Source organism: Lepisma saccharinum, chromosome 2, assembly GCF_977018435.1.
Source record: "Lepisma saccharinum chromosome 2, izLepSacc3.1, whole genome shotgun sequence".
NCBI lineage: Eukaryota > Metazoa > Arthropoda > Insecta > Zygentoma > Lepismatidae > Lepisma > Lepisma saccharinum.
In genome coordinates, this window is record NC_139230.1 from 196,605,277 (window position 1) to 196,677,061 (window position 71,785).

General features: G+C 39.0%; 1 protein-coding gene across 1 annotated transcript; it reads left to right on the forward strand.

The window, feature by feature from the left end:
* Window positions 1-19,560: 19,560 nt before the first annotated feature.
* On the forward strand, window positions 19,561-60,734 carry LOC145980953 (uncharacterized). The gene is made up of 6 exons (XM_083114041.1): window positions 19,561-19,697; window positions 31,326-31,467; window positions 33,684-33,858; window positions 38,269-38,554; window positions 53,840-54,332; window positions 60,386-60,734. Exons 5-6 carry the CDS (start codon window positions 53,917-53,919, stop codon window positions 60,393-60,395), a joined length of 426 nt encoding a protein of 141 aa, XP_082970167.1. The 5' UTR covers window positions 19,561-19,697; window positions 31,326-31,467; window positions 33,684-33,858; window positions 38,269-38,554; window positions 53,840-53,916; the 3' UTR covers window positions 60,396-60,734.
* The last annotated feature ends 11,051 nt before the right edge of the window (window positions 60,735-71,785 follow it).

Below are 71,785 nucleotides of genomic sequence, written 5' to 3' on the forward strand. Positions count from 1 at the left end.
TCAATCAATCAATCAGAACATGTACCGAAAATAAAGTGGTCAACATTGAACATTTCAGATATGGTTTTCCGCAAAGAACCTCCCTGTACCGAACCCTGCGTATGAACATGCTGAAACATAATTTCAGAGATTGCCGCATTCAGATCCTGTCAAGAAGCTCTCAAGGGGGATATAACGTTCGCATGTTCCACGGCGTTATGTCATTAGCAATTTGCTACGTTGGTGCGTGCATGTGTATTCCCATTCGACAGCTTTGCTCGTTACTATGTTTCAGTGAAACTCGCATATTAAATTTTGGTAAGCCTTTGGGTATGCTTTATTTGTTTGTACCAAATCCATAACTCTAGTAACTTTTACTTTAATTCAGTTTCTTTATTATTTAGCGTCGCCTTTCTACCACTTTTGGCTAGTCGCGACGACATGGTTGGATGAAATTGATGAAAGGACCCTCACAAAGACTGATTGATTTGACTTATTTTACTTCGCTTTTCTGCAACTTTCTGCTAAGATAAGGATGAGTGACGATAATAATAATAATAATAATAATAATAATAATAATATGTGATGAAATTGATGAAGGGACAGTAACAGAGAATACCCATAGATTAGATCCCGGGATATTTGGATTCGTAGCGCGCTGCCAGGGGGGCCCGCGAACCCTCACAAAGAATATCCATGCCAAGGTCAGGATTTGAAACCAAGATCTTCGGTGGTGAGATCGAAAGTCGACCACTTAACGCGCTCGGCATCATAATTCTTACTCTTGAAAGCTTGTAGCAATGCATTGTCGTGATCTGTAAGAGAGGTTTTCACAGAAATGAACAAACCTGAAAAATTTTGGCACGAAATTAAAAATTTTCCTATTTCTAATTGGAATAAATTGTGTGAACTGCGCCGAAGATATGAAAAGCAAAGTAACAATAGGGATATGGAGGGGAACAAAGTATACGAATAAAGAGAATGCTGTGACAATGTTTGGTATTTTAATTTAGAATCCCCTTTTTACGGGCAAATCAACACATTTGATAGTTAGATGCAGAGGCGTCGCCGTCGGATGGACTCAAGTTCACCGTGAAATAGTCCTAACCCATCCTCCTGCCACCCAAATAACTATGTGAGAAAATTTTGGAATCATCTGTAGTAAAGTATATACATATGGAAGGATACGGAGACAAAAAATGATATAGAGCCAGAAATTGGTAGAAAGAAAGAAAAAATGGAAAGGAAGAAATAGAGATGGTAGAATAGCAAAAACGAGAGAGAGACAGGAGAATGAAGAAAAAGAAATTTAGGAAGAACTAAAGGGAGAAATAGGAAGATTAAGAAAAAGAAAAGAAGGAATATAGATAGAGAAACAGAGAAAAAGAGAGAAAGAAAGGTATAGAAATATTAGAGGAAAGAAAGAGAGAAAGGAAGGAAGAAAGAATGGTATAGAAACAAAGGAAATAGGAAAGAAATACAAAGGTAGAGAACAGTAGAAGGAAAAAAGAAACTGTTTCATCAGTTTCTTACTGATGAAATATATAGGATAGGGAGATGATTCTCCACACATTATCAATGACAGCCATAGTGCAGGTGGTGTGATCAGCACCACGAATTAACCCTAATTTACCCCCTTCCGCCAGCGTCCAGTTGATGAGAGGCTTAATAAGCTCAACAGCCACTAATGATGGAATATGGACGGACAAATTCCACCTGAGTTCACTCTCCTCCAGAATCAAACCCGGATCTCCTGCATGACGATCAGATGACGTAAAAATTCAAATAAAATCAGCGTTACATATTAAGTTTACATCAATACTGATTCATGTGTTTTTTTCAGCTATTGATGAAACCAGCACAAATTTCAATGGGTTTTGGATAATTAATACCAGTAACATAATCTCAAAAGGAATGCTGAAGTCTAAAAAATCTGGTCAAGTAAGTTTGAAAACATTATTTATTGCTCAAAATTAATTAACCTGCGAGCGTTGCGTTCACTTTCAATTTCAATTAAGTACCATTTTAACAGTAGTTATCTAAAAAATTGGCTTGTGGTACTCTCTAGCTGACTTTTAGACATTCTCGAGCGACCTGATCACATTGTTATGAAGTGACTCAATCAGCCTTATAGGAGAGACCATTGTTGTTAGAGTGAGCGCAGGGCTCACCCGCGACGGATCGCGTTACACTTTCCCCCCTGGATTTGTGCATTATTTACTCAATTCATTTACATTGTTTTGAGTCAGTTTTCGCACCTATATGTTTTTGTCGTGTTAGTGGAGAATATGAAAAGTTTCTAAGTGATTTTATAATTTATCAGCTTGTGAAATCTGAAAAATGTCGAATATAGACTCAAGAATCAGGGAGTGGCTAGAAGTCAAGTACGACGCAGTTGATTTACAGTAACCTTCTGTGTTTGAAGACTATCGTGACAGATGCCGGCAAAGTTAAAAAAGTGATCAGTGATGAATCAGTTGATGAGGAGGAGAATGAGAGTTTAGTAGGTCGGTAGGTACAGTATCTAGTAAAAGACAAATCTACGTTGTGGAACTCTTGTTCCCCATCACAGCATCTACGGGGGGAAAGGCGGAATATTCATCCGCCAGGAGGCCGAAGTGTTGCAAAAATGTAATAACTAAGAATAGAAATAATACACAGATCACTAGGCCCGACCCTGTGGCCGAGTGGTTAGCATATCGCGCTGCGACGCCAAGGCTCCCGGGTTCGAATCCTGGTCGGGCTTGGTTGTTTGTGAATGTCCATTCATCAATTTCATCATTTCATCACTCATCCCCATCTTCGCAAATTAGCCAAGAGGCACAAAACGCGAAGTAAAATAAACTAAATCAATCAATCAATCAATACACAGATCACTAGAAAAAATGTGGTGAAATATGCCTGGAAAGCAAGAGAGACCCATCCCGGGTTAAATATATTTACAATTATAATTCTTACATTTAAAACTATTTCTAAATGACAGTTAATTGATGAGCCCAAGCCTGAAGCCTGAGGCTAGAAGTTTGAACTAAAAGTGAACTAAAAGTTTGCAAACCGCCGGCTGACTGAAGCTAGTGGGGCGTGCTTGTTTCATCAAGTAGCTTCAGGAATCAGCCTCTGGGAAAGTGCCTATGACCTGAAAATATACATTTTTTATTAATTGTTGTTATGTTGTTAACTCATAACATGCCATGAACATATTCACAATAAGTTTCTTCCTATACTTTAAAATGCTACTTCCTAGAATCTCTATTATAAATACTATACTATACAGAATAGTATAGTATTGTGTATATATTGAATTGAATTGAAATGTTTTTATTAAAGTGTTGTGAACAGATGTACACCTTTATACAACACAGTGTATTTAACATACATGCATAAAACTATTTCACAGAGTAAGGTTAGCTACATAAAATAGGTTTATAATAATAAACATTCAATACATAAGTCAGAATTTTTTAAAAGAAGATAAATACAAGTTAAAAGACAATTGTTCTTAAATTATTTATCATTATTTATATAAATTAAATTATATACACATATATATAAGTTCATATGTATGTAGTATGTATGGTGGTGTAGCATTCTATGCTAACCACCCTATCACAGAAGGTTTGTTTCTATGGTTTGTTCCAACACACGTCTTGTGTGTGCTGTCCTTGTGTTTACGATTGTTCTTTCATCCATTTAATCTTGTCACTGTCAGTTTTATATTTCTCGATTACCCAAAGTGTGAGAAAACCGAAGTAAAATAAATCAGTTCACTTAATAAATCAACACACTATTACTAGTGATGGTAAAAGTACATATAAGTCTCCATGTAATCAAGAAACATCTTTGAGCCGAATTGTATGTTATTCGTGAAGGTTTTGGTCTGAAATATCCTCCTCTTTTTTTTAAGGAACACGTTCTTTAGGGAGTTACCTCGTTGAGCAACCACGTTGGATGATCGACTGATTAACAATATAGCAAACGGGTTTCTTCGTGAGTATTATTTCATCAATTTCATCTAATTATAATTACAAAAGCTTTATTTTCATGCTTAGATAGCCTAATCGGGGCTGATCCTACAGTTTAAAGTAGAATCATAAACACTCAGACATGTACTTCCATCGGAGATCGAATTCGGGACCTCTCGATTACAAGTGTTACCACTACACCATCAGGTTATTATAATTCATCTCGTCGTTGCTGTTGGCCCAAGGAGGCAGAAAAGCGACGTAAAATAAGAAAAGCAAAATGCAAAATACTTATGTAGGGCATCCATGGCAAATCCACAAAGGATCTTCTGAAGGAAAATGGCGTGTCTATAAGATCCCCCTCCTCCCTTTTCCCTTCTATCCAGTCCATGTCTGTCTCTCTCTCTCTCTCTCTCTCTCTCTCTCTCTCTCTCTGTTTGAAATACAACTAGTGGTGGTTACGAAAATACGCAGAATTTCGACGAAGAAATTTGCTCTGAGCTCTGCGGGAACGTTATTCATTAGTCAGTCTTCTCAGCGACAAATTGAACCAATTAGATGTGCTCTCCTGATGTCTTGCCCACTTCATTACACCAGCTGAGGCCAGGGAAGAAGGATTGATGGGTAAGGACCAATAACGTCAAAGCTTGTGTTACCTTAAGGCAATTTCATGCTCGATCCTCAAATCTTCCTCTGTGAAAACTTACCTTCTTACCACAACTTATTTTCTGGACAATATGGTCACTACTAGTGGATGTACAGAAACATTAAGAATGTGCATCTAACACTGCTCTTCCAGAAACCGATGTTGGAGTGAATTAAATGATGACCTAGGAGGTCAAGTGTTCAAGCACAGGATCATCCAGTTATTGGACACCTTCATTAAAAATCAAGGGTGAATGCTTTCTACCAGGGCAAGGATTGTGATTATGCAACATATTCTCTGAAAGCATAGGTTGATGTCACCTTCGTTAAAAAAGAGGAATTCTTTATTATTTCGATGCTACATTCTAACACTGCTATGATAAAGTAACTTTGAGTAGCACAGTCACGGACACTGCCTGCTTGTAATGCATACATTGACTTTCAATGGAATCGTTACAAGCCGGTAGTGTCCGTGACTGTACATGTATAGCAGAAAGCGTGGATAGATAGTAACGACAGTAATAATATACATTGTGAACGTAAATATGAATCAACCCGAGTACATAATATGCCTAATAACATTTTACACAGAGGTTTGATATTTTTACCCTGAATGAACCCCTTTCGTTGAAAATCTGAAAAATGTAAATCCTTATAACACAGTGAATCGTAACTGATAAAATCATATTTTACCTGGGAAAAGCACATAAAACCAAACTTCCTCAAAAATTGTTTTTAAAATAACCACAGAATTTGCATATTTTAAAATGAAATATCATACTAAAGCGTGTACAATGACGTCCTATTAGTATCTGCTCATGTTTCTGGACAGTTTGTTGAATTTTGAATCCTAGACTGAGATGTTTGATCAGTGGCTTAACTTGGTCTTCTGTGGAATAATGGTTAAATGGCTATTTAGCCCCTTCCCCGCCAAAACAGGAAGCAAAAAAATCTTATCCCAAATATACTCCGCCTGTCTCCCATGGTCATTCGCAGAAAGTTTTGCAAGGAATGGGGGAGTGGGTCTACATCGGAAAGTTTTATTGTATATAGTGTGGCTCAGTCGGTAACGCGTCTGACTACCATGCTCAAGGTCCCGGGTTCGATCCCCGGCCGGTTCAAATCCGGGAACTTTTCTAACGGTGAAAGCGGCCCCGGCGCCCACCCAGCGTCGAATAACATGGGTACCTGGGGGAAACTCTGGGGGGTATAGGCGGTTAGGGGCGTGATGCTGATCACATCACCTCCACTCACGACCGGATCAAGAAAGTGTGGGGCGTTACCCCCACACCCCCTATATGCCATCATGGCGTGGTGCTATGCACAGGGGAACACTTTACCTTTTTAACATTTAAGTATCATCAGACGAAAGAAATGTTTTAAGAAAGGGAAGAGAGAACATATGAAGAAAGCTATGAATGAGAGAAACGGGGGGAAATAATTGTGCGTGAAGAAAAAGGAAAGAGAAGAGATTGAAAGACGAAGAAACAGTAAGAAACGAATTGGTAACAGAGAGAGAGAAAGAGAGAAGGGAATGAAGTAAAGATTACAAACGGAGAAAGAGAAAGAGAGTGCAAGAAAGAAAGAAAGAAAGAGACTATAGAAGGGACACTGTGAGAGACAGAGAAAGAAAGAGAGAGAGAATGAAGAAGGAAATTAGGCAGAAAAGGGAGAGAGAGAGAGAATGAAGAAGGAAATTAGGCAGAAAAGGGAGTGAAAAACAGTATATGTAAAGAAATGATCAAGTAGAAAGGTAGCATGCACGAACAGAAGGATAAGACTGAAGAAAGGAGAGATGAACAATTTGCCTACCATTATCTTTCCCGTTGGATGTACGATAGAAAGCTCAAATATGTATAATAACTCTTGAAATATTCAACCTACTTGCCAACTTCTTAGCTGACTGTCCCGTCAAAGACCAGAATTAGAAAATCTGATAAAACAGTATTTGTATCTAAATTGTGATTGATTGATTGAGTTGTCTCTTTTACCTCACTTTTTTGCCACTTTGGCGAATTGCGAAAATGAGAATGAGTAATGATACAATAAAATTGATGAAGGAAAACTTACAGACGCCCAGGCCTACATTCGAACCCGCGACCCCTGGTGTCGTAGGTATCCAAATGTGGAAAGCCAACTTTAATATCCCGTTAGCAGAGAAAAAGCCTCTGGTGAAAGATTTAGGTTCTCTCCTACTTTATAAACCTAGAATGTACAAGGAAAATGTAAATCAGGAGAATAATGACACATAGAGACTAGCGTGTTCATCCAGACAAGATATGCTGGTGTCGTTACAGTGAGAACGATGCACATGAATGATCTTTGCTGGTCTCGAGACAGCTCTTGAACTTCTAAGAACTTAGCCGTTTTGCACAGTTGTGAATATTAATGGATAAGCCTGTTCGTTTCCAGACTTCCTTCGCCATTTTAGATTAAATTGTTACACTCGGTACTTTGTAGCTGCAAATCTTATTCTAATGATTATATTGTTTGAGATTATTTTGTGTCGCTTTTCTGCTAGTATTTTACGCTAATCGCGATGGGGATGAATGTTGATACATATAATAATTCATTTATTACCTTATTGCATTACATTACATATTGAATTGCATTATCATATAATTATAGACAATTTTCAACCATAAGCAACCAATATACACGTATTACAGCTATTCAATACATGTAATAAGGGGGGACCCCCCGAAGTAAGCCCGGCTCCTCCCGCCTACATTCGAGGGTATGGTCTTATTGTCCTGGTTCCTAAAAATATACCAGGACGTCAGTTGCTCCGAATTTGACGGTTTCCCCGAAAATAGGTATAATAATAAATTATAATGCTATACAAAGGAATATATACATGACATAATTGATGTATACAATACTTTATGTGATATTATTTCTGTTCTGGGATCCAGAACAGAGGATATGAACCTCGTGAGTGACATTACATTACATGTACACATTTTTTATAAAACCAATTGTGAATAGTGTGAATATAACATTTTCCATTATTGTACTGTTTCTGATTTCGACTCTTATGTTTACATGGTAGGACAGTACTAACAATATTAATAATAATATTTTTAACAACATTATAAAGACCATCTTCAATAACATTCTCAACAACGTTTCCGGGGCAGTGAGACAGGCATGCATAATCTCGGAGTCGCAGTGGATTCCGTTCCGGCATTCCAGAGCGGTTTGATATACAAGATTATATCTTCATCAAACTCACAGAACCCAACTCAAAAGTCCCGAACCCCAGTCTCTCATACCAGAGCAGGGAGCCCAAAAGAAGGCCGCATCCTTCGCCCACACTAATTGCTAATCATTCAGTAAGGAAGAAGAGATAAATGTTCATATGATGAGATGAATGAAGGGACAATCACAAACATATAGGGACGACAAGAGCCGCACAGAGGATTATCCTGGCTGCAGGTTCAAGCGCCAGAGCCTCGTTAGTCTGCAAAGTGCAGTCCAGGGTGTACTAAGTGGAAGAGAGGTTGACATTTGGATGTCTCTAGAAAGGGTCACCGCTAACACCCCGATAATGCTCAGACACCTCTTGAAAGTTCACATCCAGCAAGCAGCAGGCCTCCGTGGTCGAGTGGTTATCACGTTCCGCAACGACGCCAGGGGTCCCGGGTTCGAATTCGGTCTGGGCATGGGTGTCCCTTGTGTGAGTCCATTCATCAATTTCATCATGTCATCATTCATTCTCATCTTTGCGATTAGCCAAAGGTGGAAGAAAAGCAAAGCAAAATAAACCAAATCAATTAAACAAATAATTAACATCCAGGCAGCTGATGGATTAAGGGATTCCACATCCAGAAGTTCTTTTATTGTCTAAAAAACGCTAGTGCACCCGTAAAGTCGCAGAAAGACATGTGCTGAGCTTCAGACAAGAGAGAAGATCACTTTCAAAAGCACCGTCCTGATCTTCCGATAACGTGTGGATAGGACTGTATACATATTATTAACATGACTGGTGCAGTGAATGACTAGTAAGAGAGTTCATTTTCCAGGAAATCAAAATGGGTGATCAGGGAGGTAGGAGGTCTTCTCTCTTTTTTGACTGCGAGAAAAGACGCCGGGAGCGAACCTTGTTGAACGAAGGTGTACACTGTGCAATAGAAGGAAATGATCTGGTCAGTGGAGTATCTTTCGGTTTTTTTTTTTTTTTACTGTCGGTAAACCAACTTCTTTCATACTTTTATTCACTTAGGTTTAATATATTGGTCATTGCTCATTATATATTATGAAAACGATCATAACAAACTTGTAAACCAGAACTTAAGTAAATTATTTAAAGAGCTTGAAGACTAGTTTATGTACGCCACTGATCGTTCTTAATCGCACACTTCTGATGACTGGGTTTCCTCTCCGATTTACGCGGGGAATGCCAGAGAGCCGAAGCAAGGGACTATTTTTAAAACACGCGTAATCATTTCCACCGCTGCAAACAGCCTTGGCTTGTTTCTTCTTGCCTTCTGTGCCGCGCTTGGCAGAGGCAGTGTTGTTCAATGAAGGAATATTTCCCTTGGTGAAGGATCTAATTTAAGGGAAAATGAAAATATAGAAATTGCCGTAAAATTTAAAGTTGTCAGACCCCTGATTTTGTTTTAAGGAATAAGAATTTTTGTAGTAAACCAGGTCAAATTTTCTGAATACGCCACTGGATCTTGTCGTCCTTCCCGTCTCTCTCTCTCTCTCTCTCTCTCTCTCTCTCTCTCTCTCTCTCTCTCTCTCTTTCTCTCTCTCTATGTACAGCGTGTACGGGCACGCAGCTTCAAGAAAACCCACATTATGTGTCCACATTAGAAGAAGGCGGGGTGAAGAGTCGAAGTTAGTTTTGCTCTAGAATATACTATATGTTACATTCACTGGCACGTTTCATTCCAAGAGTAGATTAATAATAAAAGTTTACATTTGTAAAACACCTGGCATCCAGAAAATGGCCAAGATACGTATATGTTATACCAGGCAATGTTTTATCCCAAGCTCACACGTGTAATAATCTTGAAAAGGCGCTTGAGATAGTTTCAAAGGGAAGCGAAGCCGTTCGTGGCTTCTATCCCTTAACAAACTGGTTAACGAAACACGTGCGTATTGAAGCTCTGGGATGCGAATCAAATCTCTAGTGAATAGTGCGATGGAGATTTTCTCGGTCTCAGAAAATTCAAGAGCCTACAATCTACTTAGGAGACAATGCCCTCAGCGTTCCAGGACTTACAAAATGCGATTACTGTAAATTTTCTGGCATGACTTTATGCTTCTCGAGGAGAAAACAGAGGCAATACTGTCTGCAACAAAAGACCTTGAAGATCATCATTTCTCATTAATACTCTAGAAATTTTGCCTTAATTAGGCAATCAAGAACATATCACAATTAAAATTTTACTTCTGATATTGTTGACGTTCCAAATTCAAATACTTAGGAGTAATATTAACAAATGAAAATTATATTAAAGAGGAAATAAAAAGTAGGCTTAATTCAGAAAATGCATGTTACTTCTCTCTTCATAAAATTTTGTCTTCTCGTTTAATATCTAAGAAACTAAAAGTTAAAATATACAAAACAGTAATTTTACCTGTAGTATTATATGGATGTGAATCTTGGTCCCTTACATTGAAAGAGGAACATAAATTGAGAGTATTTGAAAATAAGATCCTTAGGAAAATATTTGGACCTAAAAAAGATGAGGAGACAGGTGAGTGGAGAAGGTTACATAATTTAGAACTACATAATTTGTATTCATGTCCAGATATTATTAGAATCATGAAATGAAGAAGACTTAGGTGGGCAGGCCATGTGGCACGAATGGGAGAGGAAAGAGGAGTTTACAGGATTGTTGTTGGGAAACCTGATGGTAAGAGACCTGTAGGAAGGCCAAGACGAAGATGGAGGGACAACGTTGAGATGGACCTAAGGGAAATCGGTAGGGATGGAAAAGCGTATATAGATCTTGCTCAAGATAGGGAAAGATGGAAGGCCTGTGTTGCTGCAGCCATGAACCTTCGGGTTTAAGAAGGCTAGAGAGTTAGTTAGTTAGTTAGTTAGTTAGATATTGTTGACGCCTTTCTATACATCAATCAAAGAACATTCACTGTTGATTATTATTTTACCAACTCAATGGGTTATTTGTTACGTAAGTTATCAATTCCGAAATACACTAGAAAATTGCGTAGTCCTATCAATGGGGGTTATTCCTGAGTAAACAAAAAATAATCGATCACACAATTCGATTATCGATGGCGGAGAAAGAACTTCCGGTTTGGCCAATTTTCCAATGTAAACAAGTGGAATACAGATCGACACCGAGCTTATTTTGTTACAAAAAATCGAATACAAACTGGATCCCTTGAAATTTTTAAGTAATATGGAGAAACAAAGGTACCTCGAAGAAATTGGCAAGTTCCAGGAGCTTTTGGATGAAGATTTATGGAAAAATATTAATGTTTTCCGAGACAATATGTTGATCTTCTACCAGCGGTTTCGTCAAGAACTTTACTTTTCGTCAACTGGATCTAAAATTCTTCTTTTGTTATACAATAAATATTCAATTCTTAATTTTGGCGATCTACACTACATGTTTTGTAAGCTATATTGAATATGTGCAGTTATACCGTGCGTCCATTTCGATCTTCAGCCGAGAGATCGGGAGAAGCGTGACGGGCGGCGCTGACGGAGATGCTGACATTTGCGGCCTGTAATGTCCGCTTATTTTTATGGACATATGCAGACATTTATATAAATATTGCAAAACGAGCACTAACCTGTGTTATAAGATTACGGTTTTAATTTTAGTAGCTTAGTGGCTGTATGTGCCGATGATTTTGACACGCCCACCTCTTGTAAAACACGGCGTAGAGGTTTGTTTGGAGAACGTTCTAACGCTGCACCAATATCATCGAGTTTTGCTTCGGTTAGAATCCGTCGTTTTTGCTTAGGTGTTTTAAAATTTAACGATCCAGTTTCTCGTAATTTAATGACAAGATGTCTAACCGTATCTCTATGTGGAGTTGAAACGCCTGGGAATTTCTGTACAAATTGCCTACACACGTCTCGACACGAGTCTGTTTTCATGTAAGTGTCATACATAAGAATTCTTTGTTCTAACGTGAACCTTGCGGCTGGCATTCCAATCGTCTCACTGACACAACACACATACACACTGCAATAACACAAACAAGTAACTGCAAGTAACCAAGAATAACACTCTTGCGCACAGTACGAAATTAACACGCTCTTGGTTTACATTGCTCGCCACTATATTCACAGCTCTGTCTTCATCTAGTCGCGAAGGAACAAAAAAAACTCGAGCTCGGAGATTTCGGATTGCAAGGAAGCTCACGAAAACCATTCACTTTCAACGGTTTCCTGTGCAGCGTAATCTTGATACAGTGTTGCACATTCGAAACCTCCAAACGATTCCCATCGCCACAAAACTCTTTCAAGGATATAAACTTAAGCAGGACGTTACTGGTCAAAATTATGATTAAAATGTTCTATTATCTGTGGCTCTTAACATCGTTTCTAAAGCGTACTTTTTTGTGTATAAGTACAAGGGCAGAACTTGGATGAATTACAGATGATAAATTATAACACAGGTTAGTGCCCGTTTTGCAATATTTATATAAATGTCTGCATATGTCCATAAAAATAAGCGGGTATTACAGGCCGCAAATGTCGGCATCTCCGTCAGCGCCGCCCGTCACGCTTCTCCCGATCTCTCGGCTGAAGATCGAAATGGACGCACTGTATATCTATTCTTATACCGACTTTTTACCTATTAACGTAAATATTTTTTTTATAAATAAAACGTATAATAATGTAATCAAAAATAAAAATTATTATTATCAGACACTTGGTTCGGACCCCCCGAAATATATTTCTAGATACGTGCCATGTTCATATATCTATGTCGTATGTATGCACAGATGTATGTATGTGTGTATATATAAGGCCTCCCCGATGGCGCAGTGGTAGCGTCGTCGCCTTGTAATCAAGGAGTCCCGGGTTCGATTCCCGGCAGATTCATCCTAAAATAATCCTTATTTGTAATCTGTGGAGGCCGGGTAACTAACAGCCATGGGCGGATATTCCGAGGAATGAAGGGAATGAGTCATTCCTTTATAAAGTAGAACACATGCTAATTTATTAAATGTGTTTTTGTTGTCAATTTACTTTTACAGTTTCATTCAAACCATTCTATCACATATCTTCTAAGGGTTGTAAAAATCACGAGAGGTTTCTTCTCGTCCGTACGAGGTTGCTCGCCCTCGGCATATTTCGAGACACTTCGGGGGAAAAGGAGCATTCGGCCATATGCTCCGTGCCTCGGAATTCTTTGTAGATCTTCGGCATAGGAAACGCATGACCGTGACTCATTCCAGCCTAACAGTTTCTTGCGAGTTAAATGTGCCTAAAAAATATTTATATTGTAATATTTTCTCTTCAGTTACAACGAATTTTGTGCTGTGTGTTGTCCCAGTGAATTTCATGTGCGCTATTCCTAGAATCTGTATCAAAAACATATGTTTAAAAATCACACTTAACAGTTGGCCAAATAACTGCGCTTAAATGGACTCGAAGGGAATGAATCCGCAGAACTCATTCCTCGTCTTGCGGCAGCCAGCTGATGGTGCTCGAAAAAGCGTAGGTGAGTGCTGGAAACACTCTTCGTCCAGGACCTGACATCGAGAAGTTTTCAAATCCTGATTTAATTGATTGATTGATTTGTTTTTATTTTACTTCGTGTTTTGTGCCTCTTGGCTAATTTGGGAAGATGAGGATGAGGGATGAAATTGATGAATGGACATTTACAAACAACCATGCCCGAGCGGGTTTCGAACCAGGGACCCCTAGCGTCGCAGCGCGATGTGCTAACCACTCGGCCACGGGGTCCGGCCAAAGCCTGATTTAAACTCTACCGAGTTTAATAAAGGAAACAACGTGTTCATTTTAATCCAGACCAATGTATAATAATAGTTTGGTTGCAGAAGAGCATTAAAACTACTGTAGGCTTTGCGTCCTATTTTCAAATGATTTTTTCTTTGAAGTCCACTATAGCTACGCTAATCGGAAATGGACCTACAGTTGAAAGTGGGAACTGAATCACTATGTGTCTCCACCGGGTATCGAACTCCAGACCCCTTCATTACAAGGCCATCCAGAGGGCCTATCTTCAAATGAAGAGGGTGAATAGACTTGCAACAAGGTCAACAGCGGAAACTGGAGACCAGAACTAGTTGATATGAAGAACAAGAGAAACGATTTTCTGAAGACATTTTTTGTCCATTGAAATTAAGTTAATGGTCAACATTTTGTCTTCGCTCGTCTCAGAAGAGCAATAAGCGTCGCTACTTCCTCTGATATCTGGAAGGAAGTACAAAAACCTTTGTTTTATTTTAAGAAACCCGCTTCGTCATCTGTTTTCTTTCAAGTTACATGTGTTAATTGTTTTCAACAATTCCGGTGTCTATTGCTAGTGTCATTTTCAGCACTTCGCCGAATTCACAGTTACCTCAGAAATGCCCAAGGGCAGCAATTGAGAAGAAGCTGAAAACTGAAATTAAAGTGAAAATGGATTCTACAAACTAGTGATAGAAGAATTCATAAAGGACAGTTAATAATCATAATAATAATAATCTATCTTCTATTATACCGCGTGAGGCACCTAAAAGTACCACCTGAAATAGCGAAGAAACCAGAAACAGTAGCGATGTGAGGTTTGCGGGAAACAATAATATCAAATGGGGCTCGTAAATCGGAGGTATGAGGTGGGTCGAAAAATATCGACAAATGGGGCATCTGGAGCAAAGTCATATATTTTTTTAAATGGAACGATATACAATAACATGCATAATATAAAAGAGCACACGCAGAGAAACACAACGGCGTTGGTCTCATGCATCTACTGCACATAGGAACGAAGATATGGCCATGTGAAAATATGTAAACAAACTAACAAGTGGCCCACTTGACCGTCAGTACCACGGCATGTAAGACTTCTCAGGTGCCTGACAGAACTGCCTTTACGCAGAGCAAGTTTTGATAGCAGGTCCACGAGATCGTGTTAGTTCATAGCAAGCAGTCATAGTGGTAAGAGCGAAGATTATGGTGTTCACAAACATAGAAAAAGCGGACATGATCCTGATTTATGGGGAATGCCGAAAGAATGCCTCAGAAGCCTACCGTGTGTACGCAGAGAGATATCCGGACAGACGACAGCCATCTCGACTTGATTTTGATTTGATTTGATTTAGTTTATTTTACTTCGCGTTTTGTGCCTCTTGGCTAATTTGCGAAGATGGGGATGAGTGATGAAATGATGAAATTGATGAATGGACATTCACAAACAACCAAGCCCGACCAGGATTCGAACCCGGGACCCTTAGCGTCGCAGCGCGATGTGCTAACCACTCTGCCACAGGGTCGGGCAACAGCCATCTCGACGTCTGTTTGGTAAGTTATTTATTAAATTAAGAGACACCGGAAGTGTAACACCACGAGCACGTGTGCGGAACAAGCCAACTACAGGTGAGGCAGGTGCAACAAATGTTCTCGCCGCTGTTGCTGTGAATCCGCACGTTAGCTCCCGTGAAATTGCCAGGGATGCTGGGATGAGTCAGCGAAGTGTATTGCGCATTCTGCACACACACAAGTTTCACCCATATCATATCTCCCTCCATCAGGAACTTCACGGGAATGATTTTGTGGACCGTGTTCGGTTTTGCACATGGATGTTACGACACGACACACCCGATTTGTCACGTATTCTCTTCACTGACGAGGCAACTTTTACCAATCATGGAAATGTCAACCTAAGGAACATGCACTATTGGTCGGTGACAAATCCACATTGGCTTCGCCAAGTGGAACGCCAGCGCCCATGGAGTGTGAACGTGTGGTGTGGTATAGTGGGTGAACATCTCATTGGCCCTTTTTTTATACAAGGGACACTGAATGCTGACCGATACATACAGTTTTTACAACATGAACTGCCTGTACTATTGGAGGACATACCACTTCAGACAAGGAGGGACATGTGGTACCAACATGACGGGTGCCCAGCTCACAGTGCAAGACGCGCTACAGCATGTGTGGAAAATACATTTCCAAATCGTTGGATTCGACGTGGAGGGCCTGTCAAATGGCCGGCTCGTTCCCCAGATTTCCAACCGTTAGACTTTTTCCTGTGGGGAAAGCTGAAGGACATTGTCTACCGGGATGTGCCAACAACTCCAGAGGATATGCAACACCGCATTGCTGCGGCCTGTAGGGACATTCCCTACGAGATGCTACATTCTGTGCAACGATCTTTGCGTGGGAGCCTCGTTGCCTGTATCGCAGCTGACGGCCACCACTTTGAACACACACTTTGACAGGTTTTCGCTTCTTACGCAGTGGTTCTTCGACATACTGTCATGGTCATTTTCATTATGCTGTAACACTGTCAAATACATGGTGCTGACGATGTCTACTGTATTTTTTCTTCCTTTAACACGTTCTGTCTTCATCTTGTCCAATGGCTTCCGACATCTCATACTTGTACAAGCCGTGGTACTGACGGTCAAGTGGGCCACTTGTTAGTTTGTTTACATATTTTCACATGGCCATATCTTCGTTCCTATGTGCAGTAGATGCATGAGACCAACGCCGTTGTGTTTCTCTGCGTGTGCTCTTTTATATTATGCATGTTATTGTATATCGTTCCATTTAAAAAAATATATGACTTTGCTCCAGATGCCCCATTTGTCGATATTTTTCGACCCACCCCATACCTCCGATTTACGAGCCCCATTTGATATTATTGTTTCCCGCAAACCTCACATCGCTACTGTTTCTGGTTTCTTCGCTATTTCAGGTGGTACTTTCAGGTGCCTCACGCGGTATATATATAAAAATGGATATATGTGTGTGTTTGTTCCGGCATAACTCTCGAACGCCTGGAGCGATTTCAACCAAACTTGGTACACGTATCACTTGCAATCTCGAAAGAAACACGACACCCCTGGCACCCTTAGGGGTTGGAGTGGGAAGGGGTGACATGTAAATATAATCGAAAAAGACAGATATTAGTGTGGAATCCATAGTTTTCGGGGTCGTAAAGACGAATAGTGACACTCCCAATGCCATTCATCTCCAAGTTCATCACCTATCGGGATGGAGGGTGAGAGGGGGTGAAAAATAAAATGTTAAAAATGACCTAGATTAGTATCGAATCCATAGTTTTCGGAGTCTCTAAGCTAATTGGTGACATTCACGATGACCAAATTTGGTACACATATGACTTACAATCTGGAAAGAAATACTGTGGGGGTAAGACACCCCTGGCACCCCTATGGGTGGGGGTGGGAAGGGGCTGACATGTAAAAATAATCGAAAAAGACCGATATTAGTGTGGAATCCATAGTTGTCTGGGTTGCTAAGATGAATAGTGACACTCCCGATGCCGTTCAACTCCAAGACAACCCTGGCACCCCTAGGGTTGGGGCTGGGAAGGGGTGACATGTAAAATGACCGATATTAGTGTGGAATCCATACTTTTCGGGGCCGCTGAGATGAATAGTGACACTCCCAATGCCGTTCAACTCCAAGTTCATCTTACACTATAGTTAGAATTCATTACATTCCTGTCTAATAGAAGATTGGGATAAATAAATACCCGAGCAATCAGCTAGTAATAATAAAAATAATGCTTGTTTCAATTTCTTACTGCATATGCTCCTCTTGCTGTAAAATTCACGGACCGCCCCTGCTAACAGCATTGTGAGGCTCAATTCAAATGTATTTCTCCTATTTTTAATGTAACCCTTTGCCTAGAAATGTTCTCCAGGTAAGTGGCTCGTTTGCAGATTAAGGCCCGAGGCCCGCAACTCCCCGAACACCAAAAATGCAGACCTGATAATAGCCCAGCCTCCAACATACCTAAATTGCTACATAAGAAATTTGCAAGATCTTTTATAGACATAAATCACACAGGATAAACTAGAAAGAAAGAATGAGCAGAAAGAATAACAGATGGGGATAGAGAGACAGAGGAAGAAAGAAGAGAAATAGAGGACGAAGGAAAATAGAGAGATAGAGAAACAGGAGAAGAAAGATAGGTAGATAGAACGGATGCAAAAGAACGGTAGAAGGAGAGAAAGAAAGAGACGAAGACAGGAAGAGAGAGAGAAAGAGATAGAGCGGGGGAATATCCACCAAGTCAGGTCCCACCTGTAACATTTACACACATGTGCGCACGGGGGGAAAGCGGTAGCGGATCTCCCTAATATGTTCACCTATAATTTTTTTTCAAGGGATCTTATCGCTGTTAATCAACAATATTATGCTCCTGGAAAATATTAAGAATTTTCAAGCCGATGAAAGTTCTAAAGAAAAAAGGGGGATTATTTATTATGTAGGGGAAGGTGGGGTAAGATCGGGTAGTGGGGTGAAACCGGGTACCTTAGTTCTGGCGTCATTAGTTCTCCTCTCTAGCCTACAAATTGTGAACTACACTCCACTAGTCAAGAAGAAGAAGCGGCCATATTAGCGTGTTGTTGCTGTTGAATTCACGGCGTCTGTGTAGGTGAGTTTGTTTTACAATGTCATCTCTCTAATGTTCTTTTGTTTTTAAACGATCCTTATTTAATAGTCATTACAGTTATAAAACGCTCTTTAGTCCAGCTTATTATATGTTTACTAAGGATTTATACCCTAACAAAAAATAAGGATTTAGTCCAATAGTAGCGTGGTTCTGTTTCGTTTTTATAACGTCTGTACTCGGGGCGAGACCGGGCACTACCCATCATTGCCCCATCATTTGAGAGTAAATTATATTTTTGCAATGATGTATTTTCTAACTCAGAACAAGGAGAAGGTTGGATCCAATGCGGAAAGTGTCTTGGCTGGGCCCACGAAAGCTACAGTGGAGCGGATGAAGAAGACAACTACTTTACTAGTGATTTCTGTAACTAATATTCTTGAATTGTTCAGCTAAGACATGAGCCAACTTGTCATAGGTATAAAATAGAAATTTCTGCTACTTATCCAATGAAAATCTCGTTTCTCTATTTTCCCATAAAGTTAACATAATCATTGATGAAAAAGTAGTGCAATTATAACTTTTCAGGAATGATATATACTGTACTCAGTTAAACAATGCATATTTTACTTAAATCTGACAATACCCGGTCTTACCCCCACTTTCCCCTAATTGGAGTTGTTTTAAACTGAACGAAGACTACCACTGTAGGAGAGGATATTTTCGTAAGATTGTAGAACTTCATTCTAATGTTCGACCAACAGTGTTCCAAATAAATAAAAATTTCAAATATGCTATTCAATTTTGTTTAGATTCGTCTTTCCGCAGGATCCGAAGCATGGCATGGGCATAATTACGCAGGGGCTTGAGCACCCTGATTCCCACCTTGGATACGAGCTGTTACCAATAACAGGGTTATAGAATATTCTTCGTCTTGCCTCGATAATTATTTATCTCCTTAATATAACGTCGCATTATTTTATTTAACACCACAAGAAACAAAAAATCTCATTTTATCTAGTGTAAACCGAAAACTTTCGGCGAGCCCCCTTAGCCCTCCCCCCCACTTGGATACGTGCTTGCGTGCAGTTCTATTTGGAGGATTTTACGTGAAGATTTAGTGACTTTGGCGTTACAAATATTGGCAAATGACAACATTGAATGTTAGAATGTCAGCCATCAGTATCTCTCGTATCGCACAAAACTAGGACAACTTTGTGTTCTGACGTCACCGGTTAAACTTTAATTGTTAGGTTAGGTGCCTAAGTTGCTAGGTTAGGCTGGTTAGGTTTAGTTATGTTAGTGTATATAATACATTTTCAGTTCTTTTATGCTAATAGAACCAAGCTTAATAGATCTAACCTAACAACGTAGGCATTCTTCATCTGACGTCAGAACACAAGGTTGTCCTAGCGTTGTGCGATAAGGAAGACCTTCAGAATCAAAGGCTCGAAATCACAAATCTCTAAAGGGAATTTTATCGCACAACTTTCATTTTAGAATTTCTTCAGAAAAATGCTTGCAATGTTTAAAGCGTTCAGAGCATTGCTGTTAGCCACGACAGACTGGACCTTTGGTAAGAAGTGTGAAGACATGAACATTTTATATATTAATTGTATTTATTGCGATAGTTATTGTCAATGAAGTAAAAGAGGCCCCGGTGACTGACTGTACTCCCTCAAAAATTAATTCTCAAGTTTCTTTAATCGATAGGTTAGGTTTTACATTGTGTAAAATTTGTTACAAGACTACGGAAACCACAACAACGTATTTCTTCAATTTTACAGGAGAAAGTACGGTAACTGTTCAGATTGTTTTATGATTTCTCGTAGAACAAATACTAATAATCGTAGAATTTTGAAATCATTGTTACACGAAATTTGAATCTTCCTTAAAGTAATGAGGGTAACAGTAGTATAAGCCGGAGACGGATTTCTTAAAATTTACAGGAGAAAAGACGAGAAAGTACTTACGGAATTGCGTTCTTGAGGACTTTCTGAAGCCGGGGAAATTGTTTTTTAGAATAATGCAACGTATTTTGCCTGTAAATAAGGTATTTTTCGTCAATCATGCATCTCCGTTGTACGATAGTTCGTGTCGCCATTACCGTCGACTACGTGATTCAAATGTTCCGTGCGTTCGGTTATGTAACCCCCTCACAGTGTAGCAACCACGCGGAAGTTTGACAAGATGACGTGTGAGCAGGTTTTTTTTTTCCAATGTAAGGTAAGACTCTAGTTTACGTCCTTTTCGTAAGGAATACGTGTCATATATCGTTGGAAAGGTTATTTTATAAGGAATTCAACAACGTAAATCTCAAAGCGAGCAAAAATTTCCTGAAGGAGTAAATCGAGAAAAACCGATGTTGTCCGGATATGCGCAATTGAACGCACTGAGGAATTTTTTAGATGATGAAGCACATATTTAGGGGTGAAATGAGTGCTAATGGAACCTAACCTAACAGGCCTAACCTAAACTCGTAGGCATACCTCGACCCCGTGAATGGATAGTGGGGCTATCGTGAACAGAAAGTGTTAAAAGAAAAAGGTACTTACCCGAAGAGATGCCGGGTGCCACACCACGATCGCGCACCGCGAACGCAAAGAAGCAATCACCATGCAGATAAGGACGTAAAGTAGAGTCTAGCCTCAATTTTCGCTTAAAAACCTTTTGTGAATAGTTTGTGCGGCATTTATCGGTTCATAAGTTTTGAAACACTGCACATCAGCTGACGATACTGCATATCAGCTGACGATAGACAACGTGAGTCAAAATTTGCCTGCCGAATTAGCAACGACCAATAAATGATTATAATGTTAAAAATAACGCTTTTTTCATGGAAAAAAAGGTGATTTCCAGCTTGAAAAATCTTCCGCTATGCATATGAGGTAAGTAGCAATGATTTTTATTTGAAAACAAACTAGTTTAATGTGTCTCCGGCTTATACTACTGTTACCGTAATGAGCACCGTTTTGACTCGAAAGAAGTTATTTATGTTGAAAAAAAACCCACTTCTCATGGACAAGATACTCTCCGTCGATAAGCGACAGTAAATATCGTAGAAGCGTGGGAATGAATGTAGAAGTAAATCAGAACCTTAGTATAATGGATTTAGGGACTTTACATTAATGCTAAGGGAACCAAACCTAACCTGCCTAACATAACCACGAAAGAATATATTAAACAAAACCTTAAGTAATTGCTAAAACTCCGCAGTATGTGTTAACAGACATACATCAAAATTGACCCATGTAAAAATTGCATTCGTGGCATGATGAAATCGCAATACATCGAAATTGACCCATGTAAAGATTGTATTCATGGCATGATGAAATTGCAATAAAACAAAAGGAACTTGAGCCAAAAGTACTTACCGAAATGAGTTTCTTTATACTTGATGAAGGTTTTGGAAGTGTTTTTTCCCCTCACTTAAATTTCATTAATTTCACTCCCCTGCACGAAAGCTGTTCCCTTGATGTCCGTCTACTATGTGAACCAAATTTTTGCATGCGTTTCATGACGTAATAACCGGTTAGTGTTTCCAACCATGCAATTTTGTAACTGTGTAACTGTTGTAAAACGTAAATAAACGTGCGTTACTGTGCATCATTTCTGATTATGAACTTGCGACAAGATGACGTGCACAGGATCCATCGTGAAATTGCACGGTGTTGAAGATCCAGTAGAATTTGCAATTCAGCATGGAATTGCATGGTTCGTGGGGTTTTCGAGCCCGGAAGAAAATAAAAATCTAATTTTAAGTAACAATTTTAACTATGTTTGCCTTACCTAACCTAACCTAACCTTGCCATGCATGGTTCGTGGGGCTATTTATGAATGGTTCGTGGGGTTTTCGAACCTGAAAAAAAAAATATTTTTTTTAATTTTAAAAAACAATTTCAACTATGTTTGCCTTACCTAACCTAACCTAACCTTGCCATGTATGGTTCGTGGGGTTTTCGAACCTGGAAAGAAATAGAAAATGAGTAACACAAACGTAGGTTTTTTCTATGAAGAAGGTTGCATCACTGCATAACCACTGATCATGGACAACGCTAGTCAAGATTTCTCCGCATGTAACGCAAGCGAAAGCTTAGAAACAAAAATTACTCGATATGTCCAAAATTGAGATTATTTGCTTGGAAAAAACGAAATGGCACCTTCAACAATTCTTAGGAATGCAAAATACGTAAGTTCAAATGTGAAAATAAGAAAATAATGGAATTTGAGACATTTGGCGGTTACTGAAATTTTACCTGTTTGGGTACCAGTTTCATAGATCGGAGACATTAAAATCGGATATTTTGTGTTTCGCATGGTTCGTACTTACCAATTGTGTATTGGGGAACATAGTTCAAGGTGCCATTATGCTTTTTACACGAAAAAACGCACAATTTTTCACATAGAGAGTAATTTCTTTGACTCCTTTTTTCGCTTCCATAACCCAGAATATGGCGGGGAAATCTTGACTACCGTAGTAGGCATGCAGTGTTTCCAACATCCTTCACTCAAAAATACCTACTATCGTGTTCGTCACTTGTACAAATTGTACGTTATGCACAAGTAGCTGTCTGATAGCCCCACAAACCATACATGGATAGCCCCACAAACCATTCACGGATAACCCCACAAACCATTATGCATGGTAGCTGAACGATAGCCCCACGAACCATTCACGGATAGCCCCATGAACCATTTCTGATAAGGTTAGGTTACGTTACGTTAGGCAAGCATATAAAAAAAAGAGGGTTTGAAACACTGACAGGGCTTACGTCATCAAACGTACGCAGCATCCGGTTGTCGTAGGGCAAGCAAATGAAAGCAATGGCAATTGTTCGTCGGTGTGAAATTTCTCTTGAAAAATACATGATTTCCCGGTCAAATATATTCCACGATAAAAGAAAATACCTCAACGAACATTGTAAACCTTGGAGAAACTCATTTCTGTAAGTAGTTTCTTGTGTAAAATTGAAGAAATTTGTCTCCAATGTATGAAACTGTTACCCATTTTTGTGTAAGTAATCACTAAAACTTCACAGTATGTGTTGCAGGCGTAATTGCATGTAATACCATGATGAAATCAGGATAAAACAGAGTCTGAGTGTGCTGCCACGTGCATGTCTCTTTTGAGGTTACAGCAGAAAAAGAACATGGCAACAGACACTACCAAAAAGTTATTTATGTTGAAAAAACTTTAAAATTATCTTACGTAAGCATGCGCACTTCCCAATGACAATTCTCCTCCCTGATGGTGTAGTGGTAACGTTGTCGCCTTGTAATCAAGGGGTCCCGTGTTCGAAACCTGGTGGAGGCACTTAGTGGTTCGGATCCTACTTTAGACTGTAAGTATCGTACACTTGTGGGAATTAATGTAAAAGTAAATCTGAACCTTAGTAGAATAGATTTAAGAACTTTTTTTTTTTATGCTAATAGAACCAAACACGGCCTGCCTAACCTAACTAGAAAGCATATATTGAGCAAAGATTTAAGTAATCTCTTAAACTCCACAGTATGTGTTAACAGAAGTAAATCGAAATCGAACCATGTTAATATTGCATTCGTAGCATGATGAAATTGCAATAAATCAAAATAAACTTGGGCCGAAATCTCATATCCTGCATTACTCTTAGTTTTTTTTTTCATGGAAGCCCATTGTTTGCACATATAGACAGTGTTAAAAATGTAAACATAAACATTGGTGAGGTATTGCCCGGTCCCCCCGGAACTTCCAGTTTAGGCCAGTCCCCGTTGTTGCCAGTGCATAGGAAGTAAGAAACGAGCCCTTGTTTTCATCAGTTGTGTGTCGATAGTCAAAAAGAGATTTGTTAAAGTTCTTCTATGAAGGAGTGGACATCTAGAATCCATCGGATGATCAACTGCAGAGCAGATTATTAAAATATGACGTGTCTTTGTGGCCGCCAGTTGTACTAGTACATCATGTACATGCTCGAGCCTTGTAATCGAGGGGTTCCGGGTTTGATACTTGGTGGAGGCTCAAGTGGTTTGGGTCCCACTTTAAACTGTAGGTCCAGTCCCGATTAGCCTTACTGTTCATAAATAAATGTCAGGGAAACTCTTTCGCAAATTTATTTATTTATTATTATTATTAAAGTAGGGTTACAATTAAGCTTACATTTTTCTTTACATTGATTCTGAACTACAAAAACAGCTTTTTGCCCTGCGAATCGCCTTATTTACATACTGCCTCTTTCGTGGTATTCTGCCATGATATCCATGCTTCCACAAGGCATGTTAGACAGTTTGATTAGACATCATCTTGCCAGCAACATTTTCGAGTAACGGTCGTAACCGAGGAACACTTAGTTGAACCTTCCTCTCTAAATTTGTTTACTATGTATTGATCTGTGGAGTGTGATTTATTGACTGTTGTCCAATTTTTCTTAATGAATAACCTCTAAGGGCCAAATTTATAATAACATCCTTCAGATCGGAACTAAGTTCCTTGCCCATTTCGAACACGCTGATAGCTAGATGATAGGCCTACAACAATACCTATGCCAGCATTCCATTTGAAGGGGAGCGTGCCTTATTACGAAGTTGCAAACTGCATGAAATCGCCCGAATAGCGGTGGCGCTGTATGCGAGTAAGATTGAAACTCTTGCCTGTACAAATAACAATGTTGCATGAAACAGTGTGTTTTTCTCTTTTCACACAAATTATATGCCCTGTTTATACACTTTGAACATACATTTTTATTGACATCGTTCACTGCGGGATGGCGTAGGTTCGAATCCGGCTCTGGTCGTAATTTATTCGGCCTACGTATAGGGCCCCTGGGCTTGGTTATCTTGCCAGAGGCAGAGCTGTATGCCACCAGGCGCATCCCCAGGTTGCGGATAGGGGAACGGCCAGCAGATATGTTGGCTAGCTGGAAACAGTCGCGGACAAGCAGCAGTAGGATTGGAGGAGGCAGTGAGATGTGGAGTGGCAACTTCATCTAGGTAAATACTGCAAGGCTCCGATGAAAATCCTGCGATGTGGCGAGGAGAGCCGCCACTAACTAAGCTCAGCCCCTGCTGCCTTGGAGTGAGGGGAGGGATCCCCAAAGGCTAAGGGAAGGATACCCTGACAGAAAACCAAGGGTGGGGCAGACTCGTAAGGCATAGTGAAGCCAGCTGCCCTACGGGAGTAAACCCTAAACAAATCCTGGCCCTCCAAGAATGGGGGTTGGGCGTGGGGCCGACAACCCCATCCCACAAAAGGAACCACGTTACGAGACCTGAAAGAAATGTAGCCGGACAGATCTACCTAGGACGGACTGGCGTGAACAATGGACAAGCGAATTATGGAAAGGGAAGGGATCTATATGTAGGGAGCTGGAATGTGCTATCTTTGTATAGGGCAGGTGCATTGAGGATGTTGCTGGATCAACTAAATAATTATAAGCCTGCGATAGTGGCATTGCAAGAAGTACGTTGGATCGGAAAAGGAGTTTTGGAAAAGCTGTGATGAAAGGCTGCATATGCTAGGAACTGGGTTTATAATACATAAACAACTAACACATCTAGTGATAGGATTAAAAGCTATAAGTTCAAGATTATCAACATTAAGAGTTAAAGGAGAGTTCTTTAATTACAGTATAATCAATGCACATGCACCCACGGAAGTATCCACAGATGATGTAAAAGAAGATTTCTATGATGCGTTAGAGAAAGCATTTGATGATTGCCCAAAAAATGACATAAAAATAGTAATTGGAGACTTTAATGCCCAGATAGGCATTGAAGACGTGTATCAACCAACAATTGGTAAACAAAGTATGCATAAAGTAACAAATAACAACGGAATGAGGCTAATAATGTTTGCAGCATCTTGGAATCAAGTAATAACAACAACTATGTTCCAGCACAAGGATATTCATAAAATAACATGGAGAGTCCCGGATGGAAAAACTTACAATCAAATTGACCACATGCTGATAGATTGTAGACATAAATCAGATATCATTGATGTTAGATCCTTTAGAGGGGCTAATATCGATTCCGACCATTATTTGATTATGGGAAGGATTAGAGCAAGAATATCTAATAGTCGAAAAATGAAGGCGACTAGCCTGATTAAATTTAATGTCACGCAGTTAAGAAATCCAACAGTGGTTGACAGGTACAGAAGTAAACTACAAGAGGGATTCATCGGGATGGAACCGGCAGAAGTGGAAAATATAGATGAGAGGTGGGATAGATATAAGCTGAGGATCAGTAATGTAGCAAAGGAAATACTTGAAACACAAAAGCCAGTAAAGAAAGAAACGTGGTTCGATGAGGAATGTCAAAATGTAACCAAAGAAAAGAATGATGTATATAAGAGGATGCAGCAAAGAAATGCAACAAGGAGAGCTAGGGATGAATATCAAGAGAAAAGAAGGATTGAGAAGAGAGACCATAGGAAAAGAAAAAGGGAATAGATGAAGCAAGAGATGAGGCAGTTGGAAAGCCTGCATGAGCAGAAGAATGTAAAACAGATGTATAAGCTGGTAAATAATACAAAAGATGTTTTTAAACCAAGGACAACAGTCTGTAGAAATGAAACAGGCGATATAATTAGTGACAGTAATGAAATTTTAGAAAGGTGGAGAAGGCATTTTAATGATGTATTGAATGGTAGTGCAGATGTAGCAGGTATGCTGGAAGAAGGATTAAATGAAGAAGAGGAAGGAGAAGAGGGCATAGAAAGTCCAAAGTTAGATGAAGTATGGGAGGCAGTCAGGATATTGAAAAATAGTAAAGCACCAGGTATAGATAACTTGCAAGCAGAGCTGCTTAAGCATGGAGGCGAGAGTGTCATTAGAGGCTTGAAGGAAATAATAAACATAATCTGGAAAAAGGGACAGATGCCAAGTGAATGGAGGACGGGTATCATAGTACCTATCCACAAGAAAGGGGACATGATGGAGTGTGCAAACTATCGTGGAATTACATTGTTGAACGTTGCATATAAAGTATTTGCAAGAATTATATATAAAAGACTACTACCATATGTAGAAAAGTGCATTGGACCATATGAATGTGGGTTCAGGCCAGGAAAATCTACAATTAACCAGATATTCACCTTAAGGCAAATACTGGAGAAAACTCTGGAGTTTGGGATAGGAACGCACCATCTATTTCTTGATTTTAAATCTGCATACGATAGTATAAACAGGACTCAACTATATCTGGCAATGAAAGATCTCGGAATTCCAATAGGATTAGTAAGAATGGTGAGGATAACTATGGAGGGCTCTAATAGTAAGATAAGAGTAGGAGGACAACTCTCAGAACCGGTTGAAATAGAAAATGGACTAAGACAAGGCAATGTGCTGTCCTGTTTGTTGTTTAACATTGCCTTAGAGAAGGTTATACGGGAAGCTCGGGTGCAAATTAGGGGTACCATATATTATAAGTCAATCCAGATACTTGCATATGCAGATGATGTGGACATAGGAAGATCTCTACATGCAGTAGAAGAAGCATTTCTGGCCATAGAAAGGGAAGGAAAGAAGATGGGATTGGTGGTGAATGAAGGGAAGACTAAGTACATGGCAGCAGGCAAAGCACACGGATATAATCCATCACCAACAATAACAATGGCTAATTATGCCTTCGATAGAGTGGATGCCTTTATCTACCTGGGTTCTGTTGTGACATATGAAAATGATTCACAGGAGGAAGTAAAGACAGGACTTGTAGCAGCGAATAGGGCCTATTATGGACTACAGAGACATTTTAAGAGCACCATATTTTCCAGAACAACTAAGTTAACACTTTACAAGACACTGATAAGACCTGTATTGATCTATGCTGCGGAAACTTGGACCAGTTCAAGGAAAGATGAACAGCTGGTAGAGACCTTTGAAAGAAAGATATTACGAAGAATATTGGGACCAGTATGTGAGAATGGAAAATGGAGAAAGCAATTTAATAAGGTGCTCTACAACTTATATCAAGAACCAACAGTTATTGGTGTAATAAAGGCGGCAAGATTAAGATGGGCAGGTCATGTGATGCGCATGAGTGATAGTAACCCTGCAAAGAGAGTGATGTTGGATAGCCCAGGTGGACAAAGGAAGTGAGGAAGGCCTAAATGAAGATGGGTGGATGGAGTGGGTGAGGATGTTCGGAAGCTCCAGTATAGAAATTGGAAAGTTGTGGCAAAAGGTAGAGATAGATGGAGACAAATCACAGAGGAGGCCAAGGTTCATCAGTGGACTGTAGCACCATAAGAAGAAGAAGAAGATGTATAGGGCCGGTGGTCGCTCATGTGCAGTGAATGTGGAGCCTTTTTCTCTCCAAGAGTGGAGGGAAAATTGCCTATTCAGGTGTGTTTATTTTGTGGTCCTGTTACCTATCATTTTGGTCTGAAAGACCCCTAAGGCCTACAGGTAGTGAAAATGTGATGATGAAGGCACAAATCCTAATTTCCTAATGTGCTATTACGCGTGAAAGTCACGGTTGGTTCTCCTGGTTTTTTTGTTTGCAGAATATGGATGTATGAAAAGAAACTGACATGCATTCTGCATGGGAAATAGTAACAATTTTTTTTCTAACTTTTTACTGTGAAAAATGTTCCCTCAAGCTTGTTGGTGTACTTGGTAATTTGGATTATTATTTCAAATATACTCCATGGTAAAATTCTAAGGGCTGATTTTTCAATGTACAGTTAAGGTTCATGTTAGCACGTAACTGGAAGTTTGTGAAAATTTTGTTTTTTAAATGTACAGTTAGCTTGTAACGTGAAGTGTGGTGCCGATTATTTTAACCACTTCTCCTTCTTGCAGTTACCAGCCTAACATGTTGTGAAGCAACGTGGCTGCCTCATGGAGCTATCAAAGTTCGACACTCGACCACTCCACCTTCATATTAAACAGTATATTATTCACTAAAAAGTTAAATTAGTATAGAAGAAGACTTATTTTGTTTGGCAGAGCTCAACCAATGCCCAAGCAAACAGGGAAATTAAGCATCATGGTTGATAGAATTCGCTTGGCAAGGTCGTGTTGGAGAATTTGCGACAAGAATATCCACCCTACCAGGTGCACCAGTCTTATAGTGGTTAGGGGCACTACTTTGCGAAGCATGTTACTTTATATGATAGAAGTTCGAATCCTGGTTGCATTTTTTTTTTCCATCATTCTTTTCTTATTATTATCTCCAACTGGCAGATAGTTAACAGAAAGATTAACTGGATATTGAAACACCAGCCCTAAGTCGAGCGTCATTCATTCTGCCTCTTTAGTATGTGAATTTAGCCATGTACCCAAATCATGTGTACAGGCTCATGGACCGATTTGATAATTCTGAAATAATCATGGCACACACACACTGTTTGCGTAGTTGCTTTCTGTTTATGTCTGTTAACACTTATTTCAGATTCTTAGTGATTACTTACTGCATGCTTTCCTTCCTTATACTCCTATATGATTCTTTGCTTGCAATCAGCCATTCATTTACTGTCGTTTTGGATATGGACCATTGCTGCCATCTGTATGGGGTGCAATGGGGTATTATGTCCACATGCTTTTCCTTTTGTTGCTTTGGTTGTTAGGTTAGGCAGGTCAGGTTTAGGGCTCTTAGCATTAAAGTAATGTTCATAAATGCTTCCAACACCTCATCACTCAATATCTGCTTTCAAACACAAATGCAGATGCTCGCATGTGCTCCTTTTCAAATCATAATTTTTCCAGTATAATTGGTAAAGCTTTTAACTTTGCTAATTAGTTTTGCTAAGCTTTAAGCTCTCTTCCACAATAGTTTACAGTATTCTAAAGCAATTCCTTACACCAGGTGTGCCAGTTAATAATTCTGAATTTCGTTGCTGGATGGCGCTGGAAGCAAGGGTTGGTGCACAGTCTCAGCTCTTACGTCAGTGTGTTGCCAGGACAGTACCTGTCAAAATGCCATGGATGTGCAACCGAGTGTGAGTGATCGTGATATTGGGTTTGTGTGGGAAACATGTTGACCTGTTCAATAAAAAAAAAAAAATGCGAATGAAAGCCATCGTATCCTTGTGGAAATGTACAGTGACAATGTCCTAATGCAAGACGCGTGTGTGCGTTGGTTTCGACGATTCAAAAGTGGTGATTTCTACTTGAAAGACAAAGATCACCCGGGCCAGCTGAAAAAATTCCAAGACACCAAGTAGCAAGCACTGTTGGGCGAAGACGATATGCAAACGCAACGACAACTGGCAGAGAAGTTAAATGTTGGTTGCCAAACTATATTTTAATCATCTTCATGCCATGGGAAAGATCCAGAAGGCAGGAAAATTCGTCCCACATCATCTGAACGACAGACAAATGGAAAAGCGAAAAACTGTGTGTGAAATGTTGCTTTCTCAGCATGAGAGAAAGTCTTTCATCTTTCGTGCATCGGATAGTGACTGGAGATGAAAAATGGATCTACTTCGAGAATGCAAAATGTCATGGGTTGACACAGGACAACCTTCAACATCGACCGCAAAACTGAATCGCTTCGGAAGGAAGACAATGCTGTGCATTTGGTGGGATCAGAAGGGTGTGGTGTACCATGAGCTTCTGAAACCAGGTGAAACAGTGAATGCCGTTCGCTACCATCAACAACTCATCAATTTGAACCATGCATTGATCGAAAAGCACCCAGATTGGGCGACAAAACACGAAAAAGTGATTTTGCATCACGACAACGCCTCATCACACACAGAGAAAGGCATCAGATACACCATTTCTGCACTTGGCTGGGAATTCTTGCCCCACCTGCCATACTCACCAGACTTAGCCCCTTCGGACTACCACTTGTTTTCATCGATGTCTCACTCACTTTCCCAGCAACACTTCAACAATTATGAAGATGTCGAACAATGGCTTGTTGACTGGATCACCTCAAAATGTGAACGATTTTTCTGGAAGGGCATCCACAACTTGACGGACAGATGGGCACAATGTATAGCTAGCGATGGCGCATACTTTGAATAAAGCATTTGTTACCTTTCTCCCCAGATACACTTGTTTTCTTTCGGATGAATTAAGAATTATTAACCGGCACACCTGGTACTCCTATAAAACTTGAAAAAGATTGTTAAACATTCCGATCTGATTCCAGCTAAAGTTTAAAGAAGAGATTAGCATCCAGAAATAGGAAATTGGGCAACAGTAATACACTTAAAAATTTATAAAAATGTTTTGTGTTGCATTTTTCTAACCTTACTTTTAATTGCTTGTACTTTCAGATCTTGTTCCTTCGACTCTCACTACTAGGAGGTTAGGAGTATGATCAGGAAGTTTAGTGTGCTTTGGCTCCCATATGACAGGGACAGCGTTAAAGAGCAGATGCTTCTCGTTCATTGGTTGAGGTGGATATTATAATGGAAGGTAAGGAATGTTTTCCATAATAATACATTGGTGGTGTTTCTTCACATACTGTGAAGGATTTTGTCTAATATTTATGCAGTGTCAGAATCAGTGGTGTCTCCTGACAAGGGCGTATCCACAGGATGGGTCCAGGGGGTTTGGACCCTCCCAAAATTTTGAAAATACTATGGTTGATTCATAATACTTCCAAACATATTTAATCAATTAAAAAAGGTATATAAAAAAAGGTAAAAGTGCTCCCCTGTGCATAGCACCACGCCATGAAGGCGTATAGGGGGTGTGGGGTAACGCCCCACACTTTCTTGATCCGGTCGTGAGTGGGGGTGATGTGATCAGCATCACGGCCCTGACCGCCTTTACCCCCCAGGGTATCCCCCAGGTACCCATGTTATTCGACGCTGGGTGGGTGCCGGGGCCACTTCCATCGTTAGAAAAGTTCCCGGATTTGAACCGGCCGGGGATCCAACCCGGGACCTTTAGCATGGTAGTCAGACGCATTATCGACTGAGCCACCGTGGCCACTCATATTTAATCAATTAGATAAAGAAAAGAAAGTATTTAAGGGCATTGTCGAAAGGGGGAGGGGAGAAATCTCCAACTCTTACATATTATGTCTTAGTTGACATGTGGGTTCTGGAGAGGATTCTGAATTAAACAGGGGGGAAGGAGGGAACAGTATCCAACTCTAGGTCTTAGATTATGGCATGGAAATTTTGGTGGTAGGATTGAGTATTAAATATAAATCGAGAGATTTGAAGCTCTTGATAAAGTGTTAAATCTTAGATTGTCAAATTTTCTGTAGTGAAGAGAGAGTTCCAACATTAAATTTTGGAGACTGTATTTAGCGATATGGTATCCACACGTTTTCGACCCCGAACATGCCAAAACAGAAGCTGGAAAAGGCTAAATATCTCGGGATCCTAGGAAAGTATTGACAAGTCATTAAATTAATATTCTTGTAAGCCTGCAAAGAAATGGACGAAAAGATTTCCTGTAAAGCTGTAACCTCAATCACTACACACATGCTTGTTAGAGTGTGGGAAGAGCTGTCTTATCGTTTTGATGTGTGCCGGGTCACAAAAGGGTCACACATTGAACATTTTTGAACCAAAAAAACTATGAGTGTTACTCTTTCATTTAATATATATATTATTGTTGTACACCAAATACGTATGAAAGAACAGAGGTTGAAAACTAGGACATTCTTTTTTGTACACCTCGTATACATAGATATCATCCAACAGTAGTCTACCAACATGGCCGACCTCTGTGGAGGAGTGGTTAGCATGGCATGCACAACAACACCAAGGGTCCCAGGTTTGAATCCCAACCTGGGCATGGGTGCTCTTTGTAAGTATCCCTTCACCAATTTCATCATATCATCTCTCATCCTCATCTTTGTGATTAGCCAAAAGTGGCAGAAAAGCTAAGTAAAATGAACCAAATCAACAACAATCTATCAACATGGAAGTGGTCCACTTTTGCTGGTACCTTTTCTCCATCGATGTGATTGCCTGATGGAAATGTTTCCCATGCTCATCACTAAGTATGGCACAGTTACGGGGATGAAATCTAAGTGGGAATGGATCATGTGTATCTTTATTGACATGCATCTAATTTCTTGATGAAGAGGCAACATGCTCCCAATCAGTTCATTTGTAGTTTTCTGCCCTGACATTTCCGAGGATGTTCTGTCTCAAGCTTTCTTCTCATCACCTAATAATACACTGTCAAACTTCTCATCATTGAAGATATTTTGGATCTGAGAACCAACAAAAACTCCCTGTGTAATTTTAGCCTCACTAAGAAGAGGGATGTCCCTCATTTTGCCATCATTTCTAGCCTTTGACATTCTTTTTAGCAATACTGGACCTAAAGGAAGGGTTATGACCCCTACCCCCACCCAACCCCTTTGGCCATGCCACTGTATTTATTTCAATAACAGTGAGAATCTGACACCAAGGGGGACTCCTGCCTGTGGTCTTTTGTTCAGAGAATAGTCATAGTATTCATATCAGTACTTTAGAATACTTTTTAAATTGATGCAATTCTGAAAATATCCTCCAAAAACTATGCAGTGAAAGCAGTAAAGCTGTATCAGCATTGCAAAACCCTGCAGCAAAAGAGTTAACAAGGTTCCTGTACCTGCTGTAACTTTCCATTTATTATGTAGCATGGGTGGTTGATGATTTTCTTAACATATTTCATATTTGCAGGTTTCTGGAAGGTTTGCATCGAGTCTAAAGCATGATGAGAGATTGATACATAAGCCAGAGCATTAATTTAATCACAACAGTAATCTACTGTGGTATTAGGCAGTGAAGAGTGTACCCAACTTACTAAGAGATGGAGCATTCAATATGTATTTTTATAGACATGAAGCTGAGAGAGGTAATTAATTATACAGGTGATTTTTTTGGTGAAAATTTAATCTGTACATAGTTGTAAATCTAAAATCCAGAAATTTGTTATTTATTTATTTTATTGAAATTTCCACTACAGCAGAAGCCATTTTATACCGGAAAGTAACAACAGTACAACAATATAACAGTAGACTAGTGTTAAATTAAACACACACACACACACAAAAATATAAAATAAAATAAAGAAATATAAACAAGCTAAAACAGGGGTTTCCAACTGGCAGCCCACGGGCCGCATGCGGCTCTCGGTGCCTTTTTTTGCGGCCCGTGAAGCCAGTTTGCAAAATATATTAATTTTCTGTATTTTTATTAAAATACGTTCTATTTTTACTGAATGAACAGTTTAAGAGTATGGACTTCCTTAAACAACTGGCATTTATAACAGATAGACTATCACAGGTCATCTGAATGAACTGAACTTGAAACTGCAGGGAAGAAACCAGCTGGTATCAGATTTAATGGGAAACATAAATGGGTTTCGTAGTAAACTGAAGATTTTCAACGGATTTTTGGAAAGTAATAACGTGGTCCATTTTCCAAGCTGTCGGCAGCTAGCAGAAGATGAAGAAACACTGGACTTTTCTGAATTCAGTGCAAATATTAAAGAAATAATGGATGTGTTTGACTACAGATTTAAAGATTTTGAAGAACTTAAAAGCAGCATCCAGCTATTTAGCAATCCTCTTGGCGTTAACATCGAAGAACAAGAAGCTTCTCTCCAACTTGAATTGTGTGATTTGCAAGGCGATGTGTTCCGTCAAACTAGCCAAGAAAAGGGGCCAGAGTTTTTCAAATACCTTTCAAATAAACGCTTTCCAAACCTTTGTAGTTTTGGGCAAAGAATCGATGTTCGGCAGCACATACACGTGTGAAACTGTTTTTTCTTCAATGAAGTTCATCAAGAACCGCTACAGAAGTCCATTGGTAGATTCTTCACTGCTTCACCTTCTGAGACTTTCAAATACAGAAATTGAAGTGGACATTCCAACTTTAATAAAAGAAGCAGATCGGCCTCAATTTTCACATTGAGCACTTACTATGAAGGATTCTTATTTGTATGGTGTGTTTTTCATTTCTTTCAATTCATCCATAAGTATTGGGTTTTTGTGAAATAAATTGTAATTATACAATTTTGATTTGTGATTCCATTGTTTTTAATGCCTCATTTTAGAAATTTAGGTCATGCGAAAGTAAGTACTACATACTCAGTTCAGTTCTTACAATTTTTGTAATTTTTAATCCCCTCCCCCAAAAAAAAAGAAAATGCGGCCCGCCAATCAACTGCTCGATATAATTTTGGCCCTCAAACCTTTTGAAGTTGCTGACCAAGGCAGTTTATTAAGATATAAAAACACTTAACATGTAATGTTTCAACCCTGTATCAGGGTCTTCCTCAGAGGAAGAACTAAACTAAAATGATGAAATACACACACAGAAAGATTACATACACACAACAGGGTGACTAGCCAAACAAAAACAAATCATGTTGACAGTCCTTATCTTGGAAGATTTCTCCAAAGGTATTAAATACATATCCCCTCTTGTTAGTTGACTAATGGGTCTACCACACTGACAGGTGATTGACAGGTCAAGAACTACCTGTTTATCATTCCCCCACCCCTCCTGCCTTTTTGGATATGGATGAATACCTCCTCCCCTGGTCTTCTTCTCTTCTATTTCTTCCTTTTTCATTCTTCTTTTTTCCTCCTTCATTTTTCTCATCCTTTCAACTTTCTCTAACACACTCTTCCATTCCTTGTTTATCTTGAGTGCTCCACTCCAATTCATGATGTCTTCTCTATTTCTTTGACCTCCTAAAATTTTCTCCTTCCAGTGGTTGGTAGTATGCCATTTACAGGATTTGGTTTGGTTTGAGTTGGTGTTTTAAGTCCACTTTATGCACAGTAAGGCTAATCGAGACTGGACCTACAGTTTAAAGTGGGATCCGAACCACTATGTGCCTCCACCGGGTATCGAACCCGGGACCCCTTGATTACAAGGCGACGACGCTACCACTGCACAATCGGGGAGGCCCCTACCATTTACAGGATTATTCCACTTAATGTGCATATTAAAATCCCCACACAAAATAACTTCGTGGCTGGAAAGAGCTGCCAGAGTGGAATCATAACAACACTAAGAGTTCTACCCAGAGTAATTCACAGTCTCGTTGTAAATCCAGTCGTACTTGCTGGGCCACTTCTTGTTCCCACACGCCATAACACCACCACCACCACACATTTCATGATCTTTATGATAAACATTGAATTGCTCATAGAGGGGAATTTCAACACATGACACATCAGAATTGGCTCACTAAAACACACACAATCATATTCGAAGAACTCAGCCATCATTAATTCACAGTCCAAAAACTTATTCTTTAAGCACTGCACATTTTGATAGTAAAGGGGAATGGCACTATCATTTGTTGTTATCCCTGTAGATGTCCCTGGTCCAGGCTGAAGTTCGATGTCACCATTCAGCAATAGCATGAGGAAGAGCTACTGGAGCAAGCACTTCCTGGCGGAGGTCCCGGGCGATGCTTTCCTCAAAACATCCTTGCACGCGCTCGCCCCTCAAACAGCACAAAGCATTGAAAAACCACTCAAGAGTCAAGTATCTGTCATAGAACTGATCTGCAAACACATTCTCATCATTAACTGCAATTTCAGACACCTGACAACACTTTTTCACTATTCAAATTCGCACTAGTACAAGCGCAAAACAGATAAAGAGCGGAGCTACAAATTTTGCAAAACCTTCACTTGGCGCCATGGTCCTCATTCATATTCACTTCCATTGCCACTTTTCCTTGTTCTGTCCTTTACTTCACCATATCTCACAGTACTGGGCCAACACTCAATTTTAGTTTCCCGAGTTTGCATCAAACCTGATGCTGCTCACACAGCATGTGGATACTTACCATTAGGATACTCATCTGACAAAAAAAAAAAAAAATACTCTACATAATAGAAAAGCTTTGTACACTTCTGTTCAGGTAGTGTGATCCACTTGATAGCATTCGAGTCCAGCTATGGCAGCAATAGTGTGTGTTGGTACATTCAATTTAAACATTTGAAATATAACATCCTGCAGGTGTTCTCTAGGATATGCAGGAGGAAATATCCCCACATTGCCTTAGATTACCTTACAGTAAACATTAATATGGGGCAAGAGTGGGGGGTTAGAGAACTGAAAGCAGAAGAGAGTCAATTCACAGCCATGGATGGTTTTACTCACAGGTTTGATTATATTCAGCTCGGTGAAATCAATTTTGAATGTTGTTGATGCCAACTTCCATGACAGAGTGGTTATCACAACATGCTACGATGCCAGGGGTTCCATGTTTGAGTTCCAACTGGGGATGGGTGTTCTTTGATAGTGTCCCTTTTTTAATTTCGTGATGGTGGGTGTTCTTTGTGAGTGTCCCTTCTTCAATTTCATCATATCATCACTCATCCTCATCTTCAAGATTAGCCAAATGGCAGAAAGGAAAGTAAAATAAGCCAAATCAATCAGTGAATGTTGTTGACATGTTACTTAGATTTATTCTTATAATCAGCTTCTTCCTAATATATTCAGTTGGTTTGTATTTAAAAAATGCTACAACACAAATGATAATAAAAAAACATACTTAGCATTTATTAGTGCAGAGCTTATTACAGAAATCTGTATGTAATTTAGATTAACTCATGCTCTATATTGTTTGAAAGCAGATGAAATTACAATGTAGAATGATGTTGATAGTTGATACCTACACACTACCATTCATAACATTCAAAGTGTAATGTATATATTTACCTTGAATACAAGAAAAAGTGGTCAGACCATGTCATATATAATGGTATTTGGTTAAATAACTTCCTCTGATATCTAATACATTTGCATGGGTGCTACCATCTTACCAATCCATTTGCAATAATACAACTGCGTTGACTCAGCCTGGTTACAAGTCAGCTTGAAATTGAACTTCAAGCATCATGTCTGCCAGCCAAATGCAGCTAATGTGTCAAAAAAATTCTGGATTTTAGATTTTTCAATTTTGTGTGCTCTTTAATCTCAGTCCCCTGAAATCGTATAATTGAGGTTTCACTATGTACTTTCAATGTCATTAACTTCCATTATGGTACTGCCTTTGTCTTGTAAAACATTCAAAAATTATTTTAAATCAATGGTAGATGATGTCACACTCTTCAGTATGGCAGAAGCGTTCACTTTATAAATTATAAGTATATGAGACTACAATTTTATTAATGAGTGTCATGTGTGTTTTTTCATCAGTCTTGAGTTGTAGGGATTTATAGAAATATCAATAGTGACATTATATAAATTTTGTAACAGGTAATTAATTTAATTTTATTTTTTCCCCTTGTAGATTGTGTTGAGGTAGTTTGGACAAATGAAGAGGATGCGGCTGGTAAAACTTGTCTGGGAGTGTGTGTGGGAACAAGAAAGGAGGCCAAAGGAAAGACCCCAAGACATAACTGGAAAATATGAAGAGGTCAGCATTGGAACACAGTTGAAAGAGACGAGTGGTGGATGATCAGAAGAGGATGGAGAGTCTTTACTTCCATCCTGATGGAACCAAAGGATGATGGTGATCCTGGTAGATGCTTGTTGTCAACTCTAATTCCTAAGAAGAAACATGTTTGTATCACCAGGTAATGCACATCGAGTATTCCTGTATTTAAGAATTGGTGTAGGAAATATCATGCATTGTTAAACACAATCTTTAGAAAGTTTCTAGCGTATCTATTAACTAGAGCCACATATTATGGTGAATTAGATCAAGAATTAGGTAAAAAAAACGTAGGCACATTTTGGGATCAAAAGGAATATATAAAATGGCATTTCAATGTTAGAACGGTGAATTAAACCCAAAATTTGATTTAAAAACTATACTTATTATACAACTTATATATAAACTTTTCCCTTCTAATAGCCCATTTACTGGGTAAAAGGTAAAGTTCCGCATGCATGTAGCACCGTGCCATGAAGGTACATTTAGAGGATGTGGGAGTAGGACCCCACACATTCTCGATTGCAACCACTTTGGAGGTGATGTGATCAGCATCATGCTCCAGCCACCTTTACCCCCTTCTCCCAGGGTTACCCCCAGGCTGGGTGAACCCCAGAGCCACTTTATGCAGGGACAAGACCATATTTACTAGTGGTGGACAGATCAACATCTTAATGGAAACACTTGAAAAAGTTTTACAGTACCCTCTTAATAAGGCATGGGACCACCTTTAGCCTTTAGGACAGCATGGATTCATTGTGGAATCTTGTGGTACAAGCCCTGAATAGTCTCCAGTGGAATATTGTACCATTGTTCCACAAGCACATAACGCAGTTGCTGCAGAGATGAGGGTGGAGGAAATCTGCATTGTACTTGATCCACTAAATCTGCCTCCATATCTGGCAGTAAGATGCATGTAGTCCTGAAGGTATGCCTCTTTTAAGCATTCGCCACACGTTCACATGCCCCATTGTTAGAAACAATGAGAAAGACTACTAATCTGACCATTATTACCTTTTCCCTGTCTACGCAGGTCCATGTTTTGTGCTCATGGCACCACTTTTTTTATTCACTGGCATTGGTGACAGTAATCAGAGGTTTAGGAATGGCAGCCCTACCACTAATGTTGAGTTTATGAAGCCCCAATCTGACTGTTTTTGTGGGAACAGGATCTGCCAGATGTTCATTAAGTTCTGTTGTCCTTTTGCTGCTGTAGTTCTATCAGTGGCGTGTATTCAAGGTAAGCTACCGAAGCACTGCTTCCCTAGACTCCCTGAAAGTGTTGAGAGGCATTTTTGCGGAGCCCGTGAAAGACTAAAATGCTGCAAAGCAGTAGCATGCCATGTTTTTATCAAGGCAAGCCTGTCTCTTGATGGACTTTTGTTTATTTCAAAATTATATATTCAGTGCTTCGGTTAAATAAATGGTCACCTCATGCTACTGAGTTCTATGGTTGTTTGTGACATTTCCCATTAATGTTCCCTGATCCTTGTTACCTAGGGTTGGCTCTCGTCCACTATTCCTCTTCCCTGATGTTGTCTTGCCATGATTTATGTATGCTGCCATAACCCCTTGCTACACCAAATAAAGTGTCAATCTTCGTTACTGATGCACCCACTAAACGTGTTTCAACAATTTTCCCTCTTTGGAAATCTGATAGGTCTCCCATTTTATAGCTTTACCTTGGAACCGTTGCACACGAAAGTTCATACTGAGCTGAATCATGCACTACATGCAATAGGCAAACATGGTGATAACAAATGCCCATCGCAATGCATGATGGTTCAGTGTTGCCAACTCAGAACAAATTACTCTTTCCTTAGCAGTGTGTTTCTATTAATCTATCCACCCCCTGTATGTAGTTATCAGAGCATTAGGTTCATTCCTGTGTAAAGGAGTCCATTTTCCTTCTCAAACATTAACAGCAGAATTAATGAATTTTCTGTGATTTGCATAACTCGCAGGATAATTCTCTTGGAAGTGGGAGAGTGTCATCATTAAATTTAGAATTATCACTAACGTATTCGTAAGGATAAATCCCTTTACGTCTAACGAGTTCTATGTCTACGTTGGGAAAACTAGCTTTTGTAATGTTGAATTGTTCGTCTAAAAGTTTGCTGGCAGGAGTGTCCAGGCTGGCAGAGAGAAATCTGTATGAATCCAGAAACCTCATCTCGATGGTATTTTTAGTCTCAGGAATCATAACTTTCTTACTTATAGAGATGTATCGTTCTTCGTTTTGAGCAAGAATATCTATTTTTTGAGTGTCGTATCCGAGTTTCCTAATTAAGGGATGAAAGTCGTAATTAGAACCATTGTGAAAGAATATGGGGACGAATTTTGGTTTTTGGATTTTGAGGTTGCATGCATTACAGATTCCGCTTATGAAGCGACCGTCCGTATGCGAATGGTGAAACACTTTACGATTGTCGTCTGTGAAGTGGTTATCACACACAGGACACTTGACAGTGTCATAGTAATTTTGAAGTTCGATAGCAGATAACGGAAGCATCGGTTTCGATATTTGCAGCATGCATCCAATTTTCCCAACCTCCTCGATCATCTTTTCGAAGAAGCGTTCAATTGCATCGGGTCCTCGGTATACGTACGGTTCATCTATTTTATCCTGTCGCACCACAACGTAACCGAAACTGTTTGGTTCGTGAAGCTGGTAAGGTGTGGTGGAAGAAACTTCGGGATCCGGATCGCAGTATGAGAGTGGTTTGAGGAACGCCTCGAAATCAGCAACGATGATGGCCGGATGTTCCAACAATGCCTTGTGCATTTTGAATTTTTCCACTTCGTTCTTTTCGGGCATCAACATTCGAACCGGTCTGTTGTTGCCGCAATATATTTTATGTTCGGCAAGTTTATCGATAGCAATCTGACGTCCGGTGTATTTTCGATAATCGACTTGTTTTATATCGTTGAATGTGGTTAGACATCTCGGGCAAACTTCAATGTTGTTTGCATACTTGGTAGTTTGACTTCTGACCAAGCGTGATAGTGAACGAATAAGACAGTAATGGTGAACACTGTCGTTTGAAATTAGAAGAAGATTTATTACACGAGCATCATCATCGTCGACATCGCTTATCCTGACGGGATGCACGACATGTTTATCCAACGTATAGGAATACACGTTGATGATTAAGCGTTTTCCTTCTGCATCTCGTGCTCGTGTTTCGAATTTTGATATATCAGAAATAGTCACCGGGTATTCGATGCCAGCCATTGCATTTTCCAGTTCAGGTTCATGCTGCTTGTAATGATAAACCTGTTCTGGATTATTTTACCAATGAATCGGGTGAAGTTCCGCCAACACACACCAAAGAAAACATTTATCATCTATATTTTGAATGTTCAGCATGGCTTTTTTATTTTTAATATCCACTGGAAGAGGAACGTAGCTGGATGCACGAAGAGGCGAGAATTGGTTTACGTAAACGATTAACGTGTGAGGACTACCACACAGAGACCATCCCGACCCTGTAGCCTCGAAATCGTCATGTTTCTTAACCAGTTCATTTGAAAGATCAGAATAAAATTCGTCCAAATTATCGACGTCCGCCAAATGAAGAGCCTGGTTTTTTGTTCGATGATAAAAAACTCTTGTTGTACCATCGACTTTTTCGTATTCGGAAAATAGATCAACGTATACTTTTATGGAATTATTTTCCAATTTATTTTTTAGAATATTTATCACGGATGTTTTCGTTTCACGCAAGAAACTAAGAATGTCACAGCCTGGTTCCGAAGTAAAAGAGAAATCCTGAATATGACGGTTGAATGCAGATCTAATTGGTTTTCGTTCATCGGATAATTTAACTTGTTTGGAAGTGGAAGCTTCGGTTCCTGAATCATCGATTTTTCTTTTCAATGTTCCTTGTTCGGTCGATGGTTTGCAAATTTTCAGGTGTTTACTTAAATTTGTAATGCTAATCATCTTTCCGCATCGAGCACAAGACTTAGAAGGTGACGAACGATTCATTCTCGAACCTGTTTCGCTACATCTTGCCCTGTGTACCGAAAAATTGTTCCTTGAGATTAGCTTCCCACAAGTAACACATTCAGTTTTATCATTTTTACGATTGAAACTGGTGGTGGATGCCATTGCTTTCTCCAAAATCACAGAAATCAAAAAATCTAGTATATAGCGATACAATTTTCAGGTATTTTATTTTATATAGAATTTCTTGGGGTGATTACAAAACTCAAAAATTCAATCTACTGTAAATAGAATTTCAGGTATGTTATTTATATAGAATTTCTTGTGTGCGAATACAAAAACTCAAGAATTCAATCTACTGTGAATACAATTTTCAGGTATGTTATTTTATATAGAATTTCTTGAGGTGATTACAAAACTCAAAAAAAACAATCTACTGTGAATATAATTTTCAGGTATGTTATTTTATATAGAATTTTCTCAGGGCGAATACAAAACTCAAAAAATCCGAGACAGTTCAGTTTTAACATGTTCATATTTGGAAAAAAAAATGCAAAATACGCCTTGGAGATTTCGACCAATCCACACTTTACTAGATTGGAGAAACTCTAACTATTGTCATTTGGAACCTTTAATTGCCCCCCCCCATTGTTATTTTTGGATCAATTACCTTTTCCAAATTAACAACAGGACTGAGGCGGTTCCTAAATGACAATAATTAAAGACATATTTTAGCGAATTACGCCAGCATAAGCTAAGTACATGTTGCTAGAAGGCCTTCGTCGTTGCAAGTCACCTAACCCATTCACTAAGAAATAAGAAAAAAAATATTGACGTACTGAAAAAAATTGACTTGTGTTCACCGAGTTCACAGATGTTTACTCATTGATGACTCCGTCGTTGTCGTCTATCAAAAACCTAAGTACCTTGGAAACAGTGAGAGAGTTATCGAAAAATCTCCCCCTTGTCGATTTTTTCTGGTGACGTAGAGTACGCGTAGAGAGGTCGGGTTTAGTGTGTCTGTCGAGTTTCGGTGTCCTCTGTCCACTCATACCAAAATAAACATAGGTCGTCATAGAACCAATTTTTCATCAATCAAAAATTTTCTAAGTTCAGCGTTAAAAAAATCTTAAATTGCAAATATCTCGAAAATAGTAAGATTATCGAAAAAATATATCGAAAAACACCCCCATCCGGTATCGATACCCCCCCTGTCGATTTTGGAGGTGTAGAATACGTGTACCAAGTTTTGGTGGTCCTGTGGTCAAGAGGTAAGAAGTTAACCCACCCACCCTCCAAAACTTTGATCACTCGTAACTTTTGAACGAATAGTCGTAGAAAGGTCAGGTTTAGTGTGTTGGCCGAGTCTCGGTGTCCTCTGTCCTCCCATACCAAAATAAACATAGGTCGTCATGGAACCAATTTTTTTCATTAGTCGAAAATTTTCTAAGTCCACAGCGTTAAATTGCAAATATCTCGAATTTTTGACAAACAGAGGTGTCCCATAGGATCTTTGAGAAAAAAAAACACGTGAAACTCTACAGAGGTGTGGTTATCTAACCGCAGCCGTTAGAACCTTTTTTGGTTGGGCACCACGCACCCTGGCGGGGTTATAGGGGCCAGGAATCCTAAAAAAAACAAAACAATTATTATTATTTGTTTGTTTGCTTGAAAAAAAAAACACGTCACAATACGGAAATAATGAGAGGCGCGCGTTGAATACAAGGCTACCACTGCGCCATAGGGGAGGCCTGGTAAGGGGGTGGGGGGTAGAGAGGAGGAAGCATTAACACCGCTATTGCCAGCTGGCGTCTTCTTCATCTTACTGCATAGTTATCATCTTATAGAAGGTTACGCCGTCAACTTGTAACTTGTAGGTTAGCCTCGCCTGTGAAATATCATATGTTTAAAAAAACAAGAGGTGTTTGTGAAGCAACTAGTCAGTGTTGCCAACTCCTATTGGTAGGTTAGCTTCACCTGTAAAATATCACCATGGTGAAATTTTCGTAGGTTGGGTTGGCAACACTGTGGCTCACTTAAGGTTGGTGAATTGTCTATTCACCACTACTCTAAAGTAGGTCAAAGCACGTAGAGGCTCTCGTGTAGTTTAGCACGTAATAAAATGAATAGGTTAAGTTATATCACGTAAGATCGTGATATACCTACCAAGTACGAGTGGGAAAAAAGGGAAATTTTACTAAACCATCGCTAAACGCTAAAACATCGACAAAAAATTGTCAAAATATGTCAAAAACTGATATTCAATTGATAAAAAAAGAGGCTACAAATCCATACCTACAAAGTACTACTTAGAAACAATAAGTTTACACTACTATTTTCCCTTTGCCACCGAGTGGTCAAAAATACCAAAGGAACAGTAAAATAGGCATTGTAGTTGCATGCAATTGTAGTTTTTGGGAGAGGTGAATAATTCTAGATTGTGGTAATGTTACTGTAGCGTTTAACGCATTTTGGAAGTTTTTTGTAGTACCTCTTTCTTAATTTTCAGGATAAATTCATAAATGATAACATTCTTGTGTTTTCCCTCCTCTTATATCTCAAATTGAAATTAGGAATTGTGAAGTTCGTAGTCAACTTTGAGGTACCACGAACAATGTGGCAATAACCTCCGCCCCCTCCCCCTCAATTGATTTTGTAAGTTCGTACCAAGGTGCTTAAAACTTTACCACGGCCTTTGAGGTAGCATATAAGATCAAACCCAGTCACAACTTCGAAAATAAAGAGCACCTTGCAAACTTGAACGTTACAAGTTATCTTCTTCTTTTTTTAAAAAAATACTATTTGTATTATCGTTTTGATACTATATATTTGCCATTACATAACTTGGGGCAATCAGGGACAAGGGGAAAAAAAAAATCCTCTCTCTGTTGCTGCCAAAAATGGGTACACATTGACATGTTTACCTTACCAAACGAAAGCCTTGGAAATTCTGAATAAAACGAGCCCTCATTGGAATTTATCGTGTTATTACAACTTTTTTTTTAAAAAAAACTTTTCAAACATGTTACATTTTGCTTTAAAATGAGCCCTGTCCTTGGGGAATTTCCACGCATGACGAATATTTCGTCATCCATTTCGAAAGGGTTAAATACAAATTGACTAGTGGGATATAAGGATTGAAGAAAGATAATAAAAGGAACAGCAACAGTGGCAGTCTTCATTACTGATGCACCAGCTAAACACATTCCTGGAACTCTGATAGGTTGGCTCAGACATGTGACTGCAGAGACCTCTGCCTCCAGGTACATACATGTTGCTTCTCTGTTGATGAGATGTGCCACAGCACCAACTTCACGGTTTAACTTAGATATACAAATTCAAGTACCTCTCAATTCATATCTGGCTGTCCAGGATATTACCTTTCCACCTGATGAGGTAAGTAATGGAATTTGTAATATGAGGAAATTGGAGAGCTAGGAATGCGTAGCGTAACCCTGTCATAGGAAACCTACAACAACGACTGGGGGTTTATTTTTCTGATCACACGTCACCCTGTAACCAGGCACGGTTCTACCTTTAGGTCACGTGCCCCTCCATCCTTTGTGTATCTAAAAGGAACTACAATTATAATGATTTATACTTGTTTGCAACGCTTGTATTTTATTTCCTTTGCCCCACGCACTCTTTATCAGAGCGAAGATGGCCACAGTGGTTGGACGAAACTTGTCAACATAGCAAGGGTCAAATTCTGGCTGTGGACTTCCTGCCACACTGCTTTAACATCATCCCTGCATTCTGAGGTCTGGGGGTTTATGGGTGTTTTCATTGTGAATGGTCACAATATCGCTGAGACCCAGGACCCACACTTGAGGCGTTGTTTTTCGGTTTCCCGCTAGATGGTGGCTGGGTCCATTTACCGTAGCTTACCAAAGGAAAGGATTGGGGGGAACTTTGGCTTTTTCTATAGACTCCCTGTTAAATGCATGTTAGAAATTGGCCGGAGTCACCTGCCCCCAAATGAGCCCCAAACTTTCAAATTTGAAGAAATCAGTTTCCAGAATACGGAAAAATTATCTGAATTTCACTCAAAACACCTTCCCGATGTTAGACAATATTACAGGAACTTATTATGGTAAGTAGTTTCTTCTGTAGAAATGAAGAAATCTGTCCGAAGGATAGTAAACTCACACGTCATCTCGTAAAGCTACCGCATGGTTGCTACACTGACAGGGGGTTACATATTTGATCGCACGGAACATTTGATTCACGTAATCAATGGTAATGGTGGCACGAGCTATCGTGCAACAGAGATACATTGATGTCAAGAATGACATTATTTACCGGTCGAATAAGTTGCACAAATGGAAAAAACACTATTCCCAGCTTCCAAAAGTCCACAGGAACTCAATTCCGTAAGTACTTTCCCGTCATTTCTCCTGTAACTTTGAAGAAATTTGTTTTCACTATATCTAACTGTTATCGTTGCCAGTTTCTCCTTGTAGATAAATTATTATTTTAGAATTAACACTTACGAGACGTGTCAACTTGTCTGTATGTGTGTGTCTAAATTGCACTTTTCTAAACGTCTTGACATAGCTATTAACAATTTGGATCTGAGAAAGCTACAAGAATAAGGATTGATTTCTGAAAGTAGGAGTAGGTTAGGCTCTTCGCTTCTGAAATCCCCGAAGTCATTTTTTTGAGATGCCTTACATTTTTGTTAACAGTAAACAAGTTATCATGCCAGAGAGCAATGTTATTGTGAATACATATATATAAGATGTTTAGATCAGGTAAAGGTAAAAAAAAGGTAGGTAAATGTTTGTTCTATTGGAGACACATTTCTTCATTTTGACAGATGAAACTACTGGAAATGAGTTTACGTAGTATTTTGAAAGATCGTGGAGGTATTTTCTCACCGTAGAATGCTACACAACAAGAAACTTGCATTTTGTGCAAAGCGACAACATTATGCCGTTGTTTCAATCATGTACCTGCAGATGGCGTGAGCATCGAAAGTCACGGGTCTCGCCAGTGTTTCCAAACGTGCTTCTTTTTTTTACCAGAATATTTTTATTTTTTTAACTATGCTTACCTAACCTAACCAATCCTAACCTAACCTTGCCGGAAATGGTTCGTAGGGCTAGCGTGAATGGTTTTTGGGGTTATTGTGAATCTTTTTTGGGGCTATCTGTCAATGGTTTGTGATGACATAATGAACACAAAAGTAGGTATTTTTCAGTTAAGAAGGAGGAAACACTTCATACCTCACTCCAAATCGACAAAACACAAGCACGACGCGCAATGATCCACAGCTGTGCGTGCCATATTCTATGTTCCGCAACGGAAGAAAGGACCCAAAAGAATTACTCGAAATGTGAAAAATCGAAGTTATTTTCGTGTAAAAAGCATAATGGCACCTTCAACTATGTTCCACAATGCACAATTGGTAAGTACGAACCATTTAAAACTGAAAATATCCAATAGGAATGTGTCTCCGATATAACAGACATTTACCAAAAGGTAAAGTACTCCCCTGTGCTATGCACCATGCCATGAAGGTGTGTGGGGTTAGGGTCCCATGCTTTCTTGATCACGGCCAAATGTGGGGGTGATGTGATTGGTACCACCCCTGGCTGCGTACCCTCCAGAGTTTCCTCCAGGTACCCCCACTTTATATGACGCTTTAGGTCAGGGTAACAAAAATACACAAACTTTAAAAATTATGATTTGATTATAATGTAATCCATGTAATAATTATTACATGATCAAGTGTCTAAAAGTATTTAAGGGTGTTATTTTAATGCTAAAACCCTGACCTGGGCTCAGGTTTCGGTACTTGTTTACTATCCTTAGGACACATTTATTTATTTTTACAGAAGAAACTACTTACCGTAATAAGTTCCTGTAGCATTGTCGAACATCGGGAAGGTGTTTTGTGTGATGTGGGAATGTTTCATAACTGAAATGCATGTTGTTCGTTAAAAATTAATTCTCCGATGGAGAATAGCTAGCCCCACGAACCATTCACGCGTGGATAGGTTAGTTCTGTTAGGTTAGGAAACATAGTTAAAATTTGGTGTCGTGTTAGAATTAGGATCTAGAAATTGGAAATAATTGCGAACCATTGGTGCTAGCCCCACAAATCATTGGCGCGTGGTTAGGTTAGTTCTGTTAGGTTAGGAAACATAGTTAAAATTTGGTGTCGTCTTAGTATCAGGATCTAGAAATTGGAAATAATTGAGAACCATTGGTGCTAGCCCCACAAATCATTTTCGCGTGGTTAGGTTAGTTCTGTTAGGTTAGGAAACATAGTTACAATTTGGTATTGTGTTAGTATCAGGATCTAGAAATTGGAAATAATTGTGAACCATTGGCGCTAGCCCCACGAACCATTGGCACGTGGTTAGGTTAGTTCGTCTCAGGCAAGCGAAATGGCCTATCAGAAAGACGTACTGGTAATGTGAAAAATTGCAATTAATTTCATCAAAACAACGTTGATACACCTTCATGAATGTTCCGCGAAGCAGATACGTAAGTACAATTATCAAAAATTGACGAAACGAAAAAATTAGAGGTGTCCGAAGAATAGTAAATTTTTACCATATGGATTGTTGGAAGTTATATGACAACCCGAAGAATGAGGGTGTCGACCACATGAAAGTAAACCATAGTATCGCATTCGTGAATGAGAAAACCGGTGCCCACACAAATAGCATTGAGTCTGCATGGTGACACGCAAAGGTAACTTTGAACTCGTACGGAACAAGGAAAATTTTCTTTCAAGGTTATTTTACGAAATATATATCTTCCTTAAAAGGGATCAGACTGCACAGTAGATTTTTTTCACAGCTTGCATGACAGCTGTACGATCCCTTAAAAAAACACGATGAGCAGAAGGACAGTGACAGTGATAGTGACAACCAGGAAGGAGAAGTACATGTTGAGTGTGGATTTTAAGTGTGGCAACACTGTATCCACTGTTGGATTGTAAACACTACAGACTCTGAAGGTAAGCTTAGTGTTATTTGAAGTAGGTTTTTCCAAACCTAACCTAACCTTACGTGAATGGTTCGTGCAGACTTTGAAGGAAGCTTAGTGGTAATTTTAACTATGTTTGCCAAACGTAACCTAACCTATCCTGAAATTTTTGGTTATATCTCAAGTTACAGACGTGACCGGGAAATTCTAATGTCAGATTCGTGTTCAGGAGGCCTCATGTTGAAAGTGTACAAAATTTCATACAAATCGAGGAACACAACCGTCATCTTCAATTAAGCTGCAATTTTTATATGATTTGATTTCGATTTACTTCTGTTAACACATACTGTGGAGTTTTAGCAATTACTTAAAATTTTGTTCAATATATGCTTTTGTGGTTAGGTTAAGCAGGTCAGAGTTGTTCTCTTAGCATTAAAATAAAGTCTGTAAATGCATTCTACTAAGGTTCCAATTTACTTCTACATTCATTCCCACTGGTTTGCGATACTACTGTCACTTCTCAATGGAGAATGCCTTGTCCATGGGAAGCGCACATCTTGCGTAAGTTAATTTTTAAGTGGTTTTTTTTTTCAAACATAAATAACTTTTTTTTTGACCATTTACCCTCTGTACACCCTCGAGAATTATGTCATTTTTTTTAATCGACAGATATCAATATTTTATGTAATGTAAAGGTAGTTCCAATATTAGGAGAGCACAAATAACAGAGATATTTGATACCAAAGAATGGCACATGTAAGTTAAAACCTGCAATTTTGAAGTATTTTCACAGCTTTTTGTTAGTAAAAACTGTTTGTATGTATACTAAAATAGCGAAAGAGCATGCCGAAAATAACTATAAGTACCAAAACTAACAATCCTAACCTAACTACATAAAATTATAGCTGCTGTTGTGAAAAGTTGTTGTGTGTGCTATATTCAATTGCGTGAAACCTTTGGGCTGTTCTGCTTCACAGTAAAGTAACATGCTAAGGTAACATACATACTCTACTTCACAATAACACATTTCCGACAGCTATAATCAACTGAAAACTTTCATATACAACAAAATCTTCATAAACCATGCAAGATATTTCACTTTCTCTACGGGGTACAGAGGGCAAAGGGTGTCTCTTTTTTTCTAATCCAAACAGTGCTCATTACTTTAAGGAAGGTTCAAATTTCATGTGACTATGATTTCCAAAATTCTATGATAATTAGTCTTTCTGCTAGTGGAATTTGAAAAGAATCATAAAACAATCTGAACCGTTACCCTAATGTGACCCACCTAACCTAACAACAACCGAATTTATGGATATTTTTTTTAATGTTTTGAGTCCACTTTATACATAGATAGGCTAATCAGGACTGGACCTACAGTTTGAAGTGGGATCCGAACCACTGTATGCCTCCACCGGGTATCGAACAATGTTACCACTATGCCACGGCGGAGACTCTATTCTGCTTCATTAGTATGTGCATTTAGCCATGTTTCCAATTCATGTGAACAGTCTAATGGCCCCAAGTTGTGATGGTGTAATTCTGAAATAATCATAGTGCACAATTTTTATGCATGGATCAATTTCTATTTATGTCTGTTAACACATATTTCAAATTCTTAGTGATTATGATTACTCCATGCATGTTTTCTGGAGAATGACTTTCGCCTTTGGCATAATCTTGCATGATTCTTTCTTTGCAATCAGCCATTCATTTACTGTCGTCTTTGATATGGACTGTTGCTGCCATCTACTCTATGTGCATGGGACCTAAAGGGGTATTACGTTCATAATATATTTTTGCTGTTAGTTTAGGTGGGTCAGGTTCAGGGATCTTAGCATTATTATTTTTTTTTTTTACTGTGTTAAGTAGCTTCTCTAAATTTCAAACTTGCTTCCATAATTTTTCCCCTATTCTAAAGCACTCTCTAATTGTGCTTGTGGGGGTAGTTTTCCGCAACAACGCCGACCACAGTAGTGTGTTTTGCACATTTACCAATGCAATTGGGAGTTCTCATCAAGACCTTGGAGGGAACACACAAAAACCTGATGACTCCCTGCATTAGCAACCTTCCGATAAGAAAACGTGTTTCCCATTATGCAAACACAGTGTGCGAGGTGCCAATGAAACTCACATTGTGCTACGTTTAGCATCATTATGCTAGGGTTGGCATCACTGCCTGCTTCAAAACAATTTCCAGCTAAATTTTATGGCTTGGGTCTGTGTCCTCTTTTTCATTGCCCAAGGTGTAGGGGTCTGGGTCTGACTATCAATGTGTCGAGGAGAGCTCAGCCGCATCCCAACCTTCGAAGGATATTTCCTGGAAATTTGTCGAGTAGGGGTACGTGTGCTACTGTCCCATTTACCTCTGTTGTTTCTTGGTGCACATGATATTGAGGTAGAAGTCACCTTTGATCTTATCGGTATGTGTGCAAATGTGCTAATACTCCTATAAAACTTGCAGAAAGTCATTAAATAAGTTACCTGAACCCAATATGGCCTACTTATGGTTTGCTATTGTTTCTAATGGTGTACAAAATCAGGAAGGTAAAACTAATGACAATATTCAAAAGAGGGAACATTTCTGGACGTTTACTGAAAATTGGGGTTATTTCCAAATAGTAACATGGTGTAGTGAACATTTTGTTAAAAAGTAACATTTAGGCCATATTGGGTGCATATGTACCCAACATGGCCTAGTCCTATAGTTTGGTTTTTTGCATCAAAAATGCAACAGCAATTGTTAAGAGAGTACCATAATGTTATTTTTATAGGTAGACAAGTTGATTGATATGCTTACGTATTTATTTACATAATGACTTAATGAGATTACACAAGGAAATAACACCATTTACAAGCTAATAAATAAGGAAGTCAAGTGCCATAATTTGTCACCAGAGACCATGGATTACACATCACAGCGTGGCAGATGATAGGCCGTTCATCAGAGGTGCAACCATGAATTTTTGTATGGGGGGGGGCAAGTACCAGGATAAACGTATCAATAATAATAATAACAATTTTAATAATAATATTATTATTATTGATTTGCTTTATTTTACTTCGCTTCTTGTGCCACTTTTGGCTAATTTGCGAAGATAGGGATGAGTGATGATGTTGATGAATGGACACTTACAAACATACATGCCCAAGCCGGGCTTCTTTAATACATATTATATACAACATATATTATTTAAATACATTACACATCCAATTCATCCATCTCACAATAAACCAACAGTAAAAATTACATAAATTGTCTCTCAAATGTGCACGCTCCCTTTCCTCAAAACAATTGTTCATGCATTTAAAACAAAATGAAGTAAGACAAGTCTTATTTCTCCGTCTGGAAATGTACAATGCATTACAGAGAAGAATGACACATTGCAAGCGAAGCGAGGAAGAAAATTTTTGGATCCAATTTTTTTGCAGGCTCAATATTGATTTAATAGGGTGCAAATAATTTCACAGAACGCCAATGTATTCTCTCTTTTACAACATTTGTACCTCCGTGATGGTGTAGTGGTAATATCGTCACCTTGTGATCAAGGGGTCCTGGGTTCGAAACCCAGTGGAGGAATGGTTCGGATTTCACTTTAAACTGTAGGTCCAGTCCCGATTAACCTTTCTGTGCGTAAAGTGGACTTAAAAACCAAAAATAAATAAATCAATCTTGCAACTTATTTTCATTGAGACTCACGCTGCCTCCTAGCTATCTATGGTTCTGAACTTGAGAAGACTAAGAAATGGAGACATTGCGAGCAAAGCGAGCAAGAAAATTTTATGAAAAGTATTTTCATTTGCATAAAATTTGAAGTTGTGGGCTTTAATTGCCCCCTGCAGGTACACTTGGCCGTCAATGTTTGCCCCCCCCAGAATTAATTTCAGTCCAAGGTTGCCCCCCCCCCCCCTTTGTGGTTATGCCACTGGCCTTCATCAGCCTTAGTGACTCCTACACATTCTACATCAACATAAAAGTAACAAGTGTCACATTTGCGCATTTCCTTCATGATGCATTCCTATGTAGGCCATATTGAGTCCACCATGCATAGTGTTCTTTTTTCCTTTGTTATAAACAGGGCTTTAGATTAAAGTCTAAATTAAGTACATTTTTGTAAAGCACAAATTATGAGCTATCATACTGGAGATATAAACACCTATATATGGGAAGATGTAGTAAGTAGTAACTTCCATATGTAATATTAGATCATGTAGAACACAATAACAAGGTCTAGCTATTTTGCCTCTTTGTCCACAAGTTACAACACTATAAGTGCAATCAACAAATCCAGTCACATTATTTGGACAGTGTAAGTAACATACTAGCGTCGTTTGTTGAATTTACCTTGTAAGTACTTGGAAACAGCAAATAGGCCATATTGGGTACTAGATCATGTTTAGTTCTACGTGTGCTTGGAACCATTTATAGCAAATATTTAAAGAAAAGATTGGGATCCACTGATCCTTCAGTATTACACTTGATAATTTATAAAATGCTTCATGTTGCAGTTTTCTAACCTTACTATTAATTTCCAGTGTAAATGGTTGGAGCGAAACCCACATTGAAAATTGCATGAATGCAGTCATCATGACGCAGCTCCACAGCAGTCATCATGCAGCTGTTCCGCATGCAGCCAGCCACCCAGCTGACCTCATGTAGCAGTTCAACATTTAGCCAGCGGACATCCTGCAGCAGCTCAGCATGCGGTGAACTAGAAGCCATCATGCAGCCAGCAGCCAGCTCATCATCCAGACATTCTGTAGCCACTCCACATTCTGACACCAGCATGCAGACCTCATGCCGCAACTCCATATGCAGCCTGCAATTCAACATGATGCAGCCAACAGCCATCATGCAGCCAGCAGCCAGCTCATCATCCAGACATTCTGTAGCCACTCCACATTCTGACACCAGCATGCAGACCTCATTCCGCAACTCCATATGCAGCCTGCAATTCAACATGATGCAGCCAACAGCCATCATGCAGCCAGCAGACCATCCTGTCACAGCTCACCATCCAAGAACCAGGTGAGATGCTTGTTGACCATGCGCTCCATTAACTTGCACACATAGCTAGTCAAGACAATGGGCCTGTAACTTGAGGCTGTTGTGCGATCTTTACCTGGCTTCAGGATGGAAACAATAATAGCCTCTTTCCAGGACGAGGGGAAAGAATCCTCCAACCAAAGCCTGTTGAAGACCATGAAAAGGAAATATTTAGCTGTAGAAGATAAAGCATCTAGTAGTGGATCTTGTCCACCCCAGGAGCTGTGTTATTTGAATCCTGAAGCACGTTATTGAACCCCCATTCCTTGAATGGAGAGTTGTTGTGCTCGGTGTTATTGCTTCAGAAACCAAATTTAGTTCGTTCTTGTCGTTCCTTCTCATGGCGAAAACATGGCTGGTAGTTTTCCGAGCTGGATGCATTGGAGAACTTCATGCCCAAAATATTTGCCATGTCTCCAGAGTCCGTGATTAACATGCCATCGTATGGCTCAATATGTGGGAGTACCATCATTCAGGAGTGTTAACTCGGACACCTCATGGAATTCTTCTGGAATCTGATCCCGGGGCCCTGTATGAGCAGATTCCCATAGACGATGTTACAAATTGAAATTGACCAAAAGAACCAGAGGGGTAGGAGGTTGGTCATATAAAGAGCAAAGATCCTCAAGAGAGAAATGCTCCTCCCTTGTTAATGTACACACAGCAAATGTTAATCAGTAGCGGTATCGTAACGAACTGTGAAGTTCGTGGGATCTTACCAAGAATTTTAACCAATTAATTAATGGGTGATGTAAGCTATTCATCATTCATCCTCTGATGAGAGCACTCATCATGCCAATGACGAGTTAATGCTTGGCAATACGAAAGGTACAAATAAGATTTAGGAACTAAACTGCTAGAAAAGACAATGGTCACTCGTTGGGTTTTCTGAACCTTTGAACCTGAATCATGGCTGGGTCTTAGGATAGTTACCTGTCTATCTGATGAATGAAGATAATTACGATGAATAAAATATACGAAGTCCTCTGTTGGCTTCTCTATCGGTTGACCAGAGCGTCGTCTCTCTTCTCCTCCACGGCTCTCCTAACCTCTACTCCCTTCTCAATTCCAATCCAAAGTCAGTCACCTCTCAGCTTGTCTCACCTCTATATTCCCTAGGCCATGGAGCTCTTCCTCCATGCCGAATCGTGTTTTTAATTGCACAGCAAAAGTAAGAGTGAGAGAAGCGGTTGTCACTAATTTGCCAGAGGTTCTGGTCTTTACTCGCTGCACTGCAATGACATGCTGGTCTGAAAGTTCTAAGATTTCTTCCTCAGTGGTGTTCAACAGATCCCAGTGACGTACGACTTCTCTGCAGCTGTTCAGTTGACAGTGGGGTTCCACCTGAACAGCAAAGTCACCCAAAATTCTTAATTTCAAAAGATTATTTGTCTGGCGATCTGTGTTCATCCTGATGAGGAGACTCCCGTTATGCAGTTTTTTTAATTTCAGGGACATAACTACCAGTGACATGGTCTAGTTGTTTTTTAATGAGGAACAGTGACAGGTACACGAGGCACAGTTGTGACGTTACTTTTCTGTTCCATACTTATCGGGCTCAAAGGCCGTGCATGTTTTGGAGGTTATTCCCCCATTTGAAGTGTAACCATAAACAATGAGATTTTCTAAGGAGGTTCTATAAAATGTCACCTCGACATGCCCTCTATGCTGGGGAAGGCCTACTCAAGGACCAAGCTTAAATCCCTGCAGCCATGTTCACGACTGCAATTGCCCCTGCAGCCAACACTGACCCGTCGGTATGTGCAACAAACACCTTGGGATAGTTGTTGTTTTTTTTTTTTTTATCGAGGTTGTCTCCTCTAGTTGGACCCTTAGTTATAGAGAGGTCAACAGGATGGAAGTGCATGGCATGATACAATGGTGAACAGATGAATAATGAATGAAATAATGATGAAAAGGCCTCCCTACTAAGCCCCCTCACCTCTTCAAGGCAGTCCCACATGGAAGGGGAAATCAATCAGTGAATGTTGTTGACATGTTAATTGGGTTTATTCTTCTTCAGCTTCTTTTTACTATGTTCAGTTTGTATTTAAAAAATTGCTACAACACAAAATATAATAAGAAACATTGTTTAGCATTTATAAGTACAGAACTGTGTATGTACTCACAGTGGCGCAGGTACAGGAGGGTACAGGGTACATTGTACCCCCTCAAATTTTGTTAAAAGAACATATTTTCAATTCTCTCAATAAAAAAGGTTTAGATATATTGTTTATAACTTACAAGCATTATCTTACTTACCACAGAAATTCAAACCATTGTAAACTTATTCTATTCTACACTGTGCTTGCTACTATAATGTAGTTAGTTCTTGGAAACCTCTTTAAGGAGATGGAAATTGTTTAAAATTTCTGTGAAACATTGGAATCAGATAAAGTTTACTCTCAGAAAATCACGCTCCAGATGAATGCTCCTTTGCATAAGGGGGGTACACTTTTCAAAAGAAGTTGTTGCGTTGATTCAAAGATAATATACGTATAAATCTTCATCAGAAGAGTATATGACTGATCTTTTCTTTTGAATTTCAAATGAAATTTTCCGAAACAAAATACTTACACAAACGAGATGACAGATGATAGACCAGCTTGGGGGGTACAATGTACTTCTGTACTTCACCCATAATTTTCATAACGTTGTAAGACAAGGGTCCTGGGTTCGAATCCCGCTTGGGCTTGGTTGTTTGTGAATGTCCATTCATCAATTTCATCACTCATCCCCATCCCACAAATTAGCCAAGAGGCACAAAACGCGAAGTAAAATAAACTAAATCAATCAATCAATCATAACTTTGTAAGAGGAAAAACTATACTTAAACCTATATATTAAGAGATTTTTGAACATAGAGATGATACTGAGACAAGAAAAGTCTGCGTTTCCTGTCAAATTTTGAAACGAGACTGAAATAAATCTCTGCAAAATCATAGTGAGGCGATACTTCATGTCCGAGATTATCTTGTTTGAAACTCTGGTATCATATTTGAAGAAATTGGTAAAAATAAATTTAAATTACTGTGTGTCTTATCCAGACATACCAAGTGTATAATTTATTGACTTCTTTTTTTAAATGTCATGTATTTTGTTTACTGTAATTGCAAAGTTAATCCATCAGTGCCAATTGCGAGCCTGTGATGCTCGGTTTAAACTATTTAGGATATAATTAAGTATGTCGACGGTTCACAGCATCGAAACAAGATATAAAGCAGAAAAACGTTATTAAGAAAAGTTTTGCTTTAATGACATATACGTTGTGAAACTTTGAGTGGTGACACAATACTAAACATTCCATGGGTCAGAACGAGATATCTCGCCTTGTAATTGCAGGGTCCAACATGCACAGGGCTTTGGATTCCACTTTAAACTGCAGATTCAGTCCCGATTTGCCCATGAAGTGAATATACATAGAATAAGTTTTAACAACTTTGGAGTGGACACCGAAACAAAAAAAAAAGCACAAACAAGAACGAGAAGGACCTCACCACACAGGAGACGAGATGAGGCTCTGACAATTCTCGACTTGTGTCATCTCGATATCATTCCTAGGTGAAATGAAAGGTTTCCTTTTTTTTCCCTTTCCTAGACATTAGAACAGGGTGCAATTTTTGATTTTATCAGAGGATGAGAACTTACTTTTATCGAAGTATTAGATATAGTACTTAGAATTGGACATTAATCGCTTAAAATCTAATTTTGATATTGAATGCAACACAAACACAACACCATCTGAAGTTAAACCCTAAAGTCAAACTGGAAGAAAATTACATTAGTCAAACGAATGCAGGAGATAAATGAGACTCACTGCAGGTCCTATGGTTTGCCTTTGGCTTGTCAATGGCACAGTGTTATCTAGACTTGATTCAATTTTTTGCTATTTTTTCTGCATGAAAGCAATGCACTGGGGACATAAGGAAAGTAAAAGTGTGTTTAAAACTTCTAAACGATTTTTCTAATCAGTTAAGATTAGCTTTATGACATTTCACATTTGGCTGGTAGATATTGGTAAATTTTGGATTGAATTCACAGGGTCTTTGAGCGAGATGGGAAATTTTGATTGAATGATTTGGTTTATTTTACTCCGCATTTCTGCCACTTTTGGCTAATCACGAAGATAAGGATGAGTGATGATATGATAAAATTGATGAAGGGACACTCACAAATAACACCCATGTCCAGGATGGGATTCGAACCGGGGACCTCTGGCGTCGTAGAATGCTATGGTAGCCACAGAGGCCGGCGAGGTGGGAATGTGTTTTGGATTTTCTTTGTAGATGCGAAAATCTTTAACTTTGACTAGCACATGCTTTTGCTTACATTAAAGTTCACCTTTTCATGTAAACGAAGAATCGACAAGTCACCTTAAAACACGCATGTATCTGCATTTGATACTAATACATACGAAAATAAACCTTGGCCGGCTCGTCATATTGTCCACCGAAGATTGAAAAGAAAAAGAAAACAACTTTCGAGCGTTTGGCTTTCCTCGCTTGCTCTGAGATCTGAACTATTTCGGTTTTGTATATGTAATGATAGTACTTTCAGTGCTTCAAGAGCGTCATTATGTACAGTCGGAGAAAGAATTACCTGGGCCACGGGACCTAGAATTTCGTAACGTCTTAAAGCCTGTTGTTTATGCAACCCAAATAACAAAATATTCGCTTAAGTTTGCCTGGAGGATCTGAGTTCTCGGGAAGGATTGAGCATTGATAGCATGAGTCACATGACTCATGCCCCAACCACAACAAACAGCAGCTGTTTGCTACGTGGCCTCAAGAAGAACATTTCAGCAATTGGTTTCTTAACAAGAGCTTCTCATAAGGAAATATTCTTTCGAGTGTACTAGTCATTGTCAAGAAGGTTCACTGAAATGATGGTTCTCATCACCGACCACATGCCACACGTTAATTGTTTAAGTCTAGTTTATGCACTGGACCTACAGATTAAAGTGTGATCCGAACCAAATGTTCCTCTATCTGGTATTGAATTCGGAAGCCTTTGATTACATGTCGAAGACATTATCACTACGCCATCGGAGAGACAATGAAACGCCTTGAGAAAAAGAAGAGTGAATCCATATTTGGCATAAATTTTAAAAATAAGACAATATTTTGTGGTGACTGTTTCGAACCGTGGGAGAGGCAAAGATATTTTTGTCCCATCGTCCAATTCACAAGTTTATAATTTTTCCTCACCGACACGATTAACAGGAGTGGTAGAAGAAAAGTAAAGTAAAATAACTGAAACAGAAATAAAGGGAGAAAGCGAAACAAATTTTATCCATGATATTCTGCAGTCGCTTCAGTCGTATTCACGGAATGTTACCCCGTGGTCTTTAACCTGACTTTTCCCCTTCCTTTGTGTCTCGATTCCCTCTTGTCACGATTGGTCTAAAACTAATTAATGCGACGTTAATTAAACAATCCAAACAACGAAACAATGCACAATCAGCTGCTCAATATTCCATTTGTTTTCGAACCAGAAAACAATTGAGATGCTGTAAAATGAAGCAAGATGCAGTAATAAAGTGGGAATTTGGTACGGTATAGAATTAGATCAGTGAAGATGTTCGATTTGATTGGATGTTTGTTATTTAGTGTCACTATTCTTTCACTTTTGACAAATAGCGATGATGAAGATGAGTAATGAGTGATGATATGATGACATTGATTAAGGGACACTCACCAAGCACACCCATGGCCAAGCCGAGATTCGAACCAGGGGCCCATGCTGTCATAGCATGCTGTGCTAACCACTCCCACACGGAGGTCGGTTGGGAGTGGACATACCATATTTTGTGTGCGCAGTTGGGATCAATGAATGGAATGACTAGGTATATTCTATTATTAATATATTCATATCATAATATCACGTCATATTATTCGGCACGAAGTAACATCAGAGACATTCAATCTTGCATTTTTGCCTTTCAACAAAATATTCGACTTCAGGTTAATAACATCATAAAAAAAAACATTTTGACATTAAAAAAAATGTAATAAGTAATTTTTTTCCCCTTCTAGATTGTGTTGAGGTAGTTTGGACAAATGAAGAGGATGACGCTGAAAAAACTGTCTGTGCAAGTGTGTGGGAACTGGAAAAGAGTCCAAAGAGAAGACACAAGATGTCGGTGGAAAGAGCAGATGGTGGAGCTAAAGGAGAGGACAGTGGAAAGGGAGGAGTGGTGAAAGATGAGAATTAGGATTTCAGAGGCTTCACTTTCATCCTGACCCAGCCAAAGATGAAGGATTTTGATGATCATGACAGATGCTTGCTGTCAGCTCTAATTTCTAAAAAGGAACATGTTTGTATCACTAGGTAATGCACATCGAGTATTCCTGTATTTAAGAATTGATACAGGAAATATATGACACGCGGTGGTCAAGTTGCTAGGGTGTCGGATTGCCATGCGGGAGACCCGTATTTGATTCCCAGAGGGGGTGATCTAAGGCCAGAATTTTTCCAGCCTTGTTCCTGCATTAAACAGCTCTGTGGCTCACCCAGCCTGAAATCAGTGGGTACCTGAGGGTAACCCTTGGGGGTAACGGTGGCCAGAACATGGTGCTGATCACATCACCTCCAACTTTTCCGAGATTGAGAATGTGTGGGGCCCTACCTCCACATCCCCTAAATGTGCCTTCATGGTACAGTGCTGTATGCACAGGGAACTTTGCTTTTCCTTACCTGTAGGGAATATCATGCATTGTTAAACACAATCTGTAGAATGTAATTAGAACCACATATTTATGGTGAATAAGATCAAGAATTAGGTACAAAATCTAAGCACATTTTTGGATGGAAAGCACCATATAAAATGTTATTTAGATGTTTAAATGTTGAACAGTTTGTTGATAAACCCTAAATTTGATTAAAAAACTATACTTATTCATGGTGGAAAGACTAACAGGTGGATGCACGCTCATGGTTCTCAGCGGGACGTCACAGCTCTGACATCATCCGAGTGATCAAAAGCCAAGAGGGGATCTATTTCAGAGGGTGACAAGCACTGTTTCTGGTTATTCTTTTCTGTATCCCACTGAATTAGAGATTTGTATGTTTTCTATGTTCATTATGAGAATGTCAGTACATTGCAAAAGTGAACATGCGTAACTGTGCTCTTTATTTATGGCTGTAGTAAAATGAACCAATTTTCCTGTGAGTTTTAAGGCTGGAACACAATGCAATAGTACATAACAACAATCCAGCAACCTCTTGGCAATGAACCTCCTCCTATCAAGTTCAAGAGGAGTAGGCTTTAGTTTCCAGATTTGAAAGTAGTGATTACAGAAGTCAAAATTTGCCCAACATTTTAATGATTGTCTCTTCCAATTGTTTTCAATATTATAACTTCTATAAATGTATTATAACAGTGAATTATTACAGAATATGTATATGCAGATCTACTTTCTAATTTTAGAGATTAGCATGTTAAAAGTTTTACAGTATTAATGAATATTGGCTGTATATCCTGCAATTTCTGTTTATAGTTTCTGTTGTTAAGTCCAATTTATGCACAAATAGGCTAATCGGAACTGGACATACAGCTTAAAGTGGGATCCGAACCACGTTTAACGTGTCTCCCTGGGGTTTCAAATGCAAGACACCGTGATTGACGATGTTACCACTACATCATTGCGAAGGTGTCGAACACACAATTTGTTATGAAACTCACTTGCAGTGTTTTACATGCAAAATGATTTTTCACTTTGAACTTGTCTAGTGCATTCCAAATAATTTGTTCTTAATTAATTTCATCTACGCATAATCTTAGTTGCAATGAACCTAAAATATAGAAAAGTGATGTTTAAAAGAAATCTGCACCTCTGATTGCATGCCTCATAATTTGGAACTACAGTCGGCTGTTGTAATTTCTAATAGTTTTGCCTTCCAAATCTCATTGCATGGTTACAGTAGCATGCCCGTAACTTTATCTATGGGGACTGACCTGGAATATATGACAAAGTTTGGTAAAATTATCATGAAAAAAAATAATTGTTCCCCTTCCTGCCTTAGAAAACCAGACAACAGCAATATTGAGAAGCAATGAACTGGGAAAAAAATCGAAATCTTGCTTTTCAAATGTGAGAGAGGTGGTCAGAATTGTGTCAGCGTAGAGCTGAAATTTGTGTTTTCATTTTTAAAATTTCATGTGTCTGTTCTGCCACTATTGCAATGATGAGGATGAATTATGAGTTACACTTGAAAAAGTTATACTCATGCCTAGGCCAGAATTTGAATGATTGATTGATTTTTTTTTAAATTTATGGGCAAATCAGCACATTGAATATTTGCATCTGTCATTTAATAAGGGGGGGAAAAACCTTAGACAAAAGCAATGTCCAGAACAGGGCCTTAGCAAAGAATAAAACTTTGTGTTAAAACTGTCCCACTTTCTAAAAGTACTGCCAAGTTAAATACTATAACTACACTGTCTTCTGAAGACTAAACTATACATACCATAGTTAAATGGGCTGAGGCTCTAAAGGGTAACTGAGCACACAGGACAAGTAAGACAACACTCAACCCCACAGAGGATTGTTACTTGTGGGTCTAGGCGTCAGAGCCCCGTTAGTCTGCAAAATTTGGTCCAGGGTATACTATGTGGAAGAGCTTTGGGTACCTTTCACAAAGATCACTTTTTACACCCCAGACAGGGAATCGAACCTGGATTCTTCGGTAACTAGTTTGCCTGTGTACCACTCAACATGCTCGACCACTGAGATGTCTACGTATGGCTAAAATAGAATGCACAGTAAAATTATTCACGCTATGTTTGTGGAAACCAGGATGGCTTAATTAGGTAACAATTAGTAAAGATTACTTTTCATTGTAAGGTGTGAGTTTAATGACTAAAAAAATCATGCTCCAGAAATTATTATTATTATTTTTTAATTTTGGACTTTAGAAACACTTTCTTAAATATTTCCCCAAAATTTTCAAAAGCTAGTGGAATGTTTTTGTTTTTTTTTGTTTCATGAAGAACGCTCTCCTGCTCCCCTGCCTACAGAGGAAGGGAACCCGCTTCTGCAACTCTGATTATGTCATACACCAGGAGAGAGAGTTTTCATAACTGCATTACATCCACCTTCTTGTCTTTCCACCATGATACTTATTACACCAAATAAACTTTTCCCTTCTAATAGCACATTTATGTAGTTGTCAGAGTATTAACTTCATTCCTGTGTAAAGGAGTCCATTTTTTCTTCTCAAGGATTTACAGCAGAATTAATAAATTTTCTGTGATTTGCATAACTCACAGGATGATTCAGATTTCAAAAAGTATTGCGTTTATAAATAACTCTTAATTACGATTTAAGATTTTAGGTATTTTGCATATTGCACTTCATTTTGTTAAAAAAAAAAAACATGGTAGGAAAATGCACCTCACACCTTTCAAGAACATGAAAAATTAATTTCATGATGGATGCGGTAAACATGGTTTATGTATTACTTATGAGGAATTTCGTTTTTCCACATTGCACAATTGGATAGTTAATTGCAATAAATTTTGAAGGCTCATTGACTTCATTCACAAAGGGTACGGCATCTGGAGTGGAGATGGCAGTGCGTCACTTCTTTGTTAGACACCAGGGGATGCAACTGAACTGGACTAAGTAATGGTTATACTGACCGCCAACTTTCCATATGCTGTGTAAAAGCAGAAGCTAGCTGACACACCCACGAGACAGAGATAACCCGAACCAAAATCCCAAACCCAAATGGATTGCTTTTCCATACCACCCCACCACATCAGGCAAATTATCCAAGGTCCTCAAACCTTTCAACATCCGACTGGCACACAAACCTATATCCCAAATCTGAAGAGTCAATGCTAGCAATTTTAGTGCTGTCTGCTTGTACTGTGGATGTTACCAGGTTTTTGGCATCAGCACTGTTGCAGAATATGTACTTGAGTTTGTGGCTGAATAGAGATATTTTGTTTTTGAGCCAGTTGGTAAGGTGTGCAGTAGGGTGGCTGAAGCCAGCTATTATAAGGTGCATGGGAATTCCTGGTTTGTGTGTTTTGGGGATGCCGTAAGCAATCTGAAGTGAGGGGTGGGGGTTGGGAAGAATTTGTGGTCGTCTTGTCTTGGTGTTGCACTTGCTTTCACTGCACGTTTTACTATCCTGTTGTACCTCTCTATGGGGTCGTTTGTGATGACACTGTTGGAGTATCTGTTTAGTTTTTCCTTCACTTTTTTTCTTCTTGCATAGTCGCCTTTGTGCATAGTTAGAAATTGGTTCACTTTGTCTGAATTTAGACACCAACAATCGTTTATGTTGAGACACTTGCTAAAATCAGAGAGAGCTGATTCGATTTTGTGGTGCAGTGGGTTTGGTTTTCTTGTTTTGTTGTTTGCAGCCACTTGTAAAATTTCAACTGCTGCTGTTCAGATGCTGTCTGAGTGTTGGTGTTGGGTGGGGGCACAGACTTCTTTTTCAGATGCACATATGAGGGTGGGTGGTGGTCTTTGAATGTTAAATTTGTTGCTGAAGGTAAGGACTTTCTTGAAACTGTGGGGATGTCCAAAAGTCTCATATAACAAGCTAACAAGCACCCCCTCCTAACCCAGACCATTAAAGAAGAAATACACACACAAATGAGGGTGCTTCACACCAGGGTTGGCTCGGGTCGGCCCAGGCCAGTTTTAGCTACGTGGATTTTTTCAGAAAAACCCACCAAAATACCCACTCAAAATGTGTTTTTTCAGAAAATGTTGTAAATTATTGCTTTAAATAATTTGGAGGTTCTAAAATTCTCAACAGTTTGAGAAAACTTGTAAAATAAAGGCTTAGCCAAGCTTATAATACTCAAAATAGTTAATATGGTACAAGTCACAGTGGTTTTTTTCAGGATATTTTTCTCAAATCCTGCTAGAAATAGACTTTTAACAGAAATAATGCGAACATATATACAAGAAACAAAAAATCAAAAGGGTCTGAAATAATTAGATAAAACATTGAACAAACAAGGCTTATAATTTTGAAATGTGGTAGCACTTTAGATATCAGTCACTTCCGTATGTGGGCAACAACTTTTACAATATATTTTTCCATGTATAAAACATTACAAAGGAGAATTGGGTTATTATTTTTTTTTTTTGAAATTTCTTGAAAGTAGAATAAAGTTAACTGTGGTATAATTAAACCAAACACTTTTCAGTACTTTAGTATTACTGTATACAGACTACCTGGTTAGGTTAGGAGTATTTAGGACATTACTTGAGCTTGAAGTTTTTAATAAAACTCTGTAATATAGTGTGTGGTTTAGGAAGGGTGGGGAAAAGTGACCAATTTTGAGACCACTATATCTGTAGCAAATTTAGAGTTCTTAAGCTGAAATTCATCTTGCAAATAGATACACCCAGGGAATGATTTTAGTTTGCATATGCATTTGTTGAAAGCATTTCAAGATGGTGGATGAAAAATTGATTTTTCATATTCTGAGGTAGCTCCAAATTCTGATGACACTTTCAAATATCTGCCTAAACTACATTTTTGGACATTTAGAAACGAGACTAAAATATTTTAGGGCATTTCTTACGCTATGGCTTGACAAATATATTTTTTTAAATATAGTGCATATGTAGAGATCCAAATTGGGTCACCAATGTTTTATCCATGGGAACTGTTAGTTTCATAACAACCAGATATTTTTGGGGATGGATATTGTATTCCATTTGGATGAAATCAGTCAAGACAATTAAATATGTCAGCCTTATAATTTTGGCATGGTCAATACACAGAGGAGATATTTAAACTTGAAACATTCAAAGAAATGATGAGAAAACACAACTGTGAACAAACTGTCATCAAGCAGATTCAAAAGTGTGTGTGTGCAGCTACCGTATGTTGTAAAGGTAAAGTCCCATGTGCATATAGCACCTCGCCATGAAAGCACATTCAGGGATATGGGGTAGGACCCGACATATTCTTGATCTCTGCCATTTTGGAGGTGATGTGATCACAACCAAACTCGGGCTGCCTTTACCCCCCCCCCCCCCCCCCAAACCCATTGATTTGAGGCTGGGTGAGTTTCAGAGCTGCTTTATGCAGGGACAAGACTAGAAAATTTTCGACCTTAGATCACCCACCCCAAGATTCAAATCCAGGTGTTCTGCATGGGCAGTCAGACAGCCTGTTTTACTTTTACATTTGTAATAAAAGTAATACCCCTAAGCAGTAGTATCCCCCTTTTCCTCTCTATTTTCTCAATTTTCACACACATCAATTTTCTCCGTTTTTTCAATGGGAGAAACAAACATCCATGTCTGAACCAGGATTCTAACCTGGGACCCCTGGCTTTGCAGCATGCTGTGCTAACCATTCTGCCACGGAGGTAGACTAAACACTACAGCTATCAAGTATTTGTGTAGTATTGCAATGCGCAACCCTGGGAATTGATCAGATTTATTAACAGTTACGCCCAGGGAGTCGTAACGTAACGAAATGGAACGGTATTTTCAATTACGGTTTCCGTTATGTTACAACCAGAAACAGAATAACTTTTTTCGTGAACAGAAACGTTACCTCAGGTATATAAACATTACGTTACAGGTGTGCATAACGGTACCGAACCATAACTGATATGTAAAGCAGTAGGTCGTTAGGTGACGCTTTAATGTTACATCCATTGCCGGCAACCAGTAACGTTACAGGGTAAGAAAGAGATTCGTCACGTATTGACTAGTAACTTTAGTGTATGTGGAAAGTGATAGTAACGTTACAATTAACCAGTAACTTAATTGAGGTCATGACTGAAAAAACGTTACACTCCTTTTTTCAAAGCAACAACGTTATTTATAGCTGGTATCATACAGACGTTCCGATGTGCAATACCGTGTCCGATGCCGTGTTCCGGAGAGAATAACATAGGTCTCTCGTATAATTGTGCTCGTTACTTTTGTAACGTTACAGTTCTTTTCCTCCACAAAAGTCTGTTTCGAAAAAGTGATACACATATCCGTTACGAATAGCAAATACCGTTATCGAAGGCATTTTCGAAGAAGCCTCATAATGATGATCGGCAGCATACTAACATTACAGTACTTTGACCCCTTCAAAGTCACTAAGTTATAATACGTATTTTCGTTCTGGATGTCAGTGAAAAAATTAAATTGTAAAACAAAACATTTGAAAACATCCGTAAACAAGATTCGGCGTGACAAAAGTTCTGGTTATTGGAATTTACTTATTAACTATGTATTTATCACAAATATATTTCTTTTCTGCATACTTAATCTCTTTATGTGAATTTGTTCTAATTTGATTATTTATGCAAGATGAATTTTAACATGTACGTTCACTTTATACGATTGTTGAGGGAAAACGTTTATCTCTCTCTCTCTCTCTCTGTTTACATGTGTTACATCATTTTTTTAAAAAAAAAATACAGTTGTGTGGCGATGGGAATGATTCGTGCTTAGATTAAGTTGCTGAAGGACGAAACATAAAGGAACAACCATGGTCGAGCCAAAAAAACATCCGTGCCACGCGTTCGTCCACCTAAGCGAGAGGCAAGCTTTCTCCTATCGGAAGACGAAAAATAATTGCTTGTTGCGCGACCTTGAGAAGGCGAACCGAACTGATAGCAGCAGCACCACGCAAAATCGGAAAATCTGAATCCTGAAACTTTGTACACGTGACTTTCGATCACGAAGCATCCGAGTAGACAACGCCTTGGGGCGATATGAAAGGCACTTTTGGCAAGTAGAAAATACGTAGAAACGAAATGTTAGATGGAATTGTTGTACGAAACAAACGAAACCGCGTTTTTGCAACTGGTCTGTAGCTAGACAGGGCCATTGGACTGTCAAGAAGACAAGAATTGTATGGAAAGTGATTCTCAAAACTAAGCGAATAAAAGGACAGTATATTTTATCATTTACAAGGGTCCTCATCCGCTTACAATTTTGAAAATTACTTTCAGTAATTCTTGTCTTCTTGGACAGGAGGTGTATTAAACTTTTTGGTGTAGAAACAGACAGAACGCACACCTACCTACCACGTTTGAAAGAAGGGCATAGACAGACAAGAAAGTAATTTTCAAGAACGCAAGAACGGCAGTCGACATGGACATTGAGCAACGTGTGACTTAGAAATACAATCGGAACAAAGGACAAGATTATTCAAGAAACAGTAATTTTATAAAACTTCCTATCATTTACTCAGTTCATCCTTTTATCCTCTTTTGTTTGTTATACTTTTTTTATTATTCATGTTTTATATCGCTTTTCTGCCACTTGTAGATAATCGCGACGATGAAGATGAATGATGATCATATTAAATCTATGAAGGGATGCTTACAAAAAAAACAGCCATGCCCAGATGTCTACTCGAACTTGAAATGTTTGGTACCGAGTGTATGAGTGGATCACTAAACGACTTCGGCCTTCGAGGCTACGGTTTCAGTTGCAACATGCAGTATAATTACGTTTCTACTACTCTGAATTGACCAAATCATGTGGTATGTATCCTTCATTTTACTTAAAAAGCCCCCTTGATACATGAGATACTACAAATAATTTCAGGCATACCCTCGAATTCTGATTGCCTGGCACTTTTTTTTTTAACTAAGTAATGAAGTGACGTTTATATTCATATTAGGCCTACGACTAGCTTGAACTAAAAACTCTTGTGAAATAGGCTACTGTGTATATGCTATCCTTGTGAAGTGAGGAACGTCATATTGTGTTAAGAAAATATGTATGAAAAATTATATTTGTAGCTACTTGAAGAATTCAAATTATTATTATGATGGAATTTCAACTTACGTATACTCTGCATATAATGTGTTATCGGAGAGGAGTTTTTGTCTCGCAGTCAATTTATTTTTAGTTGAGGAACTCGAGAGTATGTTGGAAATATATAATGACCCACGTTGTGGTGTGCTGTTCAATTAATCAGAATTGGAGTGAGATAAATCTGTAGTTAAGTTCATTCAACACGTCAATTTTTAACTGTGAATGCACGTTTTCTTTCATTTAGCAGGAAATCAGTCTGCTATTGTTGTAAGTAATAAATGAAAATATATATATTTTCTGCTCAAGTAGGAATCAGCAGCCGTTATCCAATCAATCAGTTTCTGTGTGTGAAACATCTGTCTAGGAAAGCTACATACAATTTGCTTTTAATAACAGCAGCTTCAAAATAACCTATCCATTCTTGTCATGCCAAGTAATGTTTGATTTTTATTTGTTATATTTAACTTTGGTTTTATGCCACTTTTGGCTAATCGCGAAGACGAGGATGGGTGATGAAATGACAAAATTGATGAAAGGACATCACAAAGAAAATAATGCACAGGCTGGGATCCGAACTCGGGACCTGTGGCGTCGTATTGCACTGTGCTAACCACTCCGCCACGGAGCTCTGCAAAGTAATGTTTGACCATACATCGTTCATGAAATAAAAACATAACATATACAGTGGCTCACATTAGTAATCAAATACGTAGCATTTTGCTGCATTTCTTCACAATATTTGAAAATTAACAACATGTACATAAATATAAATGATGGTGAAATATTTATACGCATTTCTTACATATATGTAACTTTTTTTAAAAATTTTGGGTGCGTCAGCACTTAGGCTAGTTTGCACCCGCCACGTTATACGGGGTGCAGCCCCTTACCATAACAAATAACATAACTGTAATGTCGCATAACTGAAATATTAAAATATTCTGACTTAGGTTAAAAGCTGAGGCTGTAAAGAGGCACTCAGCACACATGACAGAAAGCAGGAGAACACACAGAATTATACTGGCCATAGTGCCAGTCGCCAGAGTCTCGTTAGTCTGCAAAGAGCAGTCCAGGGTGTACTACGTGGAATGAAGTTGAGGATTGGATGTAATACGTGGAAGGTCACCCCTTACACCCCTGTTACGTTTTCAAATCTGAAAATAGTTATTTATGTTTGGGTGTGAGAAAAGAGATCACTTTAATATTTAGACAAATCGGTGAAAGCCTTCTGTTTCTGTTAAGCTATGTTTCCATTCTGACAAGTTCCAGACCCATGACGCGCAACATGTGCCGGCGCATGTTGCGCATCATTTAGTGCACTGTTTCCAATTCAAAACTACTTCTGCAAAATATGCCCGCAACAACACCGGAGTGCAGGACTTAAGTGTAGCGTTGTTCCATTGTGCTTTAGAGTAGTCAGTGTTTCTTCTCTTGTATTGTGCCCAAGTGGTTAGCACATCGCGCTGCGACGTCAAGGGTCGCGGGTTCGAATCCCGGTCGGGCTTGGTTGTTTGTGAATGTCCATTCATCAATTTCATCCTTTCATCACTCATCCCCATCTTCGCAAATTAGCCAAGAGGCACAAAACACGAAGTAAAATAAACTAAATCAATCAATCAATCAATTCTCTTGTATTGTAGTAATTTGGTAGTGATTTAACTTGTGTAAAGATGAGCAATACAACTATGGCGGGTTTTGTGGTTATGGCAGGCGCGTACCATGAACTTGTAAAAAAAAGAGGCAAAAACGACCTACATGGTGGATTAGACATTTTCTAGCGAAAATAAATTCGGAAGGAGCGTATAACTCGTTGATGAGAGACTTACGTCTTCAAAGTGGATACGAAAACTTTGTAAGAATGACTGTAAGTGATTTTGCATTGTTATTAAATCTTGTTGGACCACAGATTGTAGTCGCGTCGTCTGTTTCTACTCTAGTACGCATGCCCCAGGAACTTGCTGCAGGCTGTTTCCATTGTCCGCGGCGCATGTTGTGCGTCTTAATCGTTTGGGGCAATTTTGTCCCCGGCACTTGCGCCGCGGCATGTTGCAGACAGTTTCCATTTCAACAAAAGCTTCGCACATGCAGCGTCGCATGCCGTGCGGCAAATTTGTGGTAATAGAAACGAGGCTTTACATAGTTTTTTTTTTTTTTTTTACTGGTCAACTACAGTGCGGGGAAGGAACAATTGATGCTACTTCCTGACTACATTTGTTACCAGTAGCTACATTGCTCCCTGACTGAAGTACGAGAAAAATGGGTAACAAAATCAAAAATACAACATTCGACGAACGGCAGCTATTTATTTTTACCGTACTTAACCAAAGGGTACAGGGAAATTGAAAATGTTAAGTACATGTAAGCATACCGTGGGTGACGCAATAAAACGTAATGAAAAGCAAAATGAGGTAGATTCCGTATCTCAGAAAATTCAACCAAGAGAAATAGGAGAACGAAATGAACGAGCTTCAGTATAAAAATAAAGACCCTTTCCTCATCCCCATCCCCTTTCCAAACCAAGGGCTCCGAAAGCAGCTGTGCAACTTGGAGCAGGCATTGGGACTGCTGTACGGTTCAGTAGCGTTTTGTCCGAAAGCAAAATTTCTAGAAAAATGCTACAGTTCGTCTGCAACGGTTTAATGAGTTGCGTTTCGTCCGAGCCTGGCTGATGATGAGTCA

Bases quoted from the DNA above. Each gene is read 5' to 3' on its own strand.
- LOC145980953 (XM_083114041.1), top strand. From the start codon at position 53,917: ATGCAGCTGTTCCGCATGCAGCCAGCCACCCAGCTGACCTCATGTAGC.